The sequence below is a fragment of the Leptodactylus fuscus genome, chromosome 3, assembly GCF_031893055.1.
Source record: "Leptodactylus fuscus isolate aLepFus1 chromosome 3, aLepFus1.hap2, whole genome shotgun sequence".
Classification (NCBI taxonomy): Eukaryota; Metazoa; Chordata; class Amphibia; order Anura; family Leptodactylidae; genus Leptodactylus; species Leptodactylus fuscus.
In genome coordinates this window covers 220,346,212-220,418,300 of record NC_134267.1, presented here as the reverse complement: position 1 = coordinate 220,418,300, position 72,089 = coordinate 220,346,212, and positions in this window count along the sequence as shown.

Sequence of the window (72,089 nt, the reverse complement as noted above, 5' to 3'; positions counted from 1 at the left end):
GTCATGTGATCATCCTCTCCTCTTCCTGTGACATCACATATACTTGGGACATCCATTGGTGTCCCCCTCTCTCTGGGCATGTCATCATCTCGGTCTTGCTGTTGGCTGGAACCTCTCTACAGACCTTGCCCCTCTACATTACATAGATCTCTCATGTGCAATAGTTACAGTTGCCGCCCTGTTGTGTATACACGGAGACAAAAATGGGAGAGACCACTGAGCGTGCTATAGTGTAGATCTGGACAAAGCAAGGAGGTCTTGAGGTCTGTTACAGGAGATCCGCACGTGGTAATAAGGCACAAGTCAAAATTTCCAACACAAACTCTTTATTGAAGTAAAAGAACAAGTCATAATGACGCATTTCAGGCCTAAAACTAGTCCCTTTTTCAAGCGCAAATTGACAGATCACATCGGGCCAGACAGGTCACACATCTGGCCCGTCATGACCTGTCTATTTGCACTTCAAAAATAGCCCAGTTTTAAGCCCAAAATGTGTTATGACTTATTCTTTTACTTCAATAAAGACTTTGAGTTGAAAATTTTGGCTAGTGCCTCATCTTCATCATTACCAGTGAGCGCAGATCTCCTGTAACAGACCTCCAAGTCCTTGCTGTTTGTCCATTGTTCCTCTGGTCCTCCGGTGTACAGGCTGAACCTCTGCCACTCTCACCGGGCACTCATATCTACAAATTTTACAGTGGGTTGTGACATCTCACAACCCTTTCAGGTGAGAGGCCATCTGGTCATTATATCACATACTTACAACACTACAGAATTATATGGTCAATACTACTGTAACATCTCTGCTTGTTCGGGTCACTTTGCCACCCTCTGCTCGCATGTGGCAGTGCAGGAGGCGTGTGCAGTTTGGTTCCTTGCTTAGAGTTTTTGGTTGCACTGTGTGAACACGGATCTAGTTCTGTAATTGAATTTCCACCACACCCGCCTTCTGCTCTTGTTTGCCTTTGTTCATGAAGTGGTTAATTCTAGTCTTGCCGTGTGATTGACAGCCTATCCACCTATCAACTCCAGGGTGGGTTCATCTTCCCTATTTATTCTTGGATCACATTCACATTGGTGCTTGCTATTGCCGCGTGCTTGCTGGCTTTCTCTCGCTGTTTATTCTTGTATTCTTAATCCTGACTTTGGCTTTTCCTATTGACTATTCTTTTGGATTTCGATGTGGTGCTGCATTGCTCGACTGTTACTGACCCTTGGCTAGCTGACCTCCCTTTGTTGTTGTTTGTCTTGTCTGTGTTTTGTGTTTTCACGTATATAGGAAGGGATCGTCTCCAAGTTGCCGCATATTACATAGAATAGGACTGGCCAGCAGGAAGGGACAGTGGGGGGTTTCAGCTTAGGGCTCACTGTCTCTTGTGCCCCTTTCCCAGGGTTTCCAGCAGCTACTGGGGAATTGCTATCCTAGCAATTCTCCTAACAACTACACGCTCAGTGTCTCTCCTTTTTGTTTTCATAATGTAGATCTGCGGCTGATTGCAGAATGTCACAGAAAGTGGACCCGATTATAATTGGCACTAATGGACCATTTTGGTAAGGAGAACATATTCCAAAACTTTCATGGCTTAGCAACACTAGTACACCGGTGAAGCAATTTCAAAAGATCGGAGTCCTGGCCAAAGTTTTTTAAGCAAAAAGTGACTAAAAGAGCAACAATATCAATTTTTAAAACTTCAAAGTCAATTCTCAGCAATAGGATTAAAACAAAACCAAATTCCACTTGTGTGAATTAGTTTATTGATTACATCTTGATGGGAATTGAAAGCCCCCAAAAAACACTTAACCAAATGATATAACGTTACAAAGTAAAGTTAGTCAAGGCATACTTTTCTATCGAGCGCCTATTGATGAAGTATCGATCGTGGCTCACGACTTGATGGATGACCTCCATTCTTTTGTTCCTTGCAAGTAACTTTTTTTTTCTTGAACTTTGAGCCTTGAGCTCTAATGAAGACACAAAGTCCCCGAATGCGCCGCTAATAATAGGTTCGCGCTAAGTAACAACTCTCTGCAGCTTTTTAACAAATGAACACAAGGTTAGTAGATTTGCTCGAGTGCTTTATAATTACACTGATCTTGTAAAATGAAAGGATGCAATCTAGTTAAAGTGCCGGTTGGAGTAGGCGAGCATCTCCTTTAATCGCATTTTGTGGAAATAATAGAGAAGGGTTTTCAGATACTGTATAAACACAAAACTTCACAATTCCAGCTAATCAAAAGAATGACCTTGGAAATCTTTGCACAACAGAGCATAGGGAACAATTACTCTGAAGTCTGTTTTCCCCGCAATATTAATTTCTAAGGCGAGCCTTTTGTTAAAAAAAAAAAAAAAAAATCAGAATTTAATGGGAGAGGGGTGGACACATTCACGATTATGTTTCATTTGATCAAAAGTGCTCAAGAAAGCCTCCGGGTCTGAACAATACCTGCGTATGGCAGATTAATTGTGGGATCGCTTTTATTTCATTTCTGAATACATATTTATGACTGTTTATTTGTTTGTCTCTGTTTTAGAACTCAAACCAATTATTTAAATTTTCGACAAAAAAAATATCTCCAGTCGCGGCGAAGGTTACGCAACAGGAATTTAATTATCAGGATTTTCAGAAGTGTTTATTTAGGTGTCTAAATAATAAATGGGCTCTTAATCTGACATATTCTCTTCCACAGTTCCTGGAGGACAAAGTAGGAAACTTAGGGCTCGTTCCAACGTGTGTTTTTTATTTGGGCGATGGGATGCCGACGCAGAGGCATATGGCTCCTGATTAGGCCCAAATTTATAGGGTGTCAGAATCCGCAGCAACACAGGTCAAGTTGCTTCTTTTTTCCACTACTAGCTAGCGGGAAAAAAAGCGAGCATCTCCCATTGATGTATGAACATACCCTTAAAGAGGTTGTCCCATTATGAACACTTATTCCCTATTCATAGGACAGGGGACAGGGCCCAATTTTCGGGTTGTCCAGTGATTAGGAGGATGTGCGGCCAGAAATCCTCCTAAGGTATTTTTGTGAACCGAGTGCGTGATTGGCGCTCCATTCACTTTTATTAGGCTCTTGGGACTGTTGTTGGGACTGTAATCTCCATCAGCACCCAGAGTCCCATACACTCTGTGTCTGCTCCATAGACTGCCTGTCCTTGTCCTGCATTATCTACTTCTCTTCCCTTTATTGGGCTTTGCCTCAGTCCACCTCAGTCCAGTGTTTATTTATCCAGCCAGGTCTGATCCAGGGTACTACAGGATCACGGCACCGCTTGCCTCCTGACAGGGACCACACATCACAAGCAAAAGCATTTCACCACATTGCATGTCCTCAGCCAGCACTCAAGGTAACCCCCAGAGTTGTTTGCACCTGAGGAAGGGCGAAGTGTACGCCTGAAACGCGTCGTGCTTTAACTATTTAATAAAGTCATTGATCTCCTCATCTGTTGAGCGCGGTTTCTTCAACATTGGTTCATTATCTTGATCCTGTGTTGGTCCTTTGTTGTATAGAAGTCACTGGAGCATTGACCACACAAGCTCACTGTTGGGTTCTGGTGGCACCAATCTATCTGCAGGGCTAGGTTGATATGCTTCTTCTGGTGACATTAACCTATGTATCTGCAGGGCTGGAGTGATATGCTGGTTCTGGTGACACTAACCTATCTATCTGCAGGGCTGGGTTGATATGCTTCTTCTGGTGACATTAACCTATCTATCTGCAGGACTGGGGTGATATGCTGGTTCTGGTGACACTAATCTATCTATCTGCCGGGCTGGGGTGATATGCTGGTTCTGGTGACACTAATCTATCTATCTGCAGGGCTGGGTTGATATGCTGGTTCTGGTGACAGTAACCTATCTATCTGCAGGGCTGGGGTGATATGCTGGTTCTGGTGACAGTAACCTATCTATCTGCAGGGCTGGGGTGATATACTGGTTCTGGTGACAGTAACCTATCTATCTGCAGGGCTGGGGTGATATGCTGGGGTCTGGTGACACTAACCTATCTATCTGCAGGGCTGGGGTGATATGCTGGATCTGGTGACACTAACCTATCTATCTGCAGGGCTGGGGTGATATGCTGGGTCTGGTGACAGTAACCTATCTATCTGCAGGGCTGGGTTGATATGCTGGTTCTGGTGACAGTAACCTATCTATCTGAAGGGCTGGGGTGATATGCTGGTTCTGGTGACACTAACCTATCTATCTGCAGGGCTGGGGTGATATGCTGGTTCTGGTGACACTAACCTATCTATCTGCAGGGCTGGGGTGATATGCTGGGTCTGGTGACACTAACCTATCTATCTGGAGGACTGGGGTGATATGCTGGTTCTGGTGACACTAATCTATCTATCTGCAGGACTGGGGTGATATGCTGGTTCTGGTGACACTAATCTATCTATCTGCAGGGCTGGGTTGATATGCTGGTTCTGGTGACGGTAACCTATCTATCTGCAGGGCTAGGTTGATATGCTTCTTCTGGTGACATTAACCTATCTATCTGCAGGGCTGGGGTGATATGCTGGTTCTGGTGATACTAACCTATCTATCTGTGGGGCTGGGGTGATATGCTGGGATCTGGTGACTCTAACCTATCTATCTGCAGGGCTGGGGTGATATACTGGTTCTGGTGACACTAACCTATCTATCTGCAGGGCTGGGGTGATATACTGGTTCTGGTGACACTAACCTATCTATCTGCAGGGCTGGGGTGATATGCTGGTTCTGGTGACAGTAACCTATCTATCTGCAGGGCTGGGGTGATATGCTGGGGTCTGGTGACACTAACCTATCTATCTGCAGGGCTGGGGTGATATGCTGGATCTGGTGACACTAACCTATCTATCTCCAGGGCTGGGGTGATATACTGGTGACAGTAACCTATCTATCTGCAGGGCTGGGGTGATATGCTGGGTCTGGTGACAGTAACCTATCTATCTGCAGGGCTGGGGTGATATGCTGGGTCTGGTGACACTAACCGATCTATCTGGAGGACTGGGTTGATAGGCTGGATGAACATGAACATGCAATATTCTATTACAGAAATGTGTTATGCTATTCACACAGTCTCTGTGCTAAACTGTTACATAACTGATGTGATAAACAATAATGTAATTACTTATGGTTTTTTTTTTCTCAGTTTTATTTGCATATGTTTTTTCACATTGCCTAAATATAAATGAACACAAACATATGGATGGTAGTGAAGGTATACATTAAAAGTAGTGGCGCCAAACTAAAGTTTCCAAGGGTTTGACATCTGTGGTTAGTGAAGCAAGTAATATGGAAAGTTCTGTTGTGCAGGCAAATAATCGCCCTGAATTAAAAAACAATATGTAAATTTGCAATTCATGGTTCATTTAGCACAAAGCTCACCTGGAACAGTATAAGCTGCGAACAAACAGATGGTGCTGGCATGGGATTGTATCATGAAAGGGACTCTAAAAATATACATAGCCCATAACATGCAGTTGTTTCCCGTGTATATAGGTGGAGACTGGATGGTAAAACAGCAATAAAAAATCCAAATGAACAAACAGAAAAAAAACTAAAAAACACCAAAAACTAAATGGAAGAAATTTTCTTTATGATCTATTATTACATCATGTAGTGGTCAGCTATATAAAGATATTGCCACCAGTTTTTAAAAATCCAATTTTTATTGAGTTTTCAAAATAATACAACAAAAAAAAATATAATGATGTGAAAATGGGGGGGGGGGGGAATGCTTGATCTTTGAAAGAGGTGGGCTGCTATAAGATAGACCTTTGTAAGACAATACTTTTGGTCCAAAAAATATTCCAATAAACCGATATGTAAGTCAAAATCGGAATTGAGCTTGTTTGCTTCAATCTTTTAAGTGCTTTTACGCCAAAATTATACAGTATAATAATAATACTAATTATAATTATAATTAGTATTATTAGTATTATTAGTGGTAGTATTATAGTTCTTATTAGTATCTTATAATATTAGTATTATGCTTATTATTAATATAAATTTAGTATTTATAGTATAAGTATATTATTATTATTATTATTATTATTATTATTATTATTATTATTATTATTATTATTTTATTATTATTATTATTATTATTATTATTATTATTATTATTATTATTATTATTATTATTATTATTATTATATTAGTAGTATGGTCATATAGTATATTTTATTCCAACCATATTATTATTTCTATTATTATTGAAAAGTGAATTAATATATTTAATAGCACCATCAAAGACAGACAGATAGGGTCGAGCGATCGGAAAAGATCGGGTTCCAAACGGCGATCGAGTAAATTTCACAATCGCGATCGGAATTCCGATCCCAATCTTTTCCGGCGGGATCGAGGTCAGAGGTTATCTCAAGATCGGCTCAACTCTATTCATGTATATATCATTAATAGGATTGAATGATTGGAATTGGGAAAGGTTGGATCCCGATCAGCGATTGAGCAAGTTTCACAATCAGGATCGGCTGGAAAATGATCGGAAATTGGATTTTAAAATCGATCCTGAAATCTCAAGATCGGCTCAACCCTACAGACAGGATTAGAATAGAAGATAACACCCCTATAGATCTGTCAGTTACCCATCATTGTATCCAGTACTGACAATCTGCCATGTGTAAATATATCCTGTCCCCAGGAAAACAGAGATGCTGAGCGCCATCATACATGGAATAATCATATAGATGCACCATTTCCATGCAAAGACCAGTTTTAGAAATATGCACATGAGGTTCAAGTGCAGTGAGGGGAATGTCAGACATCCAAGAGCTCCAGTTAGGCAATACCCAGCACATGTGCAGGGTACAGAAGAATCATAGCTGTGAGATAGGAAGAAGCTGAGAATAAAGGGTGCTGGGGCAGTGACCTCGGAGACAAAGATCTTGGAGGCTCTGACACCACCGATGGCCCTTGAGCCCCATTTGCATATGTCTTAAGGCAGTTAATGGTGCATCAATTGATTCTCCCAATTCTGTCCTTTACAAAGCCCATGTCTTGTTTCATATTAAGTCTCCTGGTAACAGTCTCCCATTAAGCACATGATGGTTGAAGAACCTGTTAAGAATTTGCCATCAGAGCCCGAGATCTTTTACTTCCACCATTGTCTGTAAGGACAATATTACAGATGCAATCTGAACTACTGTGATTTTCCAGGCAGGAAGCCGCAGTTTCCGAAACTCAGTCAACATATTTTGAGATTCAATTTCAATGCTCGGCACAATATCGTTTCCACAGCGACAAGGGAAACGTTCCAGTTAACTTTAATTTTAACCTGACCTGAAGGGGTTGAGTTGGAAAAGGTCTGTCTGGCATTTCCCTTTGGAGAAAAATACAGAAAGAAAGAAAGATCTATAATAAAATTTATAATAAAATGTATAATAAAACAAAGTAGGAGAAAACAGCCGAGATGGGCGAAAAGTCAACAGTGTGTTTCATGGCCGCCGAGTCTACGCTCTAGTTTTTCTTATATATAGTTTATTTGCTCCTCAGAACTTTCATAAGACAAAATAGGGGGCACTTAAAAATGATTTGCCAAGGCTGCTGTCTCTTCTCATTACTCATGGGTCAGCCATTGCCACTCATGTTCAGCTTCAAATAACTTTTGTAATAAAGTCTTCTCGCTCGCTCTCCTTTCCTGGAATGTCAAAAATATTGACCTGAACATAGGAAAGGACTTTAACCTCTTAAGGATCTGGCCAGCTTTGGCTTCATGGTCCCAATGACCTATTGTGTGTTGCTACCCTACATTCTAAGTTCGATACTTCGTTTTTTTATAGTTCCTTTGAGATAAGTGTGTATGTCTTTGGTTTTTTGCCACAACCTGCACTTCACAGGTAACATTTTGGTAAATTTCGTAAAGTGGGTGCTCCATAAAAATTGGACTTTGAAAAGTTCTGGCGTCTCTCACCCCTAGTGAGGAGTTGTTATTGGCAGTGAGGTCCTTGGTCCAACTGGCACAAAGAGAAAGGTTCAGAGTAACAGATACTCCCTATATTGTCTATAGTTTTATGCCATTCAGTGTGGGAATCTGGACTTTACTGCAAGTCACTACCTCTTGGTCCAGCTGACCCATGGTGGTCGAGAACCAAAGGCGCATGGTGCAAAATGGATAGAAGAGATATTATCAGGGAATACTCTGAGGTCAAGGCAGGAAGGGTTTATCCATAACTCTAGGCATAAATCAGGGCAGGTAAGAAAGTGGGCAAACTCAGGTAATACAGACAAAAACTACCTAGAACAATTTTGTAGGACTCTAGTTACCTTAATTTTTAGACACCTTCCCATGGGGAGATTGGCTTAGTGGTGGCCATATAAGTAGGGCTAGAGTGCCCATGATCCTTGGAAACACTAGTAGCACTCGGACGCTACAGCTGCCAGGACCTTGCAGCAGGACACTGGTGGATGGTGTAGAGAGGTAAGACATGACAGCCATGGTTCTGGAAAGTGTTATAGTTAGGGTTGAGCCGATCTTGAGATTTCAAGATCGATTTCAAAATCCGATTTTCGATCATTTTCCATCCAAAAATGTGAAATGTGAAATTTGCTTGATCTCCGATCGGGATCCAATCTTTTCCAATGCCGATCACTCAACCCTAGTTATAGTATGTTTATTAGTTCTGAATTAAAAGGAAGAAAAAATCCTTCTCTAGAGCTATATATAGGTGCCCTGTCAATATCCAGACCTATTAAAGAGCCTAGCATCCACAACGAGAAACAGTACCCCTAAGAGCTATATCAAGGACCTCTCAGCCACTCAACCATTACCCTGACCTGACAAAGAGTTGGAATCCCAAAAATGTTGTCCACAGATGGCTATTTCAGAAGTAGAGCATTAATATCATATTACAGTGTTGTGCGTTCCTCTAATAGAATAGCAATCTGTCAAGATAACCAATGCTATATCTCTAAAACTGAGCACTGCATATTCCTGGTGGTATGGGCAAGCAGGAATGATGTGTTTGACAACTCTATTGGCATCTCTGAGAGATGCCTCAAAAAAGGGGTGAACACTCGAACTTCCAGAAGAACAGACAAATCTCCTGAGGTAGCAGTTATCATATATGTGACTCGGGCACTTTATGTGCTGGTCATGTCCAAAAAGGGGGCATATAATATTTTAAGTGGCTCGTCGATATATAAAATGGAATGTATTGATGTTCCAAAAGGGGCCATGACCATGTTCATTGGGAGCTTGGCCTCACCCAAACATTTTCGCACTACGTTCTCTGGTCTTCCGATGAAATGTCGGCAAGTATGGATTAGAGGTTATAAGGGATAACCCTTGGCCCAACCAAAGCCCCCAATGAAGTCCATGTTAGGACATGGATTATATATTCCTTAAAAGCTATCTCTGTATACAATATAGTTCATTGGGATAAAATTACCCGTGTCCTTAAACGTTTTACATGTACTTTGTAATAAATTTAGCAATTGTTTCGTTAGAACCCCGGTAAGTGGTAAAAACTTTATCTCGGCTCTTGTTTCAATGCAAATCAGACTCTAACTTTATTATTCTTTACCTAATTGAGTATTACACACAAGGAAAGTTATAATTGTGCTTATTACAAATCCTATTGACATTCATTGTGTCTCTTGCTGCATGCCGTCTGTTCTTTTTAATCCACTCCATTGATTTACAAGATTGAAACATGGTACGAGAAGTTCTCAGGAAAGAGATACACTTGATTGTATTAATTATATTAAAATGCCATGGTTGCGAAAAAACCACTTAAGCAGACTTTCTTTTTAACATCAGAATGCCATTGGGGGATTATACAAATCAATTAAGTGATTTTACAATAACATATAACCAGAGTATAAATTATATCAATTAGATGTTCTTTAAGACCAGGGGGGAATAACATGGCACAATGGTTACATTTACGAGGAGTGGGAGAAATTAGAAAAATATTCTGTAGGTAAATTAAGTGTTATACACAAGCAATCACAATGCGCAGCACGTTAAAGAGAGACATTGTTTTTTTCTTAAAGAGGTTGTCCATTTTTTACAAAATTTTTTGCCAGATGGTTCTTTTGGAAATAAGCTAAGAGTAGTTTATCTGTACGTATGCAGGATGGACACAAGGCAGGAGAATGGGACTTAAAGGGGCTGACCGGGATTTGTAAGTTATTGATACTGTTGACTTATCCATACCCGGACTTTGTTCCAATCATTTGTTTCGGCCGGCAGAAGCAATATACTGTATGACTGGAAGAAGCCCTTCAAGTGAATAGGAGTGGGGCTGCAGTTCCAGCCACCACCACTACTGGTATGGAGCTCTGTACACTGTATACAGCCTCAGGTCCATACAGTGCAGCAGTGGTGCCTGGAACTGGAGCCCCACTTCCATTGACTTGAATATGAATATACTTCAGTATACCTTATATATGGCTTCTTGTTGCAGAAAAGGATCTGGATGTCGGACCCTGATTGATCTGGTACTGATGACATATCCTGTGGATAAGTCATCAGTATCAATTACCTTCATGTCCTGGATAACCCCTTTAACCTGTAGCAATTCCCTTTACCAGGCACTAACAGTGTCTCATGGTGCTCAGTTTTCACCAGGACTAGATAAGTGAACCAGTTCGGAACAAAGGTAGGTTTGACAAAAAACTAAAACTTTTGGGGTTTACCACCCACCAACCAACATATTCAGAAACACTTTACAGACACTGTCCCATATAGGTGTCACAATCAAAATTCCCCATCGGTATGTCTTTCAGATGAAAACACACAAACACAGAGAGAACATACAAACTCCTTGTAGATATTATCCTTGGTTGGCTTCCACACACTTGTCTAGTAGAACCTAATTTGTATAACATGGCTTATATCTTTGGAACAGCTGAATGGATTTGGATAAACAAAATACCAAATTGCTCAAGATGACAGCGCCTATCAGATGATGGGTGTCATGGGCACAGGTCCACTTTAACAAATAGATGTTGTGAAGCATTTCGATTTTTACACCCTGTTCAGATATATTCTGTTATTTCCTTCGTAGAAGAATATGAAAACTTTCAAAATCACACTGTTATTAGAGATGAGCGAACACTAAAATGTTCGAGGTTCGAAATTCGATTCGAACAGCCGCTCAATGTTCGTGTGTTCGAACGGGTTTCGAACCCCATTATAGTCTATGGGGAACAGATACTCGTTAAGGGGGAAACCCAAATCCGTGTCTGGAGGGTCACCAAGTCCACTATGACACCCCAGGAAATGATGCCAACACCTCTGGAATGACACTGGGACAGCAGGGGAAGCATGTCTGGGGGCATCTAACACACCAAAGACCCTCTATTACCCCAACATCACAGCCTAACAACTACACACTTTACACACTCAATACCACCTCTCTGACAGTAGGAAAACACCTTGAAACATGTGTATTTGGCACTTGCAGTGAGGAGAGCTTGTCACCAGCAGTGAATTTGGCCCTTGTAGTAAGTTGAGGTTGGCACCAACATTTGTTTTGAAAATCAGGGTGGATTGAGCCTCTAACCAGCAGAGTTTGGGCAAATTCATGGTGGAGGGAGCCTCTAAAAACCCCAGTTTGGACCAATTCATGGTGGAGGGAGACTCTAAAAACCCCAGTTTGGACCAATTCATGGTGGAGGGAGACTCTAAAAACCCCAGTTTGGACCAATTCATGGTGGAGGGAGCCTCTAAAAACCCCAGTTTGGACCAATTCATGGTGGAGGGAGCCTCTAACCAGCCCAGTTTGGACCAATTCATGGTGGAGGGAGCCTCTAAACAGCCAAGTTTTGGGAAATTCATGGTGGAGGGAGCCTCTAACCAGCCCAGTTTGGACCAATTCATGGTGGAGGGAGCCTCTAAACAGCCCAGTTTGGGCAAATTCATGGTGGAGGGAGCCTCTAACCAGCCCAGTTTGGACCAATTAATGGTGGAGGGAGCCTCTAAACAGCCCAGTTTGGACCAATTAATGGTGGAGGGAGCCTCTAACCAGCCCAGTTTGGACCAATTAATGGTGGAGGGAGCCTCTAACCAGCCCAGTTTGGACCAATTAATGGTGGAGGGAGCCTCTAACCAGCCCAGTTTGGACCAATTAATGGTGGAGGGAGCCTCTAAACAGCCAAGTTTTGGGAAATTCATGGTGGAGGGAGCCTCTAACCAGCCCAGTTTGGACCAATTCATGGTGGAGGGAGCCTCTAAACAGCCCAGTTTGGGCAAATTCATGGTGGAGGGAGCCTCTAAAAAACCCAGTTTGGACCAATTCATGGTGGAGGGAGCCTCTAATTAGCCCAGTTTGGACCAATTAATTGTGGAGGGAGCCTCTAACCAGCCCAGTTTGGACCAATTAATGGTGGAGGGAGCCTCTAACCACCCCAGTTTGGGCAAATTCATGGTGGAGGGAGCCTCTAAACAGCCCAGTTTGGGCAAATTCATGGTGGAGGGAGCCTCTAACCAGCCCAGTTTGGACCAATTAATGGTGGAGGGAGCCTCTAAACAGCCAAGTTTTGGGAAATTCATGGTGGAGGGAGCCTCTAACCAGCCCAGTTTGGACCAATTAATGGTGGAGGGAGCCTCTAACCAGCCCAGTTTGGACCAATTAATGGTGGAGGGAGCCTCTAACCAGCCCAGTTTGGACCAATTAATGGTGGAGGGAGCCTCTAACCACCCCAGTTTGGACCAATTCATGGTGGAGGGAGCCTCTAACCAGCCCAGTTTGGACCAATTAATGGTGGAGGGAGCCTCTAAACAGCCAAGTTTTGGGAAATTCATGGTGGAGGGAGCCTCTAACCAGCCCAGTTTGGACCAATTCATGGTGGAGGGAGCCTCTAAACAGCCCAGTTTGGGCAAATTCATGGTGGAGGGAGCCTCTAACCAGCCCAGTTTGGACCAATTAATGGTGGAGGGAGCCTCTAAACAGCCAAGTTTTGGGAAATTCATGGTGGAGGGAGCCTCTAACCAGCCCAGTTTGGACCAATTCATGGTGGAGGGAGCCTCTAAACAGCCAAGTTTTGGGAAATTCATGGTGGAGGGAGCCTCTAAAAAACCCAGTTTGGACCAATTCATGGTGGAGGGAGCCTCTAATTAGCCCAGTTTGGACCAATTAATTGTGGAGGGAGCCTCTAACCAGCCCAGTTTGGACCAATTAATGGTGGAGGGAGCCTCTAACCACCCCAGTTTGGGCAAATTCATGGTGGAGGGAGCCTCTAACCAGCCCAGTTTGGACCAATTAATGGTGGAGGGAGCCTCTAAACAGCCAAGTTTTGGGAAATTCATGGTGGAGGGAGCCTCTAACCAGCCCAGTTTGGACCAATTCATGGTGGAGGGAGCCTCTAAACAGCCCAGTTTGGGCAAATTCATGGTGGAGGGAGCCTCTAAACAGCCCAGTTTGGGCAAATTCATGGTGGAGGGAGCCTCTAACCAGCCCAGTTTGGACCAATTAATGGTGGAGGGAGCCTCTAAACAGCCAAGTTTTGGGAAATTCATGGTGGAGGGAGCCTCTAACCAGCCCAGTTTGGACCAATTAATGGTGGAGGGAGCCTCTAACCAGCCCAGTTTGGACCAATTAATGGTGGAGGGAGCCTCTAACCAGCCCAGTTTGGACCAATTAATGGTGGAGGGAGCCTCTAAACAGCCAAGTTTTGGGAAATTCATGGTGGAGGGAGCCTCTAACCAGCCCAGTTTGGACCAATTCATGGTGGAGGGAGCCTCTAAACAGCCCAGTTTGGGCAAATTCATGGTGGAGGGAGCCTCTAAAAAACCCAGTTTGGACCAATTCATGGTGGAGGGAGCCTCTAATTAGCCCAGTTTGGACCAATTAATTGTGGAGGGAGCCTCTAACCAGCCCAGTTTGGACCAATTAATGGTGGAGGGAGCCTCTAAAAAACCCAGTTTGGACCAATTCATGGTGGAGGGAGCCTCTAATTAGCCCAGTTTGGACCAATTAATTGTGGAGGGAGCCTCTAACCAGCCCAGTTTGGACCAATTAATGGTGGAGGGAGCCTCTAACCACCCCAGTTTGGACCAATTCATGGTGGAGGGAGCCTCTAACCACCCCAGTTTGGACCAATTCATGGTGGAGGGAGCCTCTAAACAGCCCAGTTTGGGCAAATTCATGGTGGAGGGAGCCTCTAACCAGCCCAGTTTGGACCAATTAATGGTGGAGGGAGCCTCTAAACAGCCCAGTTTGGGCAAATTCATGGTGGAGGGAGCCTCTAACCAGCCCAGTTTGGACCAATTAATGGTGGAGGGAGCCTCTAAACAGCCAAGTTTTGGGAAATTCATGGTGGAGGGAGCCTCTAACCAGCCCAGTTTGGACCAATTAATGGTGGAGGGAGCCTCTAACCACCCCAGTTTGGGCAAATTCATGGTGGAGGGAGCCTCTAACCAGCCCAGTTTGGACCAATTAATGGTGGAGGGAGCCTCTAAACAGCCCAGTTTGGGCAAATTCATGGTGGAGGGAGCCTCTAAACAGCCAAGTTTTGGGAAATTCATGGTGGAGGGAGCCTCTAACCAGCCCAGTTTGGACCAATTCATGGTGGAGGGAGCCTCTAAACAGCCCAGTTTGGGCAAATTCATGGTGGAGGGAGCCTCTAAAAAACCCAGTTTGGACCAATTCATGGTGGAGGGAGCCTCTAATTAGCCCAGTTTGGACCAATTAATTGTGGAGGGAGCCTCTAACCAGCCCAGTTTGGACCAATTAATGGTGGAGGGAGCCTCTAAAAAACCCAGTTTGGACCAATTCATGGTGGAGGGAGCCTCTAATTAGCCCAGTTTGGACCAATTAATTGTGGAGGGAGCCTCTAACCAGCCCAGTTTGGACCAATTAATGGTGGAGGGAGCCTCTAAAAAACCCAGTTTGGACCAATTCATGGTGGAGGGAGCCTCTAATTAGCCCAGTTTGGACCAATTAATTGTGGAGGGAGCCTCTAACCAGCCCAGTTTGGACCAATTAATGGTGGAGGGAGCCTCTAACCACCCCAGTTTGGACCAATTCATGGTGGAGGGAGCCTCTAACCACCCCAGTTTGGACCAATTCATGGTGGAGGGAGCCTCTAAACAGCCCAGTTTGGGCAAATTCATGGTGGAGGGAGCCTCTAACCAGCAGAGTTGGGGGAAATCAGGGTGGAGGGAGCCTAGTATTAGCAGAATTGTGCAACGCTTATGGTGGATGAGTATGAGGATGCGGAGGAATTGGAGAGGTTGAGTACAGACATGGAGTTTCATGTTGGGGTGCTTTACACAGGTGGGCACAAAAATGACGGCTCTACCCAGTGGTGGTTCATTTTTATCAAAGTGAGCCGGTCGGCACTCTCAGCTGACAGACGGGTGCGCTTGTCAGTGATGATGCCACCGGCTGCACTGAACACCCTCTCAGATAGGACGCTGGCGGCAGGACAGGACAGCACCTCCAAGGCATATAGGGCAAGTTCAAGCCACAGGTCCAACTTCGACACCCAATACGTGTAGGGCGCAGAGGGGTCGGAGAGGACAGGGCTGTGGTCGGAAAGGTATTCCCGCAACATGCGCCTATACTTCTCACGCCTGGTGACACTAGGACCCTCCGTGGCGGCACTTTGGCGAGGGGGTGCCATCAAGGTGTCCCAGACCTTAGACAGTGTGCCCCTCGTTTGTGTGGACCGGTGAGAACTTGGTTGCCTACTGGAGGAACTGCCCTCCCTGCCGCCAACGTCACATGCTGGAAACATCTCCATCATATTCTGCACCAATTGCCTGTGGCAAGCATTGATGCGATTGGCCCTCCCCTCTACCGGAATAAAAGACGAGATGTTGTTTTTATACCGGGGGTCAAGGATAGCAAAGATCCAGTACTGGTTGTCCTCCATGATTTTGACAATACGCTTGTCGGTTGTAAAGCACCCCAACATGAACTCAGCCATGTCTGCCACAGTGTTAGTTGGCATGACTCCTCTGGCCCCACCGGAAAGTTCAATCTCCATTTCCTCCTCATCCTCCATGTCTACCCATCCGCGCTGCAACAATGGGACGATTCGAAGTTGCCCGGAAGCCTCCTGTATCACCATCACATCATCGGACAACTCTTCTTCCTCCTCCTCCTCCTCCTCCTCCTCCATTAAACGCAGTGAAGCGGACAGATGTGTGGACCTACTCTCCAGCTGTGACGGATCGGATGCTATCCCTAACTCCTCTGTGTGATCTGAGTTATCCCTGATGTCAATCAGGGATTCTCTCAGAACACACAAGAGCGGGATTGTAAGGCTCACCATCGCATCCTCAGAGCTCACCCTCCTTGTGGACTCCTCAAAGACCCGTAGGATGTCACAAAGGTCTCTCATCCATGGCCACTCATGGATGTGAAACTGAGGCAGCTGACTTTGTGGCACCCTAGGGTTTTGTAGCTGGTATTCCATCAAAGGTCTCTGCTGCTCAACCACTCTATTCAACATCTGAAACGTTGAGTTCCAGCGTGTGGGGACGTCGCACAAAAGCCGGTGTTGTGGCACATGCAGGCGTTGCTGGAGAGATTTTAAGCTAGCAGCGGCTACTGTCGACTTGCGAAAGTGGGCGCACATGCGCCGCACTTTCACCAGTAGCTCTGGAACATTGGGGTAGCTCTTTAGGAAACGTTGCACCACTAGGTTGAAGACGTGGGCCAGGCATGGAACATGTTGGAGTCCGGCAAGCTCCAGAGCTGCTACCAGGTTCCGGCCGTTATCACAAACGACCATGCCTGGGCCCAGGTGCAGCGGCTCAAACCATATTGCCGTCTCATCGAGGAGGGCATCCCTCACCTCGGAGGCAGTGTGCTGTCTGTCCCCCAAGCTGATCAGCTTCAGCACAGCCTGCTGACGTCTACCAACGCCAGTGCTGCAACGTTTCCAACTCGTAGCTGGGGTCAATCTAACAGCGGAGGAGGAGGCGGTGGCGGAGGAGGAGGCGGTGGCGGAGGAGGAGGCGGTAGAAGAGGAGGAGGAGGGGGGTGTTCTTCTCGTGTCCCTGCCAGGAATGTTAGGCGGGGAGACGAGGTACACCGGGCCAGTTTGGGAAGCAGTCCCAGCCTCAACTACATTCACCCAGTGTGCCGTCAGTGAAATGTAGCGTCCCTGTCCGCATGCACTTGTCCACGCGTCGGTGGTCAAGTGGACCTTTGTGCAAAGCGCGGAACTAAGGGCCCGCCTGATGTTGAGTGACACGTGCTGGTGCAAGGCGGGGACGGCACACCGGGAGAAGTAGTGACGGCTAGGGACGGCATAGCGAGGTGCCGCAGTTGCCATCAGGTCCAGGAAGGCGGGAGTTTCAACAAGCCGGAACGCCAACATCTCCTGGGCCAGCAGTTTAGCGATGTTGGCGTTCAAGGCTTGCGCGTGTGGGTGGTTAGCAGTGTATTTCTGCCGCCGCTCCAATGTCTGAGAGATGGTGGGTTGTTGTAAAGAAACGCCTGATGGTGCCTTTGATGGTGCAGGAGAAGGAGATAAGACAGGACCAGGGGAGGATGAGGTAGAAGTCAACAAAGTGGCGGAGGCAGATGAAGTGGTGTCCTGGCTCGTCCTCTGGAGTGCATCGCCAGCACAGTCAGCAGTGGCAGTGGCAGAGGCAGAGGCAGAGGCAGTGGCAGTGGCGTGAACGGCAGTCGGCCTTTGTCCTGCCGTTGCTGCCTGCCACTGATTCCAGTGCTTGGATTCCAAATGACGGCGCATTGAAGTGGTGGACAGGTTGCTCTTCTCAGAGCCCCTAATCAATTTCGAGAGGCAAATTGTGCAGACAACACTATATCTGTCCTCGGCGCATTCCTTGAAAAAACTCCACACCTTCGAGAAACGTGCCCTCGAGGTGGGAGTTTTTCGGGGCTGGGTACGAACTGGAACATCTTGGGAGATTCCGGGTGTGGCCTGGCTTCGCCTAAGCTGCTGACCTCTGCCTCTGCCTCTAGCTACCCTTTTTGGTGCTGCACCTGCCTCAACATCCACACTACTTTCCCCGCTTGACATCCCCCCTGTCCAGGTCGGGTCAGTGTCCTCATCATCCACCACTTCCTCTTCCAACTCCTGTCTCATCTCCTCCTCCCGCACAATGCGCCGGTCAACTGGATGCCCTGACGGCAACTGCGTCACATCATCGTCGATGAGGGTGGGTTGCTGGTCATCCACCACCAAATCGAACGGAGATGGAGGAGACTCTAGTGTTTGAGCATCTGGATACAGATGCTCCTCTGTTAGGTTCGTGGAATCGTGACGTGGAGAGGCAGGTTGAGGGACAATGAAAGGAGCGGAGAACAGCTCTGGGGAGCAGGGACAGTTTGGGTTATTGTTCTGTAAAGCTTCGGAATTTTGGGAGGAAGGAAGACAAGACTGTTGGGTAATAGGAGGAGAGGAGGCAGAGTCTGACTGGCTGCTGGACAATGTGCTGTAAGCGTTCTCTGACAGCCATTGCAAGACCTGTTCCTGGTTCTCGGGCCTACTAAGGTTTGTACCCTGCAGTTTAGTTAATGTGGCAAGCAACCCTGGCACTGTGGAGTGGCGCAATGCTTGCTGCCCCACAGGAGTAGGCACGGGACGCCCTGTGGCTTCACTGCTACCTTGCTCCCCAGAACCATTCCCCCGACCTCGCCCACGGCCTCGTCCATGTCCCTTTCCGGGAGCCTTGCGCATTTTGAATTCCTAGTTAGAAATTGGCACTGTATACCAGTAGTAAAAATTGTGGGTGCACGTAACCCCAATATATTCTTTGAATTCCCAGTCAGAAACTGGCACTATATGGCAGTAGCAAGAAATGAGGGTATTTGTATTCCCAATATACTCTTTGAATTCCCAGTCAGACAATGGCACTGTATACCAGTAGTAAAAATTGTGGGTGCACGTAACCCCAATATATTCTTTGAATTACCAGTCAGACACTGGCACTATATGGCAGTAGCAAGAAATGAGGGTATTTATAACCCCAATATATTCTTTGAATTCCCAGTCAGACAATGGCACTGTATACCAGTAGTAAAAATTGTGGGTGCACGTAACCCCAATATATTCTTTGAATTCCCAGTCAGAAACTGGCACTATATGGCAGTAGCAAGAAATGAGGGTATTTGTATTCCCAATATACTCTTTGAATTCCCAGTCAGACAATGGCACTGTATACCAGTAGTAAAAATTGTGGGTGCACGTAACCCCAATATATTCTTTGAATTCCCAGTCAGACACTGGCACTATATGGCAGTAGCAAGAAATGAGGGTATTTGTATTCCCAATATATTCTTTGAATTCCCAGTCAGACAATGGCACTGTATACCAGTAGTAAAAATTGTGGGTGCACGTAACCCCAATATATTCTTTGAATTACCAGTCAGAAACTGGCACTATATGGCAGTAGCAAGAAATGAGGGTATTTATAACCCCAATATATTCTTTGAATTCCCAGTCAGACAATGGCACTGTATACCAGTAGTAAAAATTGTGGGTGCACGTAACCCCAATATATTCTTTGAATTCCCAGTCAGAAACTGGCACTATATGGCAGTAGCAAGAAATGAGGGTATTTATAACCCCAATATATTCTTTGAATTCCCAGTCAGACAATGGCACTGTATACCAGTAGTAAAAATTGTGGGTGCACGTAACCCCAATATATTCTTTGAATTCCCAGTCAGAAACTGGCACTATATGGCAGTAGCAAGAAATGAGGGTATTTGTATTCCCAATATACTCTTTGAATTCCCAGTCAGACAATGGCACTGTATACCAGTAGTAAAAATTGTGGGTGCACGTAACCCCAATATATTCTTTGAATTCCCAGTCAGAAACTGGCACTATATGGCAGTAGCAAGAAATGAGGGTATTTGTATTCCCAATATACTCTTTGAATTCCCAGTCAGACAATGGCACTGTATACCAGTAGTAAAAATTGTGGGTGCACGTAACCCCAATATATTCTTTGAATTCCCAGTCAGACACTGGCACTATATGGCAGTAGCAAGAAATGAGGGTATTTGTATTCCCAATATACTCTTTGAATTCCCAGTCAGACAATGGCACTGTATACCAGTAGTAAAAATTGTGGGTGCACGTAACCCCAATATATTCTTTGAATTACCAGTCAGAAACTGGCACTATATGGCAGTAGCAAGAAATGAGGGTATTTATAACCCCAATATATTCTTTGAATTCCCAGTCAGACAATGGCACTGTATACCAGTAGTAAAAATTGTGGGTGCACGTAACCCCAATATATTCTTTGAATTCCCAGTCAGAAACTGGCACTATATGGCAGTAGCAAGAAATGAGGGTATTTGTATTCCCAATATACTCTTTGAATTCCCAGTCAGACAATGGCACTGTATACCAGTAGTAAAAATTGTGGGTGCACGTAACCCCAATATATTCTTTGAATTCCCAGTCAGACACTGGCACTATATGGCAGTAGCAAGAAATGAGGGTATTTGTATTCCCAATATATTCTTTGAATTCCCAGTCAGACAATGGCACTGTATACCAGTAGTAAAAATTGTGGGTGCACGTAACCCCAATATATTCTTTGAATTACCAGTCAGAAACTGGCACTATATGGCAGTAGCAAGAAATGAGGGTATTTATAACCCCAATATATTCTTTGAATTCCCAGTCAGACAATGGCACTGTATACCAGTAGTAAAAATTGTGGGTGCACGTAACCCCAATATATTCTTTGAATTCCCAGTCAGAAACTGGCACTATATGGCAGTAGCAAGAAATGAGGGTATTTATAACCCCAATATATTCTTTGAATTCCCAGTCAGACAATGGCACTGTATACCAGTAGTAAAAATTGTGGGTGCACGTAACCCCAATATATTCTTTGAATTCCCAGTCAGAAACTGGCACTATATGGCAGTAGCAAGAAATGAGGGTATTTGTATTCCCAATATACTCTTTGAATTCCCAGTCAGACAATGGCACTGTATACCAGTAGTAAAAATTGTGGGTGCACGTAACCCCAATATATTCTTTGAATTCCCAGTCAGAAACTGGCACTATATGGCAGTAGCAAGAAATGAGGGTATTTGTATTCCCAATATACTCTTTGAATTCCCAGTCAGACAATGGCACTGTATACCAGTAGTAAAAATTGTGGGTGCACGTAACCCCAATATATTCTTTGAATTCCCAGTCAGACACTGGCACTATATGGCAGTAGCAAGAAATGAGGGTATTTGTATTCCCAATATACTCTTTGAATTCCCAGTCAGACAATGGCACTGTATACCAGTAGTAAAAATTGTGGGTGCACGTAACCCCAATATATTCTTTGAATTACCAGTCAGAAACTGGCACTATATGGCAGTAGCAAGAAATGAGGGTATTTATAACCCCAATATATTCTTTGAATTCCCAGTCAGACAATGGCACTGTATACCAGTAGTAAAAATTGTGGGTGCACGTAACCCCAATATATTCTTTGAATTCCCAGTCAGAAACTGGCACTATATGGCAGTAGCAAGAAATGAGGGTATTTGTATTCCCAATATACTCTTTGAATTCCCAGTCAGACAATGGCACTGTATACCAGTAGTAAAAATTGTGGGTGCACGTAACCCCAATATATTCTTTGAATTCCCAGTCAGACACTGGCACTATATGGCAGTAGCAAGAAATGAGGGTATTTGTATTCCCAATATATTCTTTGAATTCCCAGTCAGACAATGGCACTGTATACCAGTAGTAAAAATTGTGGGTGCACGTAACCCCAATATATTCTTTGAATTACCAGTCAGAAACTGGCACTATATGGCAGTAGCAAGAAATGAGGGTATTTATAACCCCAATATATTCTTTGAATTCCCAGTCAGACAATGGCACTGTATACCAGTAGTAAAAATTGTGGGTGCACGTAACCCCAATATATTCTTTGAATTCCCAGTCAGAAACTGGCACTATATGGCAGTAGCAAGAAATGAGGGTATTTATAACCCCAATATATTCTTTGAATTCCCAGTCAGACAATGGCACTGTATACCAGTAGTAAAAATTGTGGGTGCACGTAACCCCAATATATTCTTTGAATTCCCAGTCAGAAACTGGCACTATATGGCAGTAGCAAGAAATGAGGGTATTTGTATTCCCAATATACTCTTTGAATTCCCAGTCAGACAATGGCACTGTATACCAGTAGTAAAAATTGTGGGTGCACGTAACCCCAATATATTCTTTGAATTCCCAGTCAGAAACTGGCACTATATGGCAGTAGCAAGAAATGAGGGTATTTGTATTCCCAATATACTCTTTGAATTCCCAGTCAGACAATGGCACTGTATACCAGTAGTAAAAATTGTGGGTGCACGTAACCCCAATATATTCTTTGAATTCCCAGTCAGACACTGGCACTATATGGCAGTAGCAAGAAATGAGGGTATTTGTATTCCCAATATACTCTTTGAATTCCCAGTCAGACAATGGCACTGTATACCAGTAGTAAAAATTGTGGGTGCACGTAACCCCAATATATTCTTTGAATTACCAGTCAGAAACTGGCACTATATGGCAGTAGCAAGAAATGAGGGTATTTGTATTCCCAATATATTCTTTGAATTCCCAGTCAGACAATGGCACTGTATACCAGTAGTAAAAATTGTGGGTGTATATAGCCCCAATTCTATTGCTAGGGGACTTGCAGGGTATTTCTGGGGTGAAGGTGGGGGGGCACACCGTTGGAACGGGTATCGGGGTATATATCGGGTATACGGGAATACACTGACAGTGTATTCCATTCAGGATCCTGGGAAAGCTGGGTTGCGGCGATTGAGCCCGTCAGTGCCACGTTACACTGACAAGCTTCTCCCTGGAATTTAGCTCTTACAAGAGCTGTTGGTTGTCTTCTCCTTCCTATCCTAGCCTGTCCCTGCCTACCCAGAATCTAAGCCCTAGCTAGCTGGACGGAAACCTCCGTCCTCGGTGAATTGCAAGCTCAGAATGACGCGAAGCTGGGCGTCGCTGTTCTTTTAAATTAGAGGTCACATGTTTTCGGCAGCCAATGGGTTTTGCCTACTTTTTTCAACGTCACCGGTGTCGTAGTTCCTGTCCCACCTACCCAGCGCTGTTATTGGAGCAAAAAAGGCGCCAGGGAAGGTGGGAGGGGAATCGAGTAATGGCGCACTTTACCACGCGGTGTTCGATTCGATTCGAACATGCCGAACAGCCTAATATCCGATCGAACATGAGTTCGATAGAACACTGTTCGCTCATCTCTAACTGTTATCCTTGAAAACTGATAGTAATTTATGGCAGTCTACTATGACACCTAGTGCTTACCTTTACATATAAGATCCCTCGATGCACTGCACTTGGCTAACAGAATCCTGAAGAAGTCTCACTTCTACAGATCCCAGAGTATATTAAGACAATTCCAAAAAGGAGCAAAATGGGGAAAGAAAAAATATCTAAAACATAACCTTTAATAAAGTCATTTAAAATATCAAACACAGGTATAAAAGGTGTAGCATTTAGCCAAAATAGCTGATAAACATCTCCACAATGTGGTAAATAGCCACAAGAAGACAAGTCACTACAATATAATTAATTAATGGACACGGCGGTCCCACGTCAGGAAAAGAAACCAGTAATAACTTACCCACTGGGTGTGGTTGACATGGAGACGTGGAGACGTGTATCAAATCCAGGGGGTCAGCATAAAACGTGCTAATAACTAGCAAAGTTGTAAAGAGGCAAGGTATACTATCCCTGAACTGTTACATATCAACAGGGAGGGGACTAATAAGCCCTAATACCTAAACACGGGGTCGCCTCCCTAACTGGCCGGCGCCCCGTCAGGAACCTCACCCTATTACTGGGATCTGTCCCTAATGCGACCCTCCTAGAGTAATATGTGAATAAGAAAAAAGAAGTGTGCGTAGAAATGAAATTACACAATTAGGCATACAATCTCAGCATGCCCAGATAGACATAAATTACTTTAACAAACCCGACATGCATGTTTCGTGGTGCCCAAAGCACCCACTCATCAGGGGTAGTAGTCAATGCCAATAGAAACACGTGAGAATACAAGTACAGATTCACACACACATGCTCACCATGGGGGAACAATCTACTTTAGTATGTCTAAAAAGTAGCATGCAAACCAACCCTGGTGTAGAGTGGCTAAATAAAGGACAAACTATGTAGCAGAGAATGCACTAATTGAAAAACATTCCCTTCCCACACTCCGGAGTGCCGGACAGTGCGCGTCCTATGTTCCCCTCACGAGAGACGCGCCAAATGCGCACCTTTTAAAAAGACAGCCACAGTGCGCATGCGCGAGTGACCGAACACCCGCGCATGCGTAAATTACACTGAGATCGGAGCTATAGCGGGCGCATGCGCGATATACCCTATACGCGCTCGCGTCCCCGATAAGCAACAGAGGAAATAAAAAGTAAGTATCCTCTAAAACAGGCAGCATCTAATCAATCTCTGCTAACCATAGGATTAAACAGGAACATACTCTCGCCCCAATAGCAGGAGCAGAGAGCAAGCCTGAAGGCATAGTGGGATAGTACCCATATGCTGTATGTTTTATACTGTCCACTAGATCTGTATTACAGTAAACCAGACAAGGTAGACAAAAAAAGGGGGTATTCAAACTGGTCAGATATCCCAGGTACAGGAAAAATACTCAAAACATGCCCAGTGGTCAAAAAAGAAACAAAATGCCAGAATACACATCAAATAAATGGGGCAAAACTAAGTTGTTCATTAAGGCCCCCCGGGTGGACCGTTTGTAGCCTAAAAATCCACTTGGTCTCTGTTTGTGTGACCAATCTATCCCAATCACCCTTGCGTGCTGGGAATTTAACCAAATCGATACCCATAAACCTCAATTGCGTGAAATCTCCTGCATGCACATCGCGAATGTGTCGTGCAATTGGAGTATCACGTGCATGCCGGATGTCGCCCAAATGCTCGCCCACCCGTCTCCGAAACTCCCTAACTGTCTTACCGACATATTCAATGCCACATTGGCAAATGGCACGATAGATCACGCCTTTAGAACGACAATTGATAAAGTGTCGGATAGTGTAGCTTACACCTGTCACCTGACTTACAAAGGATTTGCCACAAGCGATGAATGGACAGGCCACACATCCACTACATCTATAACAGCCCTTTGTCTGGACTGATAACCAATTCAAAGTGGCAACCGGACCTACAAAATGACTATTAACAACTCGATCCCTGATATTTCGCCCTCTCCGGTATGTAATTTGAGGCCGTGGTCCTACCACCGGCGCGATATCAGGGTCCATTAAGAGGATCCTCCAATGTTTGTTAATAATATCTCTCACGGGTGCAAAAGCCCCATCATAAGTAGCTATGAGCCTAATTAGACTCTCATCCGGGCTCTTGGTCTTGGGTATCAAAAGTTGTGTCCGATCACTTCTAAGGGCAAATTGGTAAGCTTTTCGTATGACAGAATCGGGATACCCCCTGGCCTGAAATCTAGTTCTAAGGTCATCCGCTTGAACCTTAAACTCCTGAAGAGTGGTGCAATTCCGACGCAATCGCAAGAATTGACCCTTAGGAATACCCCTCTTCAAAGACGACGGGTGATGACTCTCCCACCTCAACAAGGAATTGGTGGCGGTGGATTTTCGAAAAATTGTGGTATGTATGTCACCACCCGCCGTTTTAAAGATTTTAACATCCAAGAAGGGTAGACTAAAAGGGTCAATTTCAAAGGTATCAATTGTCGTTCTAAAGGCGTGATCTATCGTGCCATTTGCCAATGTGGCATTGAATATGTCGGTAAGACAGTTAGGGAGTTTCGGAGACGGGTGGGCGAGCATTTGGGCGACATCCGGCATGCACGTGATACTCCAATTGCACGACACATTCGCGATGTGCATGCAGGAGATTTCACGCAATTGAGGTTTATGGGTATCGATTTGGTTAAATTCCCAGCACGCAAGGGTGATTGGGATAGATTGGTCACACAAACAGAGACCAAGTGGATTTTTAGGCTACAAACGGTCCACCCGGGGGGCCTTAATGAACAACTTAGTTTTGCCCCATTTATTTGATGTGTATTCTGGCATTTTGTTTCTTTTTTGACCACTGGGCATGTTTTGAGTATTTTTCCTGTACCTGGGATATCTGACCAGTTTGAATACCCCCTTTTTTTGTCTACCTTGTCTGGTTTACTGTAATACAGATCTAGTGGACAGTATAAAACATACAGCATATGGGTACTATCCCACTATGCCTTCAGGCTTGCTCTCTGCTCCTGCTATTGGGGCGAGAGTATGTTCCTGTTTAATCCTATGGTTAGCAGAGATTGATTAGATGCTGCCTGTTTTAGAGGATACTTACTTTTTATTTCCTCTGTTGCTTATCGGGGACGCGAGCGCGTATAGGGTATATCGCGCATGCGCCCGCTATAGCTCCGATCTCAGTGTAATTTACGCATGCGCGGGTGTTCGGTCACTCGCGCATGCGCACTGTGGCTGTCTTTTTAAAAGGTGCGCATTTGGCGCGTCTCTCGTGAGGGGAACATAGGACGCGCACTGTCCGGCACTCCGGAGTGTGGGAAGGGAATGTTTTTCAATTAGTGCATTCTCTGCTACATAGTTTGTCCTTTATTTAGCCACTCTACACCAGGGTTGGTTTGCATGCTACTTTTTAGACATACTAAAGTAGATTGTTCCCCCATGGTGAGCATGTGTGTGTGAATCTGTACTTGTATTCTCACGTGTTTCTATTGGCATTGACTACTACCCCTGATGAGTGGGTGCTTTGGGCACCACGAAACATGCATGTCGGGTTTGTTAAAGTAATTTATGTCTATCTGGGCATGCTGAGATTGTATGTCTAATTGTGTAATTTCATTTCTACGCACACTTCTTTTTTCTTATTCACATATTACTCTAGGAGGGTCGCATTAGGGACAGATCCCAGTAATAGGGTGAGGTTCCTGACGGGGCGCCGGCCAGTTAGGGAGGCGACCCCGTGTTTAGGTATTAGGGCTTATTAGTCCCCTCCCTGTTGATATGTAACAGTTCAGGGATAGTATACCTTGCCTCTTTACAACTTTGCTAGTTATTAGCACGTTTTATGCTGACCCCCTGGATTTGATACACGTCTCCACGTCTCCATGTCAACCACACCCAGTGGGTAAGTTATTACTGGTTTCTTTTCCTGACGTGGGACCGCCGTGTCCATTAATTAATTATATTGTAGTGACTTGTCTTCTTGTGGCTATTTACCACATTGTGGAGATGTTTATCAGCTATTTTGGCTAAATGCTACACCTTTTATACCTGTGTTTGATATTTTAAATGACTTTATTAAAGGTTATGTTTTAGATATTTTTTCTTTCCCCATTTTTCTCCTTTTTGGAATTGTTTATATAGTATTGAGCAATTTTTCTTATATTACTGGATTTTCTTGGAATTTTGTCTATTCTGGGATATGGCTGGTTTTCTCAGGACAGGTCTTGACACTGCCCAGTGGTTGAATGAACTGCCAGATATATTCTCTGATAAGAATTATACTCAACAGAAATATACTCCTACATTCAAGGGAGCCTTCAGGGAACTTACTGCAATATATAAAGAACAAATCAGCGCGTGGTGGGAGGTTCATAGCCTTGAATGTTACATCAAACAAGGTATAGTTCCCCGTGGTTTACGTATTCCCTTAGTGCCTGCAGCACGTTGCCGAAATTCCATATTTTTGGGTAAATGGGAACGTGAGGCTACTAATAGTTCTTTGAGATTAATGCAGTTGCTGTTAGAAGAAGAAAAATCTAATTTAGAGCGACTAGATCTTAAATTAAAAGACGCTATTGAGACCGCCCAGAAATTTGTACAAGAGTCAGATTTTGTTAATCAGGAACGGCTATTACAGCAAACAGTGGAGCGTTTCCAATATCATCTAAAGGAACGCAAGCATCGCCAATTCGTACGAGATTCAGCCGATTTCAAGGATAACAAAGTCTACTCTTTTATAGGGTTACCACAGAGGGGAGGTCCTCCAGATACGGATATCTCCTCCTCTGAGGTGGAAGTCTCTGATTCTGATTCTTCTGTCAGAAACAAAAATAAGAGTCGCAAAAATCAAAGGGGAAGAGGGCGAGGAGGGTCTAGTAATCCCCAAAATAATCGTGATTTTTTAGACAACAGTACCTCATATCCCCTGCGCAATCGATACCCAGGGAAACCACGTCAGTAGAGGCACAGATTATCAATCTTTCCTCCACCCCATTAAAAGCTGCTGAAATTTCTATCTTGCAGAAAGGGCTTTCTTTTGTTCCCACCAATAATTTTGATCTCTTCAATTGGACAAAGGATATCAATTTGTTTATTCGTAAACTTAAGTGGTACAAATATTTTAGACTGAAGGATAGACGGGAGGCCTCAGAGATGGGTATCTCAACAGAAATGTTGACCGATGTCCGTCTTCTTTTTGGACTATCTGAGGAGTTACCGGAACAAACGGGATACGGTCCTTTTACCACACTTAAAAACAAAAGTACAGCCTCCCCCCCGGTAACTGATGTTTCATGTCTAGATGTGTTTTCAGATCTTGTTTTACATGATTTACAGCAAGTATCAGGTGGGGCTGTTCATCATAACTGTACACGGGAGGAATCCCAGGCGCTTTCCACCCTCGGGACAGATCGGTCTAGGGTGATAAAACCCTCAGACAAAGGGGGGAACATCGTGGTGATGAATTCGGGTGACTATAAGGCATTATGTGAGTCCTTATTAGCAGATACATCTTGTTATGAAATTATATCGAATGATCCAACACAGATGTATTTACAGGAACTTAAATCTATCCTGACTGATGCCTTGAGTAATAATTTAATTAGTAGGGAGGAATATTCCTTTCTCTTGCCAGCACATCCCAGAATCGCCACTTTTTACTCCCTTCCCAAAATCCATAAAGGGACGACTCCCTTAAAAGGTCGACCGATCGTCTCGGGGGTGGGGGCGCTATGTGAGAATATTGGTATATATTTAGACCGTATCATGGCCCCCTTTGTATGTGCACTTCCTTCTTTTGTAAAAGATACCACTGATCTATTGAAGAGATTGGAAGGTACCCATATTGATGACCAATGTCAACTAGCTTCAATTGATGTGGAAGCTTTATACTCGTCGATCCCCCATAAGTTTGGCCTGTTGGCAGTTCGGTCTTTCCTTGAGACCCGCGGCAGTCGTTTACGGGCCCACACGGAATTCGTCCTGCGGTTGCTCGAGTTCTCCCTCACCCGGAATTATTTCATCTTTGACCAGCGGATCTTCCACCAGCTCAGGGGCTGTGCGATGGGTAGCCCTTGTGCACCATCGTACGCTAATTTGTTCCTGGGCTGGTGGGAGCATTCGCTGGGTCCGGGTGAGGGGGAGGGCGACTGGCTCGGGCGGGTTCACGTGTGGGCTCGCTATATTGACGATATTTTCGTCGTGTGGGAAGGAACTAAATGTGAGTTTGAACATTTCATTGGATCCCTTAACGATAACCACATTGGCCTCCGTTTTACCTTTGAAATTGACCCTTTTAGTCTACCCTTCTTGGATGTTAAAATCTTTAAAACGGCGGGTGGTGACATACATACCACAATTTTTCGAAAATCCACCGCCACCAATTCCTTGTTGAGGTGGGAGAGTCATCACCCGTCGTCTTTGAAGAGGGGTATTCCTAAGGGTCAATTCTTGCGATTGCGTCGGAATTGCACCACTCTTCAGGAGTTTAAGGTTCAAGCGGATGACCTTAGAACTAGATTTCAGGCCAGGGGGTATCCCGATTCTGTCATACGAAAAGCTTACCAATTTGCCCTTAGAAGTGATCGGACACAACTTTTGATACCCAAGACCAAGAGCCCGGATGAGAGTCTAATTAGGCTCATAGCTACTTATGATGGGGCTTTTGCACCCGTGAGAGATATTATTAACAAACATTGGAGGATCCTCTTAATGGACCCTGATATCGCGCCGGTGGTAGGACCACGGCCTCAAATTACATACCGGAGAGGGCGAAATATCAGGGATCGAGTTGTTAATAGTCATTTTGTAGGTCCGGTTGCCACTTTGAATTGGTTATCAGTCCAGACAAAGGGCTGTTATAGATGTAGTGGATGTGTGGCCTGTCCATTCATCGCTTGTGGCAAATCCTTTGTAAGTCAGGTGACAGGTGTAAGCTACACTATCCGACACTTTATCAATTGTCGTTCTAAAGGCGTGATCTATCGTGCCATTTGCCAATGTGGCATTGAATATGTCGGTAAGACAGTTAGGGAGTTTCGGAGACGGGTGGGCGAGCATTTGGGCGACATCCGGCATGCACGTGATACTCCAATTGCACGACACATTCGCGATGTGCATGCAGGAGATTTCACGCAATTGAGGTTTATGGGTATCGATTTGGTTAAATTCCCAGCACGCAAGGGTGATTGGGATAGATTGGTCACACAAACAGAGACCAAGTGGATTTTTAGGCTACAAACGGTCCACCCGGGGGGCCTTAATGAACAACTTAGTTTTGCCCCATTTATTTGATGTGTATTCTGGCATTTTGTTTCTTTTTTGACCACTGGGCATGTTTTGAGTATTTTTCCTGTACCTGGGATATCTGACCAGTTTGAATACCCCCTTTTTTTGTCTACCTTGTCTGGTTTACTGTAATACAGATCTAGTGGACAGTATAAAACATACAGCATATGGGTACTATCCCACTATGCCTTCAGGCTTGCTCTCTGCTCCTGCTATTGGGGCGAGAGTATGTTCCTGTTTAATCCTATGGTTAGCAGAGATTGATTAGATGCTGCCTGTTTTAGAGGATACTTACTTTTTATTTCCTCTGTTGCTTATCGGGGACGCGAGCGCGTATAGGGTATATCGCGCATGCGCCCGCTATAGCTCCGATCTCAGTGTAATTTACGCATGCGCGGGTGTTCGGTCACTCGCGCATGCGCACTGTGGCTGTCTTTTTAAAAGGTGCGCATTTGGCGCGTCTCTCGTGAGGGGAACATAGGACGCGCACTGTCCGGCACTCCGGAGTGTGGGAAGGGAATGTTTTTCAATTAGTGCATTCTCTGCTACATAGTTTGTCCTTTATTTAGCCACTCTACACCAGGGTTGGTTTGCATGCTACTTTTTAGACATACTAAAGTAGATTGTTCCCCCATGGTGAGCATGTGTGTGTGAATCTGTACTTGTATTCTCACGTGTTTCTATTGGCATTGACTACTACCCCTGATGAGTGGGTGCTTTGGGCACCACGAAACATGCATGTCGGGTTTGTTAAAGTAATTTATGTCTATCTGGGCATGCTGAGATTGTATGTCTAATTGTGTAATTTCATTTCTACGCACACTTCTTTTTTCTTATTCACATATTACTCTAGGAGGGTCGCATTAGGGACAGATCCCAGTAATAGGGTGAGGTTCCTGACGGGGCGCCGGCCAGTTAGGGAGGCGACCCCGTGTTTAGGTATTAGGGCTTATTAGTCCCCTCCCTGTTGATATGTAACAGTTCAGGGATAGTATACCTTGCCTCTTTACAACTTTGCTAGTTATTAGCACGTTTTATGCTGACCCCCTGGATTTGATACACGTCTCCACGTCTCCATGTCAACCACACCCAGTGGGTAAGTTATTACTGGTTTCTTTTCCTGACGTGGGACCGCCGTGTCCATTAATTATATTGTAGTGACTTGTCTTCTTGTGGCTATTTACCACATTGTGGAGATGTTTATCAGCTATTTTGGCTAAATGCTACACCTTTTATACCTGTGTTTGATATTTTAAATGACTTTATTAAAGGTTATGTTTTAGATATTTTTTCTTTCCCCATTTTGCTCCTTTTTGGAATTGTTTATATAGTATTGAGCAATTTTTCTTATATTACTGGATTTTCTTGGAATTTTTTCAGAGTATATTAAGCAAAGATCCAAAGGGGAGATGCAGAAAGATAATAAATAGAGATGAGCGAACAGTATTCGGAACGGCCGTTCCGAATAGCACGCTCCCATAGAAATGAATGGACGTAGCCGGCACGCAGGTGGTTAAGTGACCGGCCGCTGGCAAAGTCTGCGTGCCGGCTGCTTCCATTCATTTCTATGGGAGCGTGCTATTCGGAACGGTTGTTCTGAATAGAGTTCGCTCATCTCTAATAATAAACAGTCATACGCTCCTTCCATCACCTCTCCTGGGCTTGTGGTATCCTTTTCTGGCATCTTTGTTCCTTTTCTTGTCTCTTCCAACATTTTGTATGACTGCCAAGGCCTTGCTCTAAGGCATTCTGATATCAGTGCGTTTCACGTGACTGCTGAGGCCCCATCACAGGCATCAGCAGTCCCCTTGAGGGCACCCTATGAAGTGTCATGACATTGGTGCATCCCTTGTGGCTTTATGGCACAACGGAAGAGGGTGGAAGACAAACAAAAGCCAACCAAGAGTCCAGAAGACAACCAAAGACCTATGCAATGAAGGACCACTCACTGCAAGGGAGCCAAGCACAGTAGGTGAGTATGAGTTTTCATTATTTTTTTCACCTCTTCTGAGCCTCTGCTCATTATACTCTGGGTCTGTCATATCTGGCAAACCCACATAATTTTGGGTTAAGCTGAATCCTAAATTTTTGGAAAATTCCTAATGAATCCAAGCACATTGCAAACCAGTTCTTTCAACCCTAATTTCTAAAGCTCCATCTTCTTCTCTTAGGAGAAGGCTCTCTTATAACAAATAGAGATTGTTCAGACCAGAGAACTACTTATAGGAATTTTTGAGTTAACAGATGGGAGGTCTCCCTCGAGAATCCTCATGTATTAACCTTAAAAAAAAAAAGCCTTCAAAGACCATCCATCTTCATCAATGAGTCCATTTTTAATTTACATTTGGGGTCAAGAAGGATCTCCCTTTACAGACCTCAATTACTAGCACAGGGTCTCAGTTAAAGGTGAATTGCCAAGGTGCATGACATAACAGATTATTCTTTATGTTATATATTGACCTATAGAGTTAGAACCATCGGATTGCAGAACGAGGTTCCATTGATCAATGGAGAGCAGAAATAGCTTCTGTTCGATCGGATGGCAACAAAAATGAAAGTTGTAATATCCAGCTCATCTATTGAAGCTTTTCATATTTTTGAGTTAAGGGACTATGGCGTATTATATTTAGAATACATGTGTGGATTGAAAAAGTAAAACTACTAGAGATGAGCGAACACTAAAATGTTCGAGGTTCGAAATTCGATTCGAACAGCCGCTCAATGTTCGTGTGTTCGAACGGGTTTCGAACCCCATTATAGTCTATGGGGAACAGATACTCGTTAAGGGGGAAACCCAAATCCGTGTCTGGAGGGTCACCAAGTCCACTATGACACCCCAGGAAATGATGCCAACACCTCTGGAATGACACTGGGACAGCAGGGGAAGCATGTCTGGGGGCATCTAACACACCAAAGACCCTCTATTACCCCAACATCACTGCCTAACAACTACACACTTTACACACTCAATACCACCTCTCTGACAGTAGGAAAACACCTTGAAACATGTGTATTTGGCACTTGCAGTGAGGAGAGCTTGTCACCAGCAGTGAATTTGGCCCTTGTAGTAAGTTGAGGTTGGCACCAACATTTGTTTTGAAAATCAGGGTGGATTGAGCCTCTAACCAGCAGAGTTTGGGCAAATTCATGGTGGAGGGAGTCTCTAAAAACCCCAGTTTGGACCAATTCATGGTGGAGGGAGCCTCTAAAAAACCCAGTTTGGACCAATTCATGGTGGAGGGAGCCTCTAAAAACCCCAGTTTGGACCAATTCATGGTGGAGGGAGCCTCTAACCAGCCCAGTTTGGACCAATTCATGGTGGAGGGAGCCTCTAAAAAACCCAGTTTGGACCAATTCATGGTGGAGGGAGCCTCTAACCAGCCCAGTTTGGACCAATTCATGGTGGAGGGAGCCTCTAAAAAACCCAGTTTGGACCAATTCATGGTGGAGGGAGCCTCTAACCAGCCCAGTTTGGGCAAATTCATGGTGGAGGGAGCCTCTAAAAACCCCAGTTTGGACCAATTCATGGTGGAGGGAGCCTCTAAAAACCCCAGTTTGGACCAATTCATGGTGGAGGGAGCCTCTAAAAACCCCAGTTTGGACCAATTCATGATGGAGGGAGCCTCTAAACAGCCCAGTTTGGGCAAATTCATGGTGGAGGGAGCCTCTAAACAGCCCAGTTTGGGCAAATTCATGGTGGAGGGAGCCTCTAAAACCCCCAGTTTGGACCAATTCATGGTGGAGGGAGCCTCTAAACAGCTCAGTTTGGGCAAATTCATGGTGGAGGGAGCCTCTAAAAACCACAGTTTGGACCAATTCATGGTGGAGGGAGCCTCTAAAAACCCCAGTTTGGACCAATTCATGGTGGAGGGAGCCTCTAAACAGCCCAGTTTGGGCAAATTCATGGTGGAGGGAGCCTCTAAACAGCCCAGTTTGGGCAAATTCATGGTGGAGGGACCCTCTAAAAACCCCAGTTTGGACCAATTCATGGTGGAGGGAGCCTCTAAAAACCCCAGTTTGGACCAATTCATGGTGGAGGGAGCCTCTAAAAACCCCAGTTTGGACCAATTCATGGTGGAGGGAGCCTCTAAAAACCCCAGTTTGGACCAATTCATGGTGGAGGGAGCCTCTAAAAACCCCAGTTTGGACCAATTCATGGTGGAGGGAGCCTCTAACCAGCCCAGTTTGGACCAATTCATGGTGGAGGGAGCCTCTAACCAGCCCAGTTTGGACCAATTCATGGTGGAGGGAGCCTCTAAAAAACTCAGTTTGGACCAATTCATGGTGGAGGGAGCCTCTAATCAGCCCAGTTTGGACCAATTCATGGTGGAGGGAGCCTCTAAAAAACCCAGTTTGGACCAATTCATGGTGGAGGGAGCCTCTAACCAGCCCAGTTTGGACCAATTCATGGTGGAGGGAGCCTCTAACCAGCCCAGTTTAGACCAATTCATGGTGGAGGGAGCCTCTAAACAGCCCAGTTTGGGCAAATTCATGGTGGAGGGAGCCTCTAAAAACCCCAGTTTGGACCAATTCATGGTGGAGGGAGCCTCTAACCAGCCCAGTTTGGGCAAATTCATGGTGGAGGGAGACTCTAAACAGCCCAGTTTGGGCAAATTCATGGTGGAGGGAGCCTCTAACCAGCCCAGTTTGGACCAATTCATGGTGGAGGGAGCCTCTAAAACCCCCAGTTTGGACCAATTCATGGTGGAGGGAGCCTATAAACAGCCCAGTTTGGACCAATTCATGGTGGAGGGAGCCTCTAAAAACCCCAGTTTGGACCAATTCATGGTGGAGGGAGCCTCTAAACAGCCCAGTTTGGACCAATTCATGGTGGAGGGAGCCTCTAAAAACCCCAGTTTGGACCAATTCATGGTGGAGGGAGCCTCTAAACAGCCCAGTTTGGGCAAATTCATGGTGGAGGGAGCCTCTAAACAGCCCAGTTTGGGCAAATTCATGGTGGAGGGAGCCTCTAACCAGCCCAGTTTGGACCAATTCATGGTGGAGGGAGCCTCTAAAACCCCCAGTTTGGACCAATTCATGGTGGAGGGAGCCTATAAACAGCCCAGTTTTGACCAATTCATGGTGGAGGGAGCCTCTAAAAACCCCAGTTTGGACCAATTCATGGTGGAGGGAGCCTCTAAACAGCCCAGTTTGGACCAATTCATGGTGGAGGGAGCCTCTAAAAACCCCAGTTTGGACCAATTCATGGTGGAGGGAGCCTCTAAACAGCCCAGTTTGGACCAATTCATGGTGGAGGGAGCCTCTAACCAGCCCAGTTTGGGCAAATTCATGGTGGAGGGAGCCTCTAACCAGCAGAGTTGTGGGAAAGCAGGGTGGAGGGAGCCTCTAACCAGCAGAGTTGGTGGAAATCAGGGTGGAGGGAGCCTCTAACCAGCAGAGTTGTGGGAAAGCAGGGTGGAGGGAGCCTCTAACCAGCAGAGTTGTGGGAAAGCAGGGTGGAGGGAGCCTCTAACCAGCAGAGTTGGTGGAAATCAGGGTGGAGGGAGCCTCTAACCAGCAGAGTTGGGGGAAATCAGGGTGGAGGGAGCCTAGTATTAGCAGAATTGTGCAACGCTTATGGTGGATGAGTATGAGGATGCGGAGGAATTGGAGAGGTTGAGTACAGACATGGAGTTTCATGTTGGGGTGCTTTACACAGGTGGGCACAAAAATGAAGGCTCTATCCGGTGGTGGTTCATTTTTATCAAAGTGAGCCGGTCGGCACTCTCAGCTGACAGACGGGTGCGCTTGTTAGTGATGATGCCACCGGCTGCACTGAACACCCTCTCAGATAGGACGCTGGCGGCAGGACAGGACAGCACCTCCAAGGCATATAGGGCAAGTTCAAGCCACAGGTCCAACTTCGACACCCAATACGTGTAGGGCGCAGAGGGGTTGGAGAGGACAGGGCTGTGGTCGGAAAGGTATTCCTGCAACATGCGCCTATACTTCTCACGCCTGGTGACACTAGGACCCTCCGTGGCGGCACTTTGGCGAGGGGGTGCCATCAAGGTGTCCCAGACCTTAGACAGTGTGCCCCTCGTTTGTGTGGACCGGTGAGAACTTGGTTGCCTACTGGAGGAACTGCCCTCCCTGCCGCCAACGTCACATGCTGGAAACATCTCCATCATATTCTGCACCAATTGCCTGTGGCAAGCATTGATGCGATTGGCCCTCCCCTCTACCGGAATAAAAGACGAGATGTTGTTTTTATACCGGGGGTCAAGGATAGCAAAGATCCAGTACTGGTTGTCCTCCATGATTTTGACAATACGCTTGTCGGTTGTAAAGCACTCCAACATGAACTCAGCCATGTCTGCCACAGTGTTAGTTGGCATGACTCCTCTGGCCCCACCGGAAAGTTCAATCTCCATTTCCTCCTCATCCTCCATGTCTACCCATCCGCGCTGCAACAATGGGACGATTCGAAGTTGCCCGGAAGCCTCCTGTATCACCATCACATCATCGGACAACTCTTCTTCCTCCTCCTCCTCCTCCTCCTCCATTAAACGCAGTGAAGCGGACAGATGTGTGGACCTACTCTCCAGCTGTGACGGATCGGATGCTATCCCTAACTCCTCTGTGTGATCTGAGTTATCCCTGATGTCAATCAGGGATTCTCTCAGAACACACAAGAGCGGGATTGTAAGGCTCACCATCGCATCCTCAGAGCTCACCCTCCTTGTGGACTCCTCAAAGACCCGTAGGATGTCACAAAGGTCTCTCATCCATGGCCACTCATGGATGTGAAACTGAGGCAGCTGACTTTGTGGCACCCTAGGGTTTTGTAGCTGGTATTCCATCAAAGGTCTCTGCTGCTCAACCACTCTATTCAACATCTGAAACGTTGAGTTCCAGCGTGTGGGGACGTCGCACAAAAGCCGGTGTTGTGGCACATGCAGGCGTTGCTGGAGAGATTTTAAGCTAGCAGCGGCTACTGTCGACTTGCGAAAGTGGGCGCACATGCGCCGCACTTTCACCAGTAGCTCTGGAACATTGGGGTAGCTCTTTAGGAAACGTTGCACCACTAGGTTGAAGACGTGGGCCAGGCATGGAACATGTTGGAGTCCGGCAAGCTCCAGAGCTGCTACCAGGTTCCGGCCGTTATCACAAACGACCATGCCTGGGCCCAGGTGCAGCGGCTCAAACCATATTGCCGTCTCATCGAGGAGGGCATCCCTCACCTCGGAGGCAGTGTGCTGTCTGTCCCCCAAGCTGATCAGCTTCAGCACAGCCTGCTGACGTCTACCAACGCCAGTGCTGCAACGTTTCCAACTCGTAGCTGGGGTCAATCTAACAGCGGAGGAGGAGGCGGTGGCGGAGGAGGAGGCGGTAGAGGAGGAGGAGGAGGGGGGTGTTCTTCTCGTGTCCCTGCCAGGAATGTTAGGCGGGGAGACGAGGTACACCGGGCCAGTTTGGGAAGCAGTCCCAGCCTCAACTACATTCACCCAGTGTGCCGTCAGTGAAATGTAGCGTCCCTGTCCGCATGCACTTGTCCACGCGTCGGTGGTCAAGTGGACCTTTGTGCAAAGCGCGGAACTAAGGGCCCGCCTGATGTTGAGTGACACGTGCTGGTGCAAGGCGGGGACGGCACACCGGGAGAAGTAGTGACGGCTAGGGACGGCATAGCGAGGTGCCGCAGTTGCCATCAGGTCCAGGAAGGCGGGAGTTTCAACAAGCCGGAACGCCAACATCTCCTGGGCCAGCAGTTTAGCGATGTTGGCGTTCAAGGCTTGCGCGTGTGGGTGGTTAGCAGTGTATTTCTGCCGCCGCTCCAATGTCTGAGAGATGGTGGGTTGTTGTAAAGAAGCGCCTGATGGTGCCTTTGATGGTGCAGGAGAAGGAGATAAGACAGGAACAGGGGAGGATGAGGGAGAAGTCAACAAAGTGGCGGAGGCAGATGAAGTGGTGTCCTGGCTCGTCCTCTGGAGTGCATCGCCAGCACAGTCAGCAGTGGCAGTGGCAGAGGCAGAGGCAGTGGCAGAGGCAGTGGCAGTGGCGTGAACGGCAGGCGGCCTTTGTCCTGCCGTTGCTGCCTGCCACTGATTCCAGTGCTTGGATTCCAAATGACGGCACATTGAAGTGGTGGACAGGTTGCTCTTCTCAGAGCCCCTAATCAATTTCGAGAGGCAAATTGTGCAGACAACACTATATCTGTCCTCGGCGCATTCCTTGAAAAAACTCCACACCTTCGAGAAACGTGCCCTCGAGGTGGGAGTTTTTCGGGGCTGGGTACGAACTGGAACATCTTGGGAGATTCCGGGTGTGGCCTGGCTTCGCCTAAGCTGCTGACCTCTGCCTCTGCCTCTAGCTACCCTTTTTGGTGCTGCACCTGCCTCAACATCCACACTACTTTCCCCGCTTGACATCCCCCCTGTCCAGGTCGGGTCAGTGTCCTCATCATCCACCACTTCCTCTTCCAACTCCTGTCTCATCTCCTCCTCCCGCACAATGCGCCGGTCAACTGGATGCCCTGACGGCAACTGCGTCACATCATCGTCGATGAGGGTGGGTTGCTGGTCATCCACCACCAAATCGAACGGAGATGGAGGAGACTCTAGTGTTTGAGCATCTGGACACAGATGCTCCTCTGTTAGGTTCGTGGAATCGTGACGTGGAGAGGCAGGTTGAGGGACAATGAAAGGAGCGGAGAACAGCTCTGGGGAGCAGGGACAGTTGGGGTTATTGTTCTGTGAAGCTTGGGAATTTTGGGAGGAAGGAGGACAAGACTGTTGGGTAATAGGAGGAGAGGAGGCAGAGTCTGACTGGCTGCTGGACAATGTGCTGTAAGCGTTCTCTGACAGCCATTGCAAGACCTGTTCCTGGTTCTCGGGCCTACTAAGGTTTGTACCCTGCAGTTTAGTTAATGTGGCAAGCAACCCTGGCACTGTGGAGTGGCGCAATGCTTGCTGCCCCACAGGAGTAGGCACGGGACGCCCTGTGGCTTCACTGCTACCTTGCTCCCCAGAACCATTCCCCCGACCTCGCCCACGGCCTCGTCCACGTCCCTTTCCGGGAGCCTTGCGCATTTTGAATTCCCAGTTAGAAATTGGCACTATATACCAGCAGCAAAAATTGTGGGTGCACGTAACCCCAATATATTCTTTGAATTCCCAGTCAGACAATGGCACTATATACCAGTAGCAAGAAATGAGGGTATTTATAACCCCAATATATTCTTTGAATTCCCAGTCAGACAATGGCACTATATACCAGTAGCAAGAAATGAGGGTATTTATAACCCCAATATATTCTTTGAATTCCCAGTCAGACAATGGCACTGTATACCAGTAGCAAGAAATGAAGGTATTTGTAACCCCAATATATTCTTTGAATTCCCAGTCAGACAATTGCACTATATACCAGTAGCAAAAATTGTGGGTGCACGTAACCCCAATATATTCTTTGAATTACCAGTCAGAAACTGGCACTATATGGCAGTAGCAAGAAATGAGGGTATTTATAACCCCAATATATTCTTTGAATTCCCAGTCAGACAATGGCACTATAAACCAGTAGCAAAAATAGTGGGTGTATATAGCCCCAATTCTATTGCTAGGGGACTTGCAGGGTATTTCTGAGGTGAAGGTGGGGGGGCACACCGTTGGAACGGGGATTTGGGGTGTATATATGGGGTATACGGGAATACACTGTCAGTGTGTTCCATTCAGGATCCTGGGAAAGCTGGGTTGCGGCGATTGAGCCCGTCAGTGCCACGTTACACTGACAAGCTTCTCCCTGGAATTTAGCTCTTATAAGAGCTGTTGGTTGTCTTCTCCTTCCTATCCTAGCCTGTCCCTGCCTACCCAGAATCTAAGCCCTAGCTAAATGGACGGAAACCTCCGTCCCCGGTGAATTGGAAGCTCAGAATGACGCGAACCTGGGCGGCGCTGTTCTTTTAAATTAGAGGTCACATGTTTTCGGCAGCCAATGGGTTTTGCCTACTTTTTTCAACGTCACCGGTGTCGTAGTTCCTGTCCCACCTACCCTGCGCTGTTATTGGAGCAAAAAAGGCGCCAGGGAAGGTGGGAGGGGAATCGAGTAATGGCGCACTTTACCACGCGGTGTTCGATTCGATTCGAACATGCCGAACAGCCTAATATCCGATCGAACATGAGTTCAATAGAACACTGTTCGCTCATCTCTAAAAACTACTTATAAGTTATAAGATGAGATACTCATGCAGGTATACTTGAAGTTGGATCACACTGAAATGGCTAAAAACGGGCATACATAATGTCCAGCACTAAAATACAAGATATTTTGCCAGTGACATCTCATGTTATGCTTCCATTTTTTTTCCATTTATTCACATCCATTGAATAACCAGGAGAATGGAACACAAACGGAGCCCAAGACCCATTGACTACAATGGGGTGCCCTTTTTTTAAAAAAGAAAAAAGAAAAAAAAAAAAGAGATTTTTGTATTAAAAACTTGAACTTTTTCACCCAATAATTTGAGACAGATCTGTACTGGAGGGACACAATGTGCAGATGTGAACAAACTGTTTGTAGTCCCATGTTCTACTTGCTCTCTTCTTATGTCGCACCATGTCTGTCACTTCTCCATCGTGATTTTGTTGCCACCTGTTGTGGTTCTGTTAATAAACAGTAGAAATACAAAATATCACAAATCTCCAATATCTTACAATTGATCCCACGGCCAGTACGCCACGATGCCGTGTTTAATGACTGGATAAAACAAGGAGACACCATTCGAGTTAACACCAAGCCTCATTAGGACTGTACGGATTGGCAGCGATCTGGTGACCTGGCAATATGGTCAGCTAACCAGCGCTGTCACTAACAACACTATGTTCTGAAATACTGTACACCAGTCAGGAGAGAATTCCCAACAAGCACCATCTGCTAAATTTCAAGGATTTTTAGTTACTCCAACTAAATTAATTAGAAATAAATTAGCTTTGCCTTATGTAATCTTTTTATATTTAGCTAAGTAACATCAAATGTTTAAACTGTATAAAATAATGTAATTTAATTATAAAATGTAAAATTCTATAATGCAAAAAAAAAAAAAAAAAAATTGGGATTATTTTAGCAGTTAATGTAAACTCAACTCAAGCATTAGCACAAGGCAAGTCTACAGCTATAGATTGAGTCTAGTGCAGAGTCCTAAGTGCTCTACATACAGTGGGGCAAAAAAGTATTTAGTCAGTCACCAATAGTGCAAGTTCCACCACTTAAAAAGATGAGAGGCGTCTGTAATTTACATCATAGGTAGTCCTCAACTATGAGAGACAAAATGAGAAAACAAATCCAGAAAATCACATTGTCTGATTTTGTAAGAATTTATTTGCAAATTATGGTGGAAAATAAGTATTTGGTCACCTACAAGCAATCAAGATTTCTGGCTCTCACAGACCTGTAACTTCTTCTTTAAGAGTCTCCTCTTTCCTCCACTCATTACCTGTAGTAATGGCACCTGTTTAAACTTGTTATCACTATAAAAAAGACACCTGTGCACACCCTCAAACAGTCAGACTCCAAACTCCACTATGGTGAAGACCAAAGAGCTGTCAAAGGACACCAGAAACAAAATTGTAGCCCTGCACCAGGCTGTGAAGACTGAATCTGCAATAGGCAACCAGCTTGGATTGAAGAAATCAACTGTGGGAGCAATAATTAGAAAATGGAAGATATACAAGACCACTGATAATCTCCCTCGATCTGGGGCTCCACGCAAAATCTCATCCCGTGGGGTCAAAATGATCACAAGAACGGTGAGCAAAAATCCCAGAACCACGCGGGGGGACCTAGTGAATGAACTGCAGAGAGCTGGGACCAATGTAACAAAGCCTACCATCAGTAACACACTACGCCGCCAGGGACTCAGATCCTGCAGTGCCAGACGTGTCCCACTGCTTAAGCCAGTACATGTCCGGGCCCGTCTGAAGTTTGCTAGAGAGCATTTGGATGATCCAGAAGAGTATTGGGAGAATGTCCTATGGTCTGATGAAACCAAACTGGAACTGTTTGGTAGAAACACAACTTTTCATGTTTGGAGGAAAAAGAATACTGAGTTGCATCCATCAAACACCATACCTACTGTAAAGCATGGGGGTGGAAACATCATGCTTTGGGGATGTTTCTCTGCAAAGGGGCCAGGACGACTGATCCGGGTACATGAAAGAATGAATGGGGCCATGTATCGTGAGATTTTGAGTGCAAACCTCCTTCCATCAGCAAGGGCATTGAAGATAAAACATGGCTGGGTCTTTCAACATGACAATGATCCAAAGCACACCGCCAGGGCAACGAAGGAGTGGCTTTGTAAGAAGCATTTCAAGGTCCTGGAGTGGCCTAGCCAGTCTCCAGATCTCAACCCTATAGAAAACCTTTGGAGGGAGTTGAAAGTCCGTGTTGCCAAGCGACAGCCCCAAAACATCACTGCTCCAGAGGAGATCTGCATGGAGGAATGGGCCAACATACCAACAACAGTGTGTGCCAACCGTGTGAAGACTTACAGAAAACGTTTGACCTCTGTCATTGCCAACAAAGGATATAGAACAAAGGATTGAGATGAAATTTTGTTACTGACCAAATACTTATTTTCCACCATAATTTGCAAATAAATTCTTACAAAAGCAGACGTGATTTTCTGGATTTGTTTTCTCATTTTGTCTCTCATAGTTGAGGTCTACCTATGATGTAAATTACAGACGCCTCTCATCTTTTTAAGTGGTGGAACTTGCACTATTGGTGACTGACTAAATACTTTTTTGCCCCACTGTACAGCCATAGGGTACCCAATAGAGATTGTTGAACCTGATGAGATTCGATGAGAATTGAAAGGGATTTTATTTCATTCTTGGTTAATGGTTAATGCCTGCTATCAGAGGTGACTCTGATCACCAATAGGCCTCAACAGTATAAAACTGTCAACAACTGGTGGTTATGGCACCCACTTTGCTTCAGAGCAGGCGCCATATTTAAAATACCAACATCCCCCTGTACTATTACGACAGATGTTGACCAGGGATTAAAGGAGTTTTCTGGGATTTACATATTCATGACCTCACTTCAAGATTATCGATGGGCGAACCGATTCATTTTGATGTGAATTTGACCCTAATATTCCATATTTAACAAAACCGTATATGCAAAGTGAAAATACTCAGCCAAAAATAAGTTATAGGGGGATACCTTACAGTACTGATGTGCTGGGTTTTACAGTATTGTCCCATGAAGACAACTAAATGTAAGACATCCTGCTGTCTGGAGCAATGTAAGCAATGAAGAGACTCATCAATGTTAGCAGAATGTCAGCAGAATGTCAAGGGTTCCAAGAGTGGGACTACACTGCTCTGATTTTAATGGTCACCAAGTTTATAGAAGTAGAAAACCCCTTTAACGGGAAAGGAACGCACCAGCCGCCACTAATCCTACAAGCCCCATGGACAGAAGCTAATGAAGATTAAAGGTTGCTGTTTGTCATAGACAACTCTGCTACCTTCTACCTTCGCTTACAGTCAAAGCGGCCATTTTCTTGTAGCGCGGGCATGAGCAGGCCCGATACCTGGCAGAGTGAATTCAGAGCCGGAAGACGCCGCGGGGACGCTGCGCGGAGAAGACTTCTAAAGGTAGGAGAAGAACCAGCATTGATTGGCCGAATGTATAGCATTCGGCCAATCAATGCTGGTTCTGCATCAAACTTTTCCATTACAATAGCGAGTGGTACTCGATCGAGTACGAGTATTTCTAATACCGTAGTATTCGATCGAATACCTACTCGATCAAATACTACTCGCTCATCTCTAGTCGTTATGAGTAAAGGGAAATAAAATTTATATAGTTTATTTTTTTACATTGTAATTTTATTGGAGTAGCCATATTTTGACACATGTAACTTATTTATATTTTCAAGTTGTTTTTTGTGTTTTCGTAGGGCCAGATGTACTTTTCATTTCTACCATTTTGGGGAATGTCTGATGTTTGATGCTTTTGAATTCACACTTTCCCTGGAGGTGAAAAAGCAAAAAACGGTTCGGCTCTTTCAGTTTTCCTTCTTGCTAGAGCATTCACTGTATGGAAAAAAAAATGTTTTTTCACATCTTTTGTAGCTGAGGAATTTTTTATATTTACATTTTTTTAAAAAAAATTTTTTATTGTTTTATTAGCCCTCTTAGGATTCTTAAACCTGCGATCTTTAAATTGCTTGTCCCATGCTATTATGGCAGATGCCAGGAAAGGGTTAAAGGCTCCAAATTCTCATTAAATCAGTTCAATACAGTATTGCTGCATGCTAGTAAAATCTGCGGAATCTGGAATTCACAACACATGAACGACTTGGCCACACATAGACAAAAAAGCACATTACTTTGTGACAAAGTATCACAAAACAGAGTATAATATAATTGTATAGTATAATAGATGGAGGAGAGGTGTAAAAAAAACAAAAAAAACATTTATACCTTCCATTACCTCTGTTGGGACATCTGACACTTTCCTTTTGACATTTGTCACTCTTCTATGATGTCATCAGCCCAGGATCACGGATGAGGCCTGTGATTGGGCCACCAGCTGTCACATGAGCATGCCGAGCCTCATGATGTCATAATGCTTGGAGTGCAGAGGGCATTGCTGAGGCCCAATCACAGGTCTGCACCAGGGACAATGATGTCACAGAAGAGAAACGGATGCTACAAGGAGGTCCAAGAGAGGTAACAGAAGGTGAGAATGAGTTTTTTTTTTGTTTATTATACACTACGGCGGCCTGCCTTAGCTTGCCTGAGATGAATCTCCATTTGTTTGGTAGTAAAAAAAACAATTTGGAGTATTCAGGAGGATCCCAACTTGTAACAAGCTGATTCACCCACCTCTAATGACGGAAGAAAACTTCTTTTGTGTTTTTTTAATTGTAAGAGTGAATGAAGACGGACACCGGACGCAAGAGAGTAACGGACATTTATTAATAGCAGTGTGAACCTACCCTTAGCTGGTCATCTCATGACATGCATAAAGTGGCATAATGATCATGGTCATAGGTAGTACGTTCGCTACCAAGGCCGGAGGGGTACTGGGCCTACGTCTAGTTGGAAATGGCTTGGGCCCTGGTCCATAGTGGTTGGGGAAAGCCTTGTTCCTTGACTTCTATACATATTGTTAATGGAAAGAGGCCTGATTGGGCCCATTAAATGCAAGCCCAGGGGAGGTGTATAAAAAAAAAATATTTATACTCACCTGTCTTGGGCTGAGCATCTGCTCCGAGGCTCTTCCTGCGGTAGATGCTAAATCCTGGTGTGCTAAAGGACCTTTGATGACGTCTTGACTATATGATCAGACTCTTGTGTGGGTGGAGCTATTCTGGATTGTACAGGACAGTGTAGAAGCTGCTGGGAATGAGATTGATGGAAGGTAAGGAAGAGAGAAGAGAAGATATGTGAGCAAGAGGGGGAAATGCGGGTTCAGGCTGTGTGTGACCAAAAAGGGGACATGGGGGTTCAGGCTCTGGGAGGGTGGGCACTGTTAGCACATAATACTGTGTGTGGGCCACTGGTAAGCACATACTACTGTGTGGGGGCCACTGTGAGCACATACTACTGTGTGGGGGCCACTGTGAGCACATAATACTGAGTAGGGGCCACTGTGGAGCATGTAATACTGTTTGGGGACCACATAATAGTGTTTGGGGATGCTGTGGAGCAGGTAATACTGTTTGGGGGACACTATGGAGCATGTAATACTGTTTGGGGGCCACTGTGGATCATGTTATATGGTTTTGGGGCCACTGTGGAGTACATAATACTGTTTGGGGGCCACTGTGGAGAACTTAATACTGTGTGGGATCCACTGTGGAACACGTAATACTGTTTCAGGGCCACTGTGGAGCAAACAAATACTGTTTGGGGCCACCGTGGAGCACTTAATACTGTATGGGTGCTACTGTGGAGCACATAATACTGTTTGAAGGCCACTGTGGAGCAAATAACATTGTGTGGTGTCTACTGCAGAGCATGTAATCTGTCCCAGTATTGTTTACATGCTAAGTGCTGCGCTGCTCACTCACCCACCATATTCTTCATAACTGTAGTTGTGGGTACTAAATCTGTACCCCTTTCAAGTATTTGAGATATCACTTCAGCGCCCATAACAGTGACTATCAAGAATTCACTCTAGGAAGAGGGTAGGGCACCCCGGAAAAAAGTTTGCACCTGGGCCCACAAGACTTTAGGTACACCACTGAATACATATGATATCTGGACATGTCCATGACTTGCAGAAGATATTTTCTAATGCATGTACCAGAATCGATAATTGGCTATATAAGTTACCAATTCATGGAGTTGTATGGTTGTATAACTCCAAGGTCGGTACTGAAGAGTATGTGCCTTATTATAAGCCAGGTCAGGGCAGGCAGAGATCCAAAGGTAGAGTTGTAGAAACAGTCCAAGTCCAATCCAAAATTGCAAACATTAACCTACATAAACAAATAGGAGCTGAGGAACTTTTTGTGGAACTTAAAGAGGACCTTTCACCACTTTTGGGCACAGGCAGTGTTATATACTGCCGGAAAGCTGACAGTGCGCTGATTTCAGCGCACTGTCGGCTTTCCCGATCTGTGCCCAGTGTAAAGAGCTTACGGTGCCGGTACCGTAGTGCTCTATGGTCAGAAGGGCGTTTCTGACCATTAGCCAGAGACGTCCTTCTGCCTCGCGGCGCCTATCGCGCTGTGCTGTGGAGCCGGGAGGAACGCCCCCTCCCTCTCCTGATAATGCTCGTCTATGGACGAGCTGTGTGAGCAGAGGGAGGGGGTGTTCCTCCCCGCTCCACAGCACAGCGCGATAGGCGCCGCGAGGCAGAAGGACGTCTCTGGCCAATGGTCAGAAACGCCCTTCTGACCATAGAGCACTACGGTACCGGCACCGTAGGCTCTTTACACCGGGCACAGATCGGGAAAGCTGACAGTGCGCTGAATTCAGCGCACTGTCAGCTTTCCGGCAGTATATAACACTGCCTGTGCCCAAAAGTGGTGAAAGGTCCTCTTTAAGTTTATTGGGTTTTCACACCTTCCCTGAGCCTCGGCATACACTCAAGAGAGCCCAGAGTATAATAATATAATTGCCTGTTCAGACCAAACAAGATCAACTGGTAGGTGAATCTTGTGAATATTCTCGACACAAACCGTACAAGGTTTGTCCATCTTTGGTAACATTATGTCCTCTGTTTAACATTGGCTAAATAACTAGAAATTATTTCTACCACCGATATGCTACAATGTTTCACTGGATAGAGAATTCTCTACCTCTTGTAATAATTCCAGATCTTCCGCCTAGGAAATTACCACAAAGTCAGTGAGGTCAAATGCTGTCACAGTTCAGGCCATAGGAGTCACATTCCTTAAAATAATTTCCCTATAATGAGTGTTTGTGTTTCCAGGAATCCCATTAATTATATTTCATAGGCCATTACATGTATAAATAGACTGAATTTATACTGATCAGATAAACCCTGGTGCATCTGTTAAAAAAAATCCATATTCCGGGGTTATATTCATGGTTATTATGCAAAATGAAAGGGTTTTCAATTTTTTTAACACTATGTTGGACAGAGCTTGCAAGTCTAAACTTAGTAGCCTCCGATGTAGAGACCTTATGTGCGTGTTTACTCAGGGCAACACTTCTTGTTCCTGTCTCCTGCAACTGTGTGTTCATCAAATGGCCATAGATATATCATATCTATATATCACATGACCATGGACTGTATATTACATGACCTTGGACTGACTTTTACCCATTGGGAGTAAGCACAGTAAACATTAAAGCAAGGGAATAAATACTACTAATATCAAGCCAACATCTAAATATGACTGGATTATTATGGAAGCCAGGTCTAAAATAAAAATGGCTGGGTTATTATGGAAAGCTAGTCTAGTACAGTGTGTATATCAGTGAGGCTAAGAATGAAGGATCAGTAGGCATCTATTGGCTAGTGTGGGTCAACCTATGTGAATGTGTTATTGGGCTGTAATAAGATAAGATAAGATAATCCTTTAATAGTCCCACAACGGGGAAATTTCAGTGATACAGTTTCATAGATGTACAGTAGTATATAACAAGAGAGAAACACATAGAAGCTCATGGCAGATAGAGAAATCCTAGGAATCATAGCAACTAAAACGAAAGAAACACAGACACACTGCAGGATCATTTACTTCTCTGTGCGGAGTGATGTTAATAATACAGTCGAATGTGGTTGGAGGACACGAGGAGGGGGGGGGTCACAGCATGTAGATATAACAGGCAGAAACGTTTTTTGCAGAGGTGGGGGACATATGCAGCTATCATAACATGTGGCAGTTCCTTTGGTAGGTGGTGAGATCTCCTGCTCACAGCTGATAGTTCGGTATCTTGCATCAGCGCTATTGTTCCTTAACCACAAAAAATGCCCCAAATATCCTTCATCACAAGCCCTCCTCCTTTCTTCTTACCACTGTGTTCTACTGCCGAAAGAAGTCTGAAGCCATCCAGGTAGACAGGGTGCTGCTCTCTTGCCAAAATTCCATAGACTTATGAGCAGGGCCGCCTCTCTCATGAGGCAATGTGAGGTGGCCGCTTCAGGGCGGCAGCTTGGGAGGGGCGGCAGCCACGGGACTTTTTTTTTTTTTTACCTAACAGTATTGAAATTAAAGGACCTTTGATGATGTCAGTGATGATGTCATCAAAGGTCCTGTTGCAATATGGGAACTATCCAGGGTCGGCGTTAGGAGGAGAGGCGGGGGCAAACATCCTCATCTGCCCATCGCTATTTGTAAAAGTTTCCCTGCACTCATCAGCTTGCTGTGCCGCCCCTCCCCCTTAGCATCGGAGTGTGAAGGGAGAAATCTATTGCGATGTCACAGCCGGGCAGAGCTGCACAGCAATTCAGCCAAAGGTAAGTATATGTTCTTGGGTAAAATATGTGTTTACATTATGTGTCTTATATACTGTCTGAGTCCTGTATGTGTGTAGATAGGTGTGTATATAGGTATATAGGTTGTATATGACTGTATGTGTGTGAGTAGATCTAGTGGCGTAACTAGGAATGGCGGGGCCCCGTGGCGAACTTTTGACATGGGGCCCCCCATGCTACATGATGTAGCAGAGCCAAATGTGTCATGTGTGAATGCTCCCTTACATCATGTAGCAGAGCAGACCCTCTGATCAGGATCTCTGCCCTTCCTCTATATAACCAGTTACCTGTGGATTCCTGCCCCTATATAACCTGTCAAGAATGTCTAAAACTACCAGCACTGAGGAGAGAGTTTGGGGACCAAGTGCCTGCCAGCGCTTACCTGGCTGTGTGTGCTTGCTGTTCTCTGCGCGGTGCCACTAAACATGGACTCGCCCGGGTCCCGCTTCTTCTTGAGAAGTAAATCTCCGCCCCCCAGCGTCAGGACGCACGCTGAGGGAGGAGACACTACAGAAGGTCCTGTCAGGCCTGCGCAGGGTGTTAGCGAACACCCTGTAAAGGCTAACAAAACAGGTCACTTACCGCCGGTAAGACTGGACCCCCCCCCCCCTCCACCCACCGGAGAGGGGGGGGGCAAGCTTCTAGCGGGAAAAAAAAAAAATTGACACGTGGCAGCCGCCTCAGCTGCTATGGCGGTAGTTACGCCACTGAGTAGATGGGTATATGTGTAAGTCTATCTATCTATGTTCTATCTATCTATCTATCTATCTATCTATGTCCTATCTATCTATCTATCTATCTATCTATCTATCTATCTATCTAGCTATGTGTCTATCTTCTGTCAATCTATCTATCTATCTCCTATCTATCTATCTATCTATCTATCTATCTATCTATCTATCTCCTATCTATCTATCTATCTATCTATCTATCTATCTATCTATCTATCTATCTCCTACCTATCTATTTATCTATCTATCTATCTATCTATCTCCTATCTATCTTCTATCTGTTTATCTATCTATCTATCTATCTATCTATCTATCTATCTATCAATCTCCTATCTATCTATCTATCTATCTCATATCTATCTATCTATCTATCTATCTATCTATCTCCTATCTATCTATCTATCTATCTATCTATCTATCTATCTATCTCCTACCTATCTATTTATCTATCTCCTATCTATCTATCTATCTATCTATCTATCTATCTATCTATCTATCTATCTATCTCCTATATATTTATCTATCTCCTATCTATCACCTATCTATCTCCTACCTATCTATTTATCTATCTCCTATCTATCTATCTATCTATCTATCTATCTATCTATGTCCTATCTATTTATTTATCTATCTCCTATCTATCTATCTATCTATCTATCTATCTCCTACTTATCTATCTATCTATCTATCTATCTATCTATCTATCTATCTATCTCCTATCTATTTATCTATCTCCTATCTATCACCTATATATCTATCTCCTATCTATCTATCTATCTATCTTTCTATCTATCTATCTATCTATCTATCTATCTATCTCCTATCTATCTATCTATCTATCTATCTATCTATCTCCTATCTATCTATCTATCTATCTATCTATCTATCTATCTATCTATCATCTATCTATCTATCTCCTATCTATCTATCTATCTATCTATCTATCTATCTATCTATCTCCTATCTATCATCTATCTATCTATCTATCTATCTATCTCCTATCTATCTATCTATCTATCTATCTATCTATCTATTATCTATCTATCTATCTATCTATCTATCTATCTATCTATCTATCTATCTATCATCTATCTATCTATCTATCTATCTCCTATCTATCTATCTATCTATCTATCTATCTATCTATCTATCATCTATCTATCTATCTATCATCTATCTATCTATCTATCTATCTATCTATCTATCTATCTTTGCTTCTATACATGTCTACCATTATACAAACTAAAATTGTATTTTATAATGTGATGCTTAGGCCCGGTTCACATCTGTGTTCAGGTTTCCGTTCGGGGAGTCTGCTTGGACACTCCCCAAACAGAAAGCTATACGCACCCCCTGCGTCATACCTTCATACCTTCATACTTGCTTGCGCTCCGAAAATTCCTCTTTCTCTCTCCCTGTAACCGCCTCCAACGTCTCTCATCACCATTTCTTGCATGCTTTCTTCGTCTGTTCACAAGAAAATGGCGCTCGGACATGTGCAGTAGCGCTCAGAAGGGAGTGTTACTGCACATGCCCGAGATTTCAATGTACAGGAGTGAGATGAGACACGCTGGAGGCGGGCAAGGGGGAGAGGAGGAGGAATTTTCGGCGCACAAGCTAATGAGGGGCCGGTTTCAAGGTATGACACAGGGGGGTACACAGTGGCTTGGAGGAATGCCCAGGGTGCATAGACAGGCTCATTTACATATTGGTTTTAGTAGTATGTTATAAAAGGGGGGGGGGTACTTTAAAAAAAAGAGTAGTAGCATCCCTCTGCAACCACTATTATGCCCCACAGCGGCTATGGAGCATAATAGAGTTGGGTGGACAACTGTGGGGCATAATAGAGGTTTCAGGGGGCCACTGTGGGACATAATATATATAGACGCACACCTTCCCCCCCGCTACCTGATGTGGACAATCAAGAGAGAAACCTAATCGCGCCTCAGGCAGCAGAGGGGCTAGGTTCACCACTGATTGTTCCTCTGCATGAATGTCTGAGTCGATTTGGAGCGGTGTTTTGGATCATTGTCTTGCTGAAATATTCATCCCCGCATAACTTCAACTTCGTCACTGATTCTTGAACATTATTCTCAAGAATCTGCTGATACTGAGTGGAATCCATGCGACCCTCAACTTTAACAAGATTCCCGGTGCCGGCATTGGCCACACAGCCTCAAAGCATGATGGAACCTCCATCAAATGTTACAGTGGGTAGCATGTGTTTTTCTTGGAATGCTGTTTTTTTTGGACGCCATGCATGACCAAACAACTCAATCTTTGTTTCATCAGTCCACAGGACCTTCTTCCAAAATGAAGCTGGCTTGTCCAAATGTGCTTTTTCATACCTCAGGTGACTCTGTTTGTGGTGTGCTTGAAGAAGCGGCTTCTTTCTCATCACTCTCCCATACAGCTTCTCCTTGTGCAAAGTGCGCTGTATTGTTGACCGATGCACAGTGACACCATCTGAAGCAAGATGATGCTGCAGCTCTTTGGAGGTGGTCTGTGGATTGTCCTTGACTGTTCTCACCATTCTTCTTCTCTGCCTTTCTGATATTTTTCTTGGCCTGCCACTTCTGGGCTTAACAAGAACTGTCCCTGTGGTCTTCCATTTCCTTACTATGTTCCTCACAGTGGAAACTGACAGGTTAAATCTCTGAGACAACTTTTTGTATCCTTCCCCTGAACAACTATGTTGAACAATCTTTGTTTTCAGATCATTTGAGAGCGGGCTGTCCATGCTCGGCGACCATCAAACTTAACTGAACTTAAATTGTTTTGTAGAAAGAAATGGTCCAAAATACCTTCATCCAGGATCCAGGAACTGATTAAAAGCTACAGGAAGTGACTAGAGGCAAAAGGAGGAGCTACTAAATATTAATGTCACTTTTCTGTTGAGGTGCCCATACTTTTTCACCAGACAAATTTTGGTTTAATACATATTGTGCATTTTCTGTTAGTACAATAAACCACATTTCAATCCTGAAATATTACTGTGTCCATCAGTTATTAGATATATCAAACTGAAATGGCTGCTGCAAACACCAAAATATTTTAAACTAAAAATGATTAAGATTAATAGGGGTGCCCAAACTTTTTCATAGGACTCTATCTACAATATATGAGTCAGAAAACACTGCAAGTGAAACAACAAGAACTGATTTATTTGTAACGTTTGTATTAATCAGAAATAAGCTGTAAATTTGATACAATTCCGAGATGACATCATCATGGTGACTCCAGCCTGGTGCCCCGGGATGTTGTATATCTTCTGAAGGTGGTGTTGTTCTCCTGAAGATTTGGAGTCAAAAACTGTTGGAATTATTGGTGGTATTTTTTTTTTCTTAGTTAAGTGTTTTTATGTTCCAGCAGCAGAAAAGTGCCCTAAGAGTTCTTGATGGCGGCCGGGCTTCTTCTGCTGTGCGCTGGTGGTTTCTTCTGAAACATTTTGGCACCCACCACTTTCTTCTGGACCTAGGTGAGGAGTCCATTGGTGGCCACGCTTGTTTGTGGCTTGCACAGATGTTTTCACTCCCCTCCACAATTTCATCTGAATTGGACGGATTTGGGGATTTTTTATATTCGGTCACAGAGTCTTTTCTTGCAGAGTTGTTTTTGCCAAGGTTTTTTTCTTTTGGCATCACATGCCTGACGTTTGGCCAGGCCTCCCTCGCATGGTGCCCGGAAGGAGTAGTGATTTTTCTCTCAGGTATTTCCATTTGCTCTGCCACCATGTCATCCTCTTCCTCTTCCTCATACTGGTTGTCAGTGCCAAGGCTGTCAGAGCTGCTGGTGTTTCTTTCAATGTTCTCCATTTCTGCTTGTATCTCCTCTTCTGTCTCCTCAATTATCGTCTCTAGGCCCGGCCATAGCGAAACTTCCACATATTTGAACCGTATGAATAATGGTTTCGATTTCTCCACTCTTCTTCTCCAAATTTTGTTTAGAAAATCGTCATAATTATCCATTTTACCGCTTTTCAATCGCTCACCAATCTCTCTCTGTTTACTTTCCACTATCAACTGTAACCCTCAAGGGAATGTCAGTGCGTCGCTCCCTTATATCATGTGGTGATGTCATAACGTTCCATCAGGGCTATCGCAACATTCCGTCACAGCTGCAGGTGTTTGTTTTTTTTTTCAACATTCTATCTTTATTAAGCAACAACATAAACCGCAACATATCAGTTACAATAAGGAATCAGAATAATGAATATGTAGTTGTAGGAGCCAATGAAGCCGGCAGATCACATCAGTCCAATAAGGAAAGAAGTCAGTGGAATATTATAGTAGTAACAGGTTCCTCCATATCAATGGCTTGTTATTAACCGACTGCTATTGTGATACATGAACACAAAGAAAGTTACACACAATGGCAGAATTCATCAACACATAGGAGTAAATGTGTGATAATCTGGCGCCAAAGAGGCAACACATCCACTGTTAGACTCTTTGTTCACCACTTTCCTCCGGTCCGTTTTATGGTGTGAATTATACTATAAATCTATAGGCTGCTGCCTGCTCAGGACACGTTACTTATGGGCAGGCAGCCGGGACGATTGCCGATTCCTGCTGCCCCTGTCGTAATGTACAGTGTTAGTTCTAATAGGGTAAATGGACTGTCAGTTGTGTGTGGGAGCACTCCGGAGCATTATACTATGTGGGGGCACTAATGAGGCATTAGCGCCCCCTATACATTTTTATTATAATATATAATGGTCCTTATTGATCCTACACAGTACATTAACCATTCCTCGCGGATGACATACATACACTCACCGGCCACTTTATTAGGTACACCATGCTAGTAACGGGTTGGACCCCCTTTTGCCTTCAGAACTGCCTCAATTCTTCGTGGCATAGATTCAACAAGGTGCTGGAAGCATTCCTCAGAGATTTTGGTCCATATTGACATGATGGCATCACACAGTTGCCGCAGATTTGTCGGCTGCACATCCATGATGCGAATCTCCCGTTCCACCACATCCCAAAGATGCTCTATTGGATTGAGATCTGGTGACTGTGGAGGCCATTGGAGTACAGTGAACTCATTGTCATGTTCAAGAAACCAGTCTGAGATGATTCCAGCTTTATGACATGGCGCATTATCCTGCTGAAAGTAGCCATCAGATGTTGGGTACATTGTGGTCATAAAGGGATGGACATGGTCAGCAACAATACTCAGGTAGGCTTTGGCGTTGCAACGATGCTCAATTGGTACCAAGGGGCCCAAAGAGTGCCAAGAAAATATTCCCCACACCATGACACCACCACCACCAGCCTGAACCGTTGATACAAGGCAGGATGGATCCATGCTTTCATGTTGTTGACGCCAAATTCTGACCCTACCATCCGAATGTCGCAGCAGAAATCGAGACTCATCAGACCAGGCAACGTTTTTCCAATCTTCAATTGTCCAATTTCGATGAGCTTGTGCAAATTGTAGCCTCAGTTTCCTGTTCTTAGCTGAAAGGAGTGGCACCCGGTGTGGTCTTCTGCTGCTGTAGCCCATCTGCCTCAAAGTTCGACGTACTGTGCATTCAGAGATGCTCTTCTGGCTACCTTGGTTGTAACGGGTGGCTATTTGAGTCACTGTTGCCTTTCTATCAGCTCGAACCAGTCTGGCCATTCTCCTCTGACCTCTGGCATCAACAACGCATTTCCGCCCACAGAACTGCCGCTCACTGGATGTTTTTTCTTTTTCGGACCATTCTCTGTAAAACCTAGAGATGGTTGTGCGTGAAAATCCCAGTAGATCAGCAGTTTCTGAAATACTCAGACCAGCCCTTCTGGCACCAACAACCATGCCACGTTCAAAGGCACTCAAATCACCTTTCTTCCCCATACTGATGCTCGGTTTGAACTGCAGGAGATTGTCTTGACCATGTCTACATGCCTAAATGCACTGAGTTGCCGCCATGTGATTGGCTGATTAGAAATTAAGTGTTAACGAGCAGTTGGACAGGTGTACCTAATAAAGTGGCCGGTGAGTGTATACAGCATTGTGTGCTAACCATCCCTTATGGATGACATTCATATACAACATTTTATGCTAATCATCCTTCACAGATTTCATATATGTACAACATTGTGCGCTAACCATTAGAGATGAGCGAGTAGTGAAATATTCGATATTCGTTTCGAGTAGCCCCTCAATATTCAACTATTCGACCAAATATCGAATCCCATTACAGTCTATGGGGAAAAAATGCTTGTTTCAGGGGAAACCACAATTCGACTAAGGAGAGTCACCAAGTCCACAATAACACACCAAGAAATGATGCCATCACCTCTGGAATGCAACTGGGACAGCAGGGGAAGCATGTCTGGGGGCATCTAACACGCCCAAGTCCCAGTATTACCCCACTATCACAGCCTATCAACTAGACACTTTCCACACTCAATAGAACCTCTATGGAAAGTGGGAAAATACTTGGAAACCTTCTTTCCTCTACATTAATATGGACAGAAACCCAAATTTAAACCTAAAGAAACATTAGCATGCGCTCATCACAATTCCTGACTTGACAGCTGCGTTAAGCAGGGTGCAGGCTACAATGCTGACAAGGCCCGAGCACCAAGAACAGGTGTTACAATGGCTACCGAATAATGCTTCCAGCGGCTTTTCCACCAGCCAGTCAGCCACTACCTCCAGTCGTGTTCATACCCAAGAGTCTGCCCCTCCTTCCTCCCAACATGCCCAATCTTCCCAGCAGAGTCATCTCATCCTTTCAACCTCCCAGGAGCTGTTTGTGGCTCCTTTTCCACTCTTCGAATCTGTTCAACCACTTCACGAATCCAAGGAGCTAACAGATAAATTTCTCTGTCCTGATGCCCAAACACTTGAGCATCTGCCTTCTCCTGACGATTTTAGGGTTGTGGACCCGCAACAAGCGTTTCTCGTCCTCAGTGATGATGACGAGACACAGTTGTCATCAGGGCAGGCTGTGGTTATGTGCGGTTTGCAGAAAGAGGAGAGTGAGCAATTGGAAGAGGAGGTGGTGGAGGACGAGGCCACCGACCCAAACTGGACATGGGTGATGTGTAGCGTGGAAAGCAGTGTAGATGTGGAGGAAAGCGCAATACCAAAAAAGGTGGCTAGAGGCAGAGGCATGTCCAGAGGCACAGGATAGCTGCTTCACAGAAGCCAAGCCAGAGCCAACAAGGCCCAAGATGTTCCCTGTATTAGCCACTCACCCAAAAGTAACCCATCAAGGCCACGTCCCTCAATGGTGTGTAGATTTTGCAATGTATGCACACTGTGCAACTCAAAACTGAATAGGGGCTCTGAGAAAAGCAACCTGACAACCTCAGCCATGTGCCATCATTTGTAAGGCAAGCACTGGGCTCAGTGGGGGAGCAAAAGCAAGACAATTGTCGGCCGGCGTTGCCGACACTGACTCTTCCGCTGTTTCCAGTGCTAGTGCTGCAGTCCAGACCACCAGCCAGGACACCTCCATATCTGCCTCTGACACTTTGGGGACTTCACCCTCATCCTCCCCTTTTCTTTCCTCTGCTCAATTTGCCTGCACCATCATGCACCTTTTCCCAGCAAATCTCCATCTATTTGATTGCAGGCAGAAGTACAGCACAAACGACCCACATGCCCAAGCCTTAAACATCCACATCTCAAAACTGCTGGCCCTGGAGATGTTGGCGTTTATGCTAGTGGAGACTCAGGCTTTCCATGAACTGATGGCAGCTGCGGCACATCGCTATCAAGCGGGCCCTGAGTTCTGTGCTTTGCTCTAAGGTCCACTTGACCACCGACGCATTGACAAGCGCATGCGGTCAGGGACGCTGCTTCTCTATAATGAGAGGCTGGGTGATTGTAGTGGAGGCTGGGCCCGGCTCGCAAACTGGGGCGGCCTATCTCCTCACGCAGCCCAAAATTCATGCCAGGGGTTCTCAGAAAGCCTACTCCTCTATTGCAACATCGACCCATCCTGCGATGGGTCCAGCACTGGGGTGTGGAAACGTCAGGAGGTCATGCTGAAAGCTTGGCTTGGCCAACAGAAAACACACTGCCCCCGAGGTGAGGGATGCCATCCTAGATGAAATGGCAATGTCTTTCTCGCCACTGCACCTGGGCTCAGTCATGGTCATGTGTGATAATGGCTGGACTCTGGTAGCGGCTCTGGAGCTTGCCAAACTCAAACACAGTCCACACATGGCCCACGTTTTCAACTTGTTGGTGCAAAGGTTTTTAAAAACCTACTCCATTGTGCATGATATACTGGTGAAAGAGCGGCCATTTTCGTAAATCTAAAGTCGCAGCTGCTAGCCAGAAAACATTTATAGCACACTCCTGTCATCTTCTCACCGTTGGATGATGGAGGAAGAGGAGGAGGAGGAGGATGAAGTGGCATTTGATGTCACTATCCCACACAAGGCTAGCGGGGAAGTTCAGTGCATCCCATTGCTTCATCGCGGATGGTGTGAAGGGGAGTTGAAAGTGGAGGAAATGGAGAGTGACCCTTCTGGTGGGGGCAGCAAAGTCATGCCAAGTAACACTATGGCACACATGGCTGACTTCATGTTGGGCTACTTTTCCAGAGACAAAGGCATTGTTCACATCATGGAGAGCAACCAATACTCGATGTTTGCAATCCTTGACCCACGGTATAAAAATAACATCTCGTCTTTCGTTTTGGTAGCGGAGAGGAAAAATCGCATAAATGATTGCCAGAAGCACCTGGTGCAGAATAGGATGGAAATGTTTGCGTCAACTCTCGCTAGCAGCAGAGAGGAGATTTCCTCCAAGAGGCTAACAACTGCCATCCGGTCCACAACCACCAGGAGAACACTCTCCAAGGTGCGGGACACGTTTATGCCCCCACCCCCTGGCCAAACTACCGCCACTGAGGGGCCTAGAGTCACCAGGAGGGAAAAGTATAGGCGCATGTTGCGTGAGTACCTGGCCAACCACAGCCCTGTCCTCTGCGATCCCTCTGCACCTTACACGTATTGGGTTTAGAAGTTGGACCTGTGGCCCTTGAGGTGAGTAGAGGCTTCCCCCAGCTGAGGTTTAGTTGAGTTTGGCGAGGGGGTGCAAGTGCGCCCCCCAGTTAGCCTTTTTGGTGGCATAGAGTGTACACAATGAACCCCAACTGTCACTTGCTGAGCCACTCTTCTACTTGTAACTTCATGATAGAACCTGCGTGTCTATACTTTCTTTTGAGTTATAGATAGATTGGGGCACCTGCATTTTTAGTTTATGCCCCATTCTGTTGCTTCAGGCCACAAGAGATTTTTTTGTTCTGCCCCTCTGTGCCAATTCAGCTCAGCCACCCCCAGTAGTAATTCTTTCACCCCTTTCTTTGAATTGTGACTTGCCCCAGCAGCGTTTACAGTATCAGCCCCATTCTGTTACTTCAGCCCAGGTATATACTGTATACCAATGGTACGGAATTTCAGCCCTAATAAGTGGTCTTGAGAACGTTCTGCAGGATGAGCCTATAAGCTGATGGTGTATATACTGATGGTGTATAAGCTGATGGTGTATATACTGATGGTGTATAAGCTGATGGTGTTTATAGACTCATCAAGCAGTGTTGCTGTTTTCAGAATATTTCCTGCCTAGCAGAAGCTAAGATTTCTCTCTGATCCTCAGCACGATGTCTCTCCCTATCTATCCCAGCCGCAAAAGACACGAGCATGGCTGCCACTATTCTTATAGATCCGAGGTCACCTGATTTTGTCAGAAAATGACTTTTTCCTATTTTTTTTCGATACCTACGTTTTCCTCCTTCCTGTCCCACTTTCCCTGCACAGTTATTGGTGCAAAAAAAGCGCCAGGGAAGGTGGGAGGGGATACGAATTTTTACTGCGTTTACTGCACTGTATTCGTTCGAAATCAAATATGTCGAATAGCCTGATATTCGATCGATTACCTACTCGATCAAACGGTATTCACTCATCTCTACTAACCATCCCTCGCAGATGATATACATATACGGCATTGTGCACTACCCATCCCTCGCAGATGACATACATATACGGCATTGTGCACTACCCATTACTCGCAGATGACATACATATACGGCATTGTGCACTACCCATCCCTCGCAGATGATATACATATACGGCATTGTGCACTAACCATCCCTCGCAGATGACATACATATACGGCATTGTGCACTACCCATCCCTCGCAGATGACATACATATACGGCATTGTGCACTAACCATCCCTCGCAGATGACATACATATACGGCATTGTGCACTACCCATCTCTCGCAGATGACATACATATACGGCATTGTGCACTACCCATCCCTCGCAGATGACATACATATACGTCATTGTGCACTACCCATCCCTCGCATATGACATACATATACAGCATTGTGCACTATCCATCCCTCACAGATGACATACATATACGGCATTGTGCACTACCCATCCCTCTCAGATGACATACATATACGGCATTGTGCACTACCCATCCCTCGCAGATGACATACATATACAGCATTGTGCACTACCCATCCCTTGCAGATGACATACATATACGGCATTGTGCACTACCCATCCCTTGCAGATGACATACATATACGGCATTGTGCACTAGTGGATTGAGCAGAAGGGACACATATAAGAAGGTTCCTAGATATTTCCTATTCCTTTTGTAGCCATACTTGGCTTTGGCTCAAAAAATTGCAGCAAAATATGCAACAAAAATGCTGCGATTCCAGACCATGGGGCCTTAGAGGAGCAGCACACAACGAGCAACATACTGTCCTGAACTGTAATTGATACAGGGCAGACTTTCATTGGGAGGCAGGGACTCCTAGTATCATAGATGACTATACTGCCAGGAGTCCTGCTCTCAGTATAAAGTTCACGCTAGTAAATCTGGCTGACATATGGACCGTGTATCATGGCTGAAACATGGTCGTGTGCTGCTCCCCTTAGGCCTCCTGCACAAAAAAGGCATGGATGTGGTTTTCACTGACTTATATATTGAAAATGAAATGACAGAGCTGCAAATGCAGACACATACAGGACACATATAGGACAGGTGTAGAACACATACAGGACACATATAGGACAGGTGTAGAACACATACAGGACACATATAGGACAGGTGAAGAACACATACAAGACACATACAGGACACATATAGGACCTGCTGCAGAATTAGCAGATCTTTAGTTTTGGCCGGATACACAGCCACAAAACAACGGCCATGTGTATGGACCCATTGAAATATAATAGTCCATACTTTTATCCACAATTGTGGATAAAAGGTATGGCCATGTGCAGCGCCGCACCTCCCACGAGGTGACCTGAAGCGTGCGCTTCAGGCGGCGCTATGTCAGGACCCCAGGGAGGGCGGCATTTTTGATTATCTAAGCCAGTCCAGGACAAGCATCGAGCGGTGGTTTGGGGAGGCCACTGGAGCAGCGCTGCTCCAGCAGCCTCCCCTCACGCTCAGGCAGAGAGCAGGTCTTCTCCGTGCCTGCTCTCTGCCTGCGAACGGCCCTAAGCCCCTCCCCCTTTCACGCTGCCATGCCCCCTTCGTTCGGCCAGGCCCCTCGCTTCGCTTCGCTCCGCTCCCTCCTCGGGGGGGGGGGGGCTTTCTGTAGTTCGCCTCGGTTGGCGAAAGGGGTAGGTTCACCCCTGCTTATGAGGTAGGTGGGTGATGGTAGGTTCCCAGGCTGTAAAAGAGTCCCACGTGTCCACAGTAAAAGAAAGAAATACCAGTCAGCTGTAGCATCTTCACACATCAGCAATAGACACCAAAAATCATCTCCTTGAAAGAAGAAGTCCGCACTTCAATGCAGGTTTCTCCTTCATGCTTTGTCTGCCTCATGGTGTCCATGCTTTCCTTAGTTCATGAGCGGATGGTAACAAGGCACATGTACACACAGGAGAGCAGGTCTTGTCCATGCTTAAACAGTAGAAACAAAAGGAAAAAAAAAATACTCCACAGGGTCTTCCATTTGATTTATAGTTACTAATTCATAGTGCTAGGTTGCTTTAGTAGAGGATTCTTGAAGATACAGAGAAAAAGAGTGAAAAGGAAAGATAAAGGTTGCTCTCAGCTTGGAGTTCTGTATCGAGGCAGCCACTCAGTGCGGCGCCATCTTGGAAAAAAAAAAAAAAACAGTTGAAAACAAAAGTAGCTGGGTTGTTAAGAAAATCTGTGTGTATGTCAGTAAGGCTAAGAGTGATGGACTTGAAAGGTCCTACTGGCTAATATGGGTCATCTGATGTGATATTGAGAAAAGTCCTTGATGTGGAAGCCAGTGATGCTGTGTTAGTGTTTGTGAATATATCAAGAACAATGGGCCTGGAGAACCAAAAGACAGTCTGAAACGTCTGGAAGTGCCAGGTTTATCTGCATGCCAGATTTGATGCAGATCCAATCAGATTTGGTCCAGTTTTTAGGCCATGCTTAAAGAACAGATGACAAGTTCATATATACACTGCTCGAAAAAATAAAGGGAACACTCAAATAACACCTCCTAGATCTGAATGAATGAAATATTCTCATTGTATACTTTGCTCTGTACAAAGTTGAATGTAATGGCAACAAAATCACACAAAAATCATCAATGGAAATCAAATTTATTAACCAATGGAGGCCTGGATTTGGAGTCAACCCCAAAATTAAAGTGGAAAAACACACTACAGGCTGATCCAACTTTGATGTAATGTCCTTAAAACATGTCAGAATGAGGCTCAGTGCTCCTGATGAGGTTGTGGATGGTCTCCTGAGAGGTCTCCTCCCAGACCCGGACTAAAGCATCTGCCAACTCCTGGACAGTCTGTGGTGCAGCATGACGGTGGATGGAGCGAGTCATGATGTCCCATATGTGTTCAATCGGATTCAGGTCTGGGGAATTGGTGGGTCAGTCCATAGCTTCAATGCCTTCATTTTGCAGAACTGCTGACACACTCCAGCCACATGAGGTCTGAGACTGTCCTGCATTAGGAGGAACCCAGGGCCAACCGCACCACCATATGGTCTCAGAAGGGGTCTTAGGATCTCATCTCAGTACCTAATGGAAGTCATGCAACCTCTAGCGAGCACATGGAGGGCTGTACGGTCCTCCAAAGAAATACCAACCCACACCATTACTGACCCACTGCCAAACCGGTCATGCTGAAGGATGTTGCAGGCTGCAGATCACTCTCCATGACGTCTCCAGACTCTGTCATGTCTGTCACATGTGCTCAGTGTGAGCCTGGTTTCATCTGTGAAGAGCACAGGGTGCCATTGGCGAAGTTGCAAATCCTGGTGTTCTGTGGCAAATGCCAAACATCCTGCACAGTGTTGGTCTGTGATCACAATCCCCATCTGTGGATGTCAGGACCTCATACCATCCTCATAGAGTTGGTTTCTAACCATTTGCGCAGACACATGCACATTTGTGGCCTGCTGGAGGTCATTTCGCAGGGCTCTGGCAGTGCTCCTCCTGTTCCTCCTTGCACAAAAGCGGAGGTAGCGGTCCTGCTGCTGGGTTGCTGCCCTCCTACGGCCCCCTCTATGTCTTCTGGTGTACTGGCCTGTCTCCTGGTAGCGCTTCCGGCCTCTAGACACTACGCTGACAGACACAGAAAACCTTCTTGCCACAGCTCGCATTGATGTGCCATCTTGGATGAGCTGCACTACCTGAACCACTTGTGTGGGTTGTAGAGTCTGTCTCTTGCTACCATGAGTGTGAAAGCACAACCAACATTCAAAAGTGACGAAAACATCAGCCAGAAAGCATTGGTACTGATATGTGCTCTGTGGTCCCCACCTGCAGAACCCTCCATTATTGAGTGTGTATCAATAATTGCCAGTAATTTCCATCTGTTGTCTATTCCATTTGCACAACAGCAGGTGAAATTGATTGTCAATCAGTGTTGCTTGGAGTTACATTGTCTTGTTTAAGTCTTCCCTTTATTTTTTTTGAGCAGTGTATATGTATGATAGGAGAAAGAAATTTGGGTAATTTTTCGATTGATGAAGAGACGTTAAGTCCTATTGTCAATTTCTCCCATCAATTGTGCTACCACCAGACACCTTATCCACCTATCTTGTAGATATGGGATAACTTTAATTACGGATACAACCCATTTCAGTAAACCAGTGGTGTGTGTATAGATATAAAAGTAGGATTTTTTTTATGGAACAACCCAAAAGTCATTGTCAATAGTCAAAAGTCAAGTTGTAGAGGTTATCTGGTATACTTTTTTTGATAAACTATCATAAGGGTAGTCCACCAGTATTTGATCTATGGGGGTCGTCAATTGGTCCACATACTGATAAGCTATTTGTGACTGCTATCAATCGATCAGTTTATAAAAAAGGGTCCAATTGAGTACCCCCAATGAACATTGTGGCCTCCCCAGTTACATTAAAGTATAGAAGAAAAATTGGAATGGAGAGAATGCCAAACATGTTCTTTTTGCTTATGGCAGGTACACACTAAATGTTCTGAGAGTCTTTTAGGTTATGACCATCTTTTCACTCATCAAATCATAGATCAGAAGTTATTTGCCTATTCAGTACAGATCATCCACTGTTTTGGAGGACACCCGCCCCATCACCCTGAGGAGACATCTTCTGAAACCTTCTTCTGCTTGGCAGTCACTGTGATTTACTATTTGAATACTGAGCAGAGTTACCCCCCATGAGACTGGGAACCCGTGAGCTCACTAAATCTTCCACTTCTAGAAAATTGTTTCCTAGGCATGGTGCGTACCCCCCTAAGACTGCATGGCATACCCTCAGGATTATACATACCACAGGTTATAGAGTGTAAGAGCCAGACAAAGCCAGAAGCAGGTGGCTCTGTAGTTCATATAGTAACTTAGTTTACGGCTTCTACAAACAGCTGATCGGCTGGGTTCACAGGTGTCAGACCTGAATCGATCATAAATTGATAGGTCATTGTTACATAAGTCCTAGAAAACCACTTTAGGCAAATGCCCCACGGGATGCCCCAGGGTAAAAAAAGCACTGTGGGAAAAATCGTGGCCACAATGGATCACGGTTTTTACCGCAGTGCTTTAGACAGAAAATTCACAAAGTTTTCCTGTGCGCACTTTCTGCTACATTTATACCTATGGGTAAAACACTGATGTTTCAGTGGTATAATAGATATGCTGCAATTTCCAAAACCGCTCCGGTTTTGGAAATCTCGGCATGTCAGCACCGTGATTTTTACCACAAAGTGGGCATAGGATTCACTAAAATCCCATCCACTTTGCCCTTACTTTAAAATGCCATGATTTTTCCACACCCCTATATGGTGGTCTCTCCCTATGGAGTGACAATATCCTCTTAACCCTGTCTAAGCCTCTCACCTCTGACAGATCAGTCCTCTCTGCGCCAAGCTGATGAGATGCAAATACATTGAAACAGCTGTCCTTGGCTGAGAAGACTGTATCTAGTAAAATCCCAACATCATTGCAAACAAAGGCCTCTAAGAAGGTCGGCATGGTGTTAAAGGGAGCGCCCTCTGTAGGTGTGGTTGACTGAGACTCTGTCTTCCTAATTACATCATGGAAGTTAGACTTTCACATTCTCAGTCAGCGCCCTCTATTGGTGTGCACATTTGAGGCACTGACATCCTAATTACATCATGGAAGTCAGATTTGCATATTCTTCCCATGATTTTTCCAGCAATGTTTCTGCCGGGGGCAAATCGCTGCATTTCCAGCCTGTTGGGCTCCGGCCTCAAGCGGGAGACACATTGGATTTTGTTGCTATTGTCCAGATTTTGATGCAGTTTTTTAAGCCAATGCCACAAGTGGATTCAAAAGGAGATGAGAAATATAAAGGAAACACTTATAGTTATCTTTCCGTCTAAACCCACTCCAGGCTGTGACTCGAAAAAGCAGCAAAACCTACAGTAAAAAAGCAATAAAAACTGTGCCTCCAGCCTTACAGTTCTGTGCCCTAGTATGGATAACACCGTAAGCGTCAAGTTAAACTTTGAAATCTCTATTTACAACTCAATCATTAATATTTCAGAAAAGTATTAAAATAACACACTGAGCTCCCAGAAATCGAGTGAATTCCCAATAAAAAAATGTCTGTTTCTCGAAAGCCCTGGCAAGTCAATGTATTACGTAGCCATCCAAAAACTTCATTTCCTCTGCAATGGTAACAATGACTTTTGATAAACTTAAGTTTTGCAGGACATTTACCAATTTTTTCAAATATTTTTACGAGAATTTTTGACTTACGGTAAATGGAAGGTTTGAACCTTCTCAGTATCTGTGCAATGATGTCAGGTTGTACTTTGTTATGGGGATATTGTCACTCCTTAGGGAGAGACCACTACATAGTGAGTCTTAAAAAACCCTTTCGTTCCTCTGTGGGGGATTATAGGAAGAATATGCAAATATGTTTCCCAGGATGTAAATAGGGAAATACTGCCTCTGTATGCTGGCCTCTATTGGAAGCAGCTCCCTTGAACATCATGTCTGACTTTCCAACAAGCCTTTTATTGCAATGATGTGGGATTTTGCCAAGTCAGTATCATCCCAACTGTGGACGGCCGTTTCGATCTGATTAGATCTTATCAGCACAGTCTAGGGAGAATTGACTTGGAAGAGGTGATATACTTCTAGACCAGATTATGGGGTTATTGTCACTCCTTAGGGAGAGACCACCATGTAGGTGTGTCGCAATATCCCCATAATCTGGTCTAGAAGTCTCTCACTTCTGCCAAGTCAGTTCTTCCTAGACTCTGCTGATGAGATCCAAACAGATCGAAATGGCGCCGTCCACAGTTGGGATGATACTGACTTGGCAAAATCCCACATAATTGCAATAAAGGCTTGTTGGAAAGTCGGGCATGATGTTCAAGGGAGCTTCCCATAGAGGGCAGCATACAGGCAGTGTTTCCCTATTTACATCCTGGAAAACATATTTGCATATTCTTCCCAGGTTGTATTTTGGTCAGTCAAGAAAATGGAAATGATATGCATGATCGTTCTGTATAAAGTAGCTGAATAATCCCTTGTACGAGAGTAGTTGGGCGCTGGATTAACCACATCTGACCACTCTAAGGGCTAAAAATCGTTCAGTGCTACCTTGCCAGTAATTTGGCTTCGATAAAAGACTCGGGGAAGTCATTTCCTTCCCGTCTATAGAGCAAACTGACATATTTCACAATGTTCTTCTATCAAATTAAGGTCCTATTGTACATTTTGCAATGATATTAAATAAAAAGAGTACAAAACTTTTCTTGAAATGATCTTTTTGACATATAAAAGCCAAAGAACAAAATCATAAATCAAAGTCTTTCGGAAACTTTTAATCAATGAAAAGTTGGAGATGTCTCGGTGACCTCTTTTTGTAGGGAACAATATCCTCCGTCTTATGCATATAATGTCTTCCAATGACTGATAGGGAGCCGGTCATGATTTATCTCTATAAACAATCAATGTTCAGTCTCTGTTTTTTACCGTTCTCATTAAATGTGTCATGCGGACAGGTTACAAAAACTGAAAGCGCGCTATTCTGCCCAGTAATATTCTATCTTTTGATAAAGTCCATTTTTTCACAGTTGTTCTATAAAGTGATACTTGAAAAAGGAGCGGATGCGGGATATTGATATTTTTGGGCAATCTTTACTAGGAATTTTTTTACGTAAATTTTTTTAATGGGCCTACACAAAGCTTAACCATTTCGTTACTGTCATTTGCAGTTTTATAAATATCTTCTGGATTTTCACAGATAAGGGGTTCATCGAAGATCAACAGTATGAAAGAGGGCAAAACCAAATTTATTGCTCTGCTCTAGGGTTGAGCCGATCTTGACTTTTCAGGATCGATTTTAAAATCCGATTTCCGATCACTTTTCATTTGAATCCGATCTCGATCCCAATTCCGATCCCATTGCAAGTCAAAGGGATTTTTTTTATTAATCAGAGATCGGATTTTAAAAGCAATCCTATTCACTATACAGCATGGAATCTAACAATTGTTAGAATCCACGCTGTGTAGTGAATCACTAAGTAGCCAGAGGATTTTTTTTTAATCCTCTGGCTACTTAGTCCCCCCTGGTGTCCACTTACCTGCAAAGATGGCTGCTCCGTTGGCCGGTGTTCTCCTTCTTCTTTGCCTTGCTGCCGCTCCATGCTGCTCTTCTCGCCTCGCTGCCCCCTGCCTCCCAGATTAGGAGAGTGTGGGCAGGTTAGGAGAGTGTGGGCGGGTACTGGGAGGGGAGACGTCACGTCTCCCCACCCTGTACCCGCCCACACTTTCCTAAGCCACAAGCCCCGCCTTCCTAGCTCTTTAAACACTAACCTGGGAGGCGGCGTCAGCGAGGCGAGAAGAGTAGCATGGAGCAGCAGCGAGGCGAAGAAGAAGGAGAACACCGGGCACCGGAGCAGACATCTCTGGAGTTAAGTAGCTACTAGAGATGTTAGTTTAGTCTCCCATTAGAATGAATGGAGGCAGCCGGCGCGCAGGGGGTTAAGGCTGTGTGTCGGCTGCTTCCATTCATTCCTATGGAACCGCAGTGGAGCCTTCACACTGAGTATACACTCCACTCAGAATGAGCGGAGCATATACTCAGTGTGAAGGCTAAGCAAGCATTGTGGGAAATAGTACCGATCTCGATCCCACCTAAAAAGATCATGTTCGGAATTCCGATCGCGATCGTGAAGTTTTCTCGATCGCTGATCGGAATCCGATCTTTTCCGAACACGATTGCTCAACCCTACTCTGATCCTGCATTTTTATTTTGGTCATATATTTTTTTTTTACTTTTCTTTTCACATCTCTTTTTTTTTGTTAGATTTATGCTTCAAGGGAGTTCACCACCATTAAAATCCCTCTAAAACCATGTATACGCATATATAGAAGCAGTTAGTAGTATAAGTAACATACGTAAGGAAGTTTTCACATCTCTGTCGTAGTGTCCGTTAAAAAACTCCTGACAATATGGTCCAACTTATTTGTCTGGCCGTTTGAATAAAAAAAATAAATAAATAAAAAAAAAGAAAGGACATCTAAGGGAACCCCATTACAGTCAATGAGAAGCCATTTGTTTCCACTATTTTAGTGTTCTGTTTGACAAAGGGATATCACAATGTTACTGTGAACCTAGTGTATCAAAGAACAATCTTACTGTTGAGAGAATTAGAGTTTAATTTGAACACACATTAGTTTGGTGCACCTTAAGGCCGTGTTCACACGGAGTTACGTGCCGCGAGATTTGGCACGTAGACGCCGCGTGACCCTTTGCGTGCCGTACACGCTCCCATTCATTTCAATGGGAGCGGGGAGCGTATGCGCCGCGCTAGTTTGCGGCCGTGCATTTATTCACGGCCGCAAACTAACGCGGCGCATACGCTCCCCGCTCCCATTGAAATGAATGGGAGCGTGTACGGCACGCAAAGGGTCACGCGGCGTCTACGTGCCAAATCTCGCGGCACGTAACTCCGTGTGAACCCGGCCTAAGAGGGGCAATACCTGGCAGAGGACTTGTAGTCTTAAGTGGATGATGCATTTTCTACAGGGCAGCTCTGGTTGGGACATCAACAGGCAAACACAGGTGCTTTTGCAGACATGACCATGCACTATAGAACTAATTTACATAACAAATGGATGAACATCTCATGATTCATTTTATTTTGCATTTGGGTGGCTCAAGATTCGTTTTGGGTCAAACAACTTTGGTATGAACGTATGAACCACACCTTAAAATGGCTGAAAACATAATGTAGAGCAATGTCAGGGCTCCTAGGAACCTATCTATAAAACATAGTGTAGAATACTCTTAGGGCTCCTAGGAACCTATCTATAATACATAGTGTAGAACACTGTCAGGGCTCCTAGGAACCTATCTATAAAACATAATGTAGAACAATGTCAGGGCTCCTAGGAACCTATCTATAAAACATAGTGTAGAACACTGTCAGGGCTCCTAGGAACCTATCTATAAAACATAGTGTAGAATACGGTCAGGACTCCTAGGAACCTATCTATAAATCATAGTGTAGAACACTGTCAGGGCTCCTAGGAACCTATCTATAAAAAATAATGTAGAATACTGTCAGGGCTCCTAGGAACCTATCTATAAAACATAGTGTAGAACACTGTCAGGGCTCCTAGGAACCTATCTATAAAACATAGTGTATAACACTGTCAGGGCTCCTAGTAACCTATCTATAAAACATAGTGTAGAACATTCTTAGGACTCCTAGGAACCTATCCATAAAACATAGTGTATAACACTGTCAGAGCTCCTAGTAACCTATCTATAAAACATAGTGTAGAACATTCTTAGGACTCCTAGGAACCTATCCATAAAACATAGTGTAGAATACTGTCAGGGCTCCTTGGAACCTATCTATAAAACATAGTGTAGAACACTCTTGGGGCTCCTAGGAACCTATCTATAAAACATAGTGTAGAACACATTCAGTGATACTAGACACTATCCAACTTTTATCTCTAAGGCAAACACAGCCAAAGTTATGTGTTAGGGAATTGCTAGGACAGCAATTCCCCAGTAGTTGCTGGAAACCCTGGGAAGGGGCACAAGAGACAGTGAGCCCTAAGCTTAAACCCCCCACTGTCCCTTTCTGCTTGCCTAGTCCTATCATACGTAATAGGCGGCAACTTGGAGACGATCCCTTCCTATATACATGAAACAAAAAAAGCAGACAAGACAAACAACAACAAGGGAGGTCAGCTAGCCAAAGGTTCGATAACAGTCAAACAATACAGTGTCAAAATCGATATCCAAAAGAGTAGTCAATAGGGAAAGCTAGAGGTCAAGAATCAGAATACAATAATAAACAGCGAGAGAAAAGCCAGCACGCACAAGGCAATAGCAAGCACCAATGTGAATGTGAGCCAAGAATAAAAAGGGAGGAGGAACCCGCCCTGGAGTTGATAGGCGGATAGGCTGTCAATCACAGGGCAAGGCTAAATTTAAAAAAAAAAAAAAAAAAACTTAACCCCCCCCCCCTAAAAAACATTCATACTTACTTTCCATTACCTCTTTTGTGCCTCCTCGTGTTGGCGAGCTTTCTTTCTTCACTTCCGCAGTAATGTTTGCTACTGTCCTGTAACTTCATGTGCCAAGAGTCACTGCTGAGTTGACGTCATGACATTCGGCATGCCCATGTGACAACTGTTGGTTAAATCACAAGTTTCAGGGGTGGACCCGGGTGTATGAAGTCACAGGAGAGCTGCAGACATCACTGAGGAGGTGGAGAGGGATAGAGTCAGACACCATGAGGAGTCCCAAAAGAAGTAATGTAAGAAGATTATGAATGTTTTTCTATTTTTGGCATCCACCTATTATACTCTGGGATCTGTAGAGACCCCAAAGTATAATTTGGAAGCCAATTTAGTTCACCCAAGACAAATCTCCATTTGTTTGGTTTGGTAACAACAATTTGGAATATTTGGGGTATGGGTTTATTTGTTCATCTCTTATTTACATATGGAGGAAAAAACAGGAACATTTACTAATCTCTAGGTAAAGTATTGAATCCGATACATAATACATGAAATACATCGCAATCAATATAATTGTGTAGAAAGTTAGAGAATTGCAGAAGCTAATCCATAAGCTTCAGGCTTTCTAAAAATTTCTCAGCAGTCTTTACCTTTCTTTTTTTACTAAATGTATTGAGGTTTTATAACATACAGAAAGAAAGTAATAGTTACAGAATAACCTTTTGTCTGTGGTGGTAGGAAAATGAGAATATATTTCCTTCCTTCCTATAAATACAGCAAAGGCATCAACCATTAAGGCCGGGTTCACACGGAGTTACGTGCCGCGAGATTTGGCACGTAGACGCCGCGTGACCCTTTGCGTGCCGTACACGCTCCCATTCATTTCAATGGGAGCGGGGAGCGTATGCGCCGCGCTAGTTTGCGGCCGTGAATAAATGCACGGCCGCAAACTAGCGCGGCGCATACGCTTCCCGCTCCCATTGAAATGAATGGGAGCGTGTACGGCACGCAAAGGGTCACGCGGCGTCTACGTGCCA